The sequence below is a fragment of the Macaca nemestrina genome, chromosome 2, assembly GCF_043159975.1.
Source record: "Macaca nemestrina isolate mMacNem1 chromosome 2, mMacNem.hap1, whole genome shotgun sequence".
NCBI classification, from domain to species: domain Eukaryota; kingdom Metazoa; phylum Chordata; class Mammalia; order Primates; family Cercopithecidae; genus Macaca; species Macaca nemestrina.
The window spans coordinates 178,657,371-178,717,927 of record NC_092126.1 but is presented as its reverse complement, the minus strand read 5'-3'; the positions used below and the strand labels follow the sequence as shown (position 1 = coordinate 178,717,927).

At 36.1% G+C, this 60,557-nt stretch overlaps 1 long non-coding RNA gene across 2 annotated transcripts; it reads right to left on the bottom strand.

Annotated features, from left to right (window-relative positions):
- Positions 1 to 10,098: 10,098 nt before the first annotated feature.
- LOC139361801 (uncharacterized) lies at positions 10,099 to 49,916 on the bottom strand. 2 transcript variants are annotated; one of them, XR_011619444.1, is made up of 4 exons: positions 49,776 to 49,916; positions 13,956 to 14,088; positions 12,726 to 12,805; positions 10,099 to 10,470 (listed from the first exon to the last, which is right to left on the bottom strand). It is a non-coding gene; the product is annotated as an uncharacterized lncRNA (long non-coding RNA). The 2 variants fall into 2 exon arrangements; XR_011619443.1 differs by lacking the exon at positions 49,776 to 49,916 and adding an exon at positions 14,508 to 14,790 and having other exon boundaries at positions 10,100 to 10,470.
- Between the last annotated feature and the right edge of the window lie 10,641 nt (positions 49,917 to 60,557).

The window sequence follows — 60,557 nt, the reverse complement described above, 5'->3', positions numbered from 1 at the left end:
TACTTTAAAATTTGTATGCGATATCAACTAAGTGTCTCATTTGCATTTGGATCTTATCTCTTACGCGTTTTTATTGTTTAAAAACAAAGTTTAATGCTTTTTCTTTCTAGAATTAAAGGCTAAATTATACCTTTTACACCTCATGCAGGTGTTTTGGATAATCATTAGTTAATAATTCTTAACTACCATGATAGATTTATTTAAAAGCAGAGCACTTAGCATGTTGTGACATTGTGAATTAAGCACACAAGTTTGCAGAATAACTGGGAAAGTAAGCATTGCCACAGGAATATTAACTCATTCTCACAGCAAATTACTATACATTAAAATGTATTTTTTTTTTTACAAAGGGAACCACAAATTTAATATACTTTTAGACCTCAACAAACTCTCACAGAACATTTTTTAAGTCTTAATCAAAATATATAAAATAAAAGGTCAGAAATGTGGTTTTCTGTTTTGGTTGTTTTTTTGTGTGGTTTATTTTTTGTTTGTTTGTTTGTTTTGAGACGTAGTCTTGCCGTTATCACCTGGGCTGGAGTGCAACGGCAGGATCTCGGCTCACTGCAACCTCTGCCTCCCGGGTTCCAGCAATTCTCCTGCCTCAGTCTCCTGAGTAGCTGAGATTACAGGCACCCGCAACCACACTCGGCTAATTTTTGTATTTTTAGTAGAGACGAGATTTTACCTTGTTGGCCAGGCTGGTCTCCAACTGCTGACCTCAGGTGATCCACCTGCTTTGGCCTCCAGGCGGTTTTTGTTTGTTTGTTTGTTTTTGAGACGGAGTCTCGCTCTGTCGCCCAGGCTGGAGTGCAGTGGCGCGATCTCAGCTCACTGCAAGCACCACCTCCCGGGTTCACGCCATTCTCCTGCCTCAGCCTCCCGAATGGCTGGGACTACAGGCGCCCGCCACCTCGCCTGGCTAGCTTTTTTTTTTTCTTGTATTTTTAGTAGAGACGGGGTTTCACCGTGCTAGCCAGGATGGTCCCAATCTCTTGACGAGAAATCATTTTTTAACACAACAATCTAGGAATAGAAGGGAACTTCCCTAAACCAACATAAGCCATCTATAGAAAACTTAAATACTTTCCCCTAAAATTAAGATCAAGACAAGGATTTCTGCTCTCACCACTTCTGTTTAACATTGTATTGGTGTTCTAATAGAAAAAAATTGTGCAATAAAAAGAAAAAAGTCATCTATACTGTAAAGGAAGACGTAAAGGATCTCTACTTGCAAATGATGTAATCTTGTATATAGAAAATTCTAAGGAACACACACACACACACACACACACACACACACCACAAACTATTAGAACTAATAATGAGTTGAGCAGGGTTGAAGAATGTGAGACCAACATGCAAATATCTAGTGTATTTCTACATTCTAGCAAGGAACAATCAAAATAAAATTAACAAAATAGTTTTATTTATAACAGTATCTAAAAGAATAAAATTCTCATGAGTAAATTTAATACAAGAATTTTAAAACTACACTGAAATCTGTGAAACCACTGCTGAAAGCAACTAAAGAGACCAAAATTAATGGAATGGCATCTTGTGTTCATGTATAGAAAGACAACATTGTTAACATGATAGTGCTTCCTGAATTGCTGTGCATATTCAACACTGTTACTATCAAAATCCCAGCTAATGTTTTGCAGAAATCGATAAGCTAATTCATGTGGTAATACAAGAAACCTCAAATACCCAAAACCATCTTTACAAAATACAAATTTGAAGTATTTACACTTCCTGATTTCACATCACACGTCCTGATTTCACAACTTAACTGCAAAGCTACAGTAAACAAAACTGCTTGGTACTGACAAAGGTAGATACATATTAATCAGTAAAATAGAATTAAGAGTCCAGAAATAAATGCTTAAATTTATGTTAAGTTTATTTTCAACAAGGTGCCAAGACCATCCAATGGGGAAAGAATAATCTTTTGAATAAATGCTGGTCAGAAAACTGGATATCCACATGCAAGAAAATAAAGTTGGACCTTTACCTCAGACCACAAATAAAAATTAACTCAAAATGAATCCAAGATCTAAATGTAAGAGCTAAAACTATAAGACTCTTAGATAAAAACATAGGATTGTATTGTCCCAACCTTGGATTAGGCAACGGTTTCTTAGATGTGACACAAAAATCCAATGAGATAAGGAAATTTAGATAAATTGGACTTCATCAAAATTAAAAACTTTCATCCTTTGAAAGATAGTATCAAGAAAATGAAAAGATAAATACCAGAATAGATGAAAATATCTGCAAATTATATATCTGAAAAAGGATTTGTATCCAGAATGTATTTTTAAAAACTTACAATTCAATAACAAAAACAGATAAACCACTTTTAAAATGTGCTAAGGACACATTTTAAAGATACTTCTGTAAATAAGATACATAAATGGCTAATAAGCCTATGAAAAGATGTTCGACATCATGACTCATTAGGGCAATGCAAAGGAAAATCACAATAAGATACTACTTTGTACCCTCTGGAATGACTATCATAAAGATGAATGGTCAGCTTTGGTGAGGAGATGGAGAAATTGGACTCCTCATAGGTTGGTGCCAGGTATGCAAAATGTTGCAACAGCTTTGGAAAATAGTTTAAAGGTTTCTGAAAGCCTTATACAAGCGTGTACTATATGACCTAATAGTTCCACTTCTAGGTATGTACCCAAGAAAACTAAAAATTTATCTCCACCCAAACACTTGAGTGGCATATCTATATTATAGAATATTACTCAACCATAAAAAGAAATGAAGTACTGATACGTAGTAGAGCAACAATCAAACTTGAAAACATTATGCTAAGTGAAAGAAGCCTTGCATCAAATGCCACATACAGTATGATTCATTTTATATGAAATGTCCAGAATAGGCAATTCCATAGAGATAGAAAGTAAATTGGTGATTTCTAGTGGCTGGAAGAAGAGGAAAAGGAAGAATGACAGCTGATGGGTAAGAAGCCTCTTTGGGGATGATGAAATGTTCTGAAATTAAGAGAGTGGTGCTGTCTATGGAACTTTGTGGAAAAAAAATCCCTGAATTTTACGTAATAAAAAGGTGAATTTTATGATATGTGAATTATTCCTCAGTAACACTGTTTTGTTTTGTTTTGTTTGTTTGTTTTTGAGATGGAGTCTCACTCTGTTGACCAGACTAGAGTGCAGTGACACGATCTTGGCTCACTGCAACCTCTGCCTCCCAGGTTCAAGTGATTCCCCTGCCTCAGCCTCCAGAATAGCTGGAATTACAGGTGTCCACCACCATGCCTGGCTAATTTTTGTATTTTTAGTAAAGATGGGATTTCTCCATATTTGTCAGGCTGGTCTTGAACTCCTAACCTAGTGATCTGCCTGCCTCAGCCTCTCAAAGTGCTGGGATTATAGGCATGAGTCACCACGCCCGGACTTGTTTTTTGTTTTTTTTTTTTTAAGTCCAGAAAGAAATGATGAGATGAAAGAATCTCGTCTTGATCTGGACATTACATAAATATCAAGCAAAATAATTTTTAAATGAGGATTCTTTCTCTAGATTGCTGAAAATAATACATAGCTTCCTGACAGTGGCAGAGACTGTTGACTAGTCAATAACCTAATTTCTTCTTATTTTAGAATTAAAAAAAGCACAATTATGATTTGTGACCATATGAGTGAGCTCTGACTAGTCATAGAAAGGAAAGTCCTAGTGAAGTATACTTTTTTCCACTCTGGCCCAGACAAACCTCTCATGTAAGACCTTCATAATCTTTACTATTCATCGGCTTAATGGAGACAAGCAAAAAGAAAGCCATGTGGTGAAGGCAGCATCGTTACAGTAAAAGTGGCTGACGTAACAAAACTGTTACAAGAGAGTCTCTCAGAAAATCCCTAGCGTCACTCTAATATTTAAATAAGCTAAAACTAAACTTTTATTACATTTTCCCGCTAAGATATTGGAGTTTACCCATTACTCCAGATAGCACTATTTTTTGTTTGTTTTGTTCTGTTTTTCTATAAAACTATTCTTATTAGGGAGATTCCAAAATTAGTAAAACAATTACAGGAAAATCAGAATAATCAATCAGAAGCATTACATGGAGACAATTATTTTGCTTCAGGTAAAAGAGTTTGTATTCCAGAAAGAAAATGAGACTGACTCTTGAATAGTCATAAAAGTGTCTCCCAGCATTCACTATATAGAATATTAAAAAAAAAAAAAAATAGCAATTGACCATTTAGATGGCAAGTTTATCATTTTAACTTCTTAAAAACTTTTAAAATGAAATGTCTTATCACAATTAGTAGTAATATAAACTTCTATCACTTTAATTTTTTGGTAGGAGAAATTGCAAAACTCTAATGTGAAAATACTTGAAGCCAGTTTTACAATTTGCTTCTTCCTAAATTCTTTGTTCCAGTAAAACTTAAATATTTTATGTTTAGTTCTGTAAGTTCAACCTACAAAAAGCAAAGACAAATTGCTATACCTATTCCCTTCACACAGGTAATTTTCAAAATTACAATCCAATATATTTAATTATCTACAATTACTCTGAAATTGTTCTTAAAAAATAAAATGCATTATTGTAATAGGAAATCATACTTCAAATTTGAGAGAGGAAATTGCATTCAGAAATGTTTATCGTTTATGTTTGATTTGAGTACTAAACTGTTAACCCAAATTATACATTATATATCATAAAAATTGAGGTATAGCCTAATTCTATTCAATTGTTTTGGATGGTTATCATGAAAGCCTGTGATAGTTTTTTGCAGTCTCCGATAAAATATATCATTTTAATGGTGAATAAAAAAAATGTAGCAAGACCATTTTGATGCAGAGTTATTGATATTTTTTAAAAAATCAACATCAAACAAGTGTTTTTTTGTTTTGTTTTTTAGTTATTAAAATGTATACACATCAAACTTCCATGATCCACATCCCATTAGTGATTACTCCCTAACCCTAAGCCTTAAGGTTAAGACTTAAGTATTGACTTAGAGTGTGTTTAATGTTGAGCAGAAGGATAGGAATGGGATAAGGATGTTATTTATTCACATTACTTGTTAATAAAAATGCCAAAAAGTCTAGTAGCCCAATCACATCCATTAGCTCACCTTGGAGCCTCTACTTTCAAACTTATTCCAGGGAAGACCACTTTTCACCACGTTTACTCCTCATTCTTGATCGACTTCCCATATTTTCTTTTCTGAACTGCTATAAAAGCATCTTAATTTATTGTCTTGCTTCAATCTTACCTGCTGCAGCAAATCAACATGGAGGATCCTTTAAATACGTAAATTAATTCCAGTACCTTTAATACTCAAAAAAGTCCTCTGACTTCCCACAAACTTGAAAAGAAGTCCAAACTTGATCTTGATGAAGGCCTCACTGATGTTGAGAATAGAGTCACTGACTATACCTCTAACCACACCTTCTACGGCTCTTTCCCCTTCTTTATTCTAAAAGAGCCACAATGGCCTTCTTACTGTTTCTTTTTTTAAACTGCTTTATTGAAGCAAACATTACATACCATAAGATTTCATTCTTTCTTTTTTCTTTTTTTTCTTTTTTTTTTTTTTTTTTGAGACAGGGTCTCATCATTCCGTCACCCAGGCTGCAGTGCAGTGGTGCCAACATGGCTCACTGCACCCTCAACCCCCAGGGCTCGAGAAATCCTCCTGAATAGCTGGGACTATGGGTGCACGCCACCATGCCTGGCTAATTTTCTGATTTTTTGTTAAGATGAGGTCTCACTGTATTGCTTATGCTGCTCTTGAACTCCTGGGCTCGAGTGATCTTCCCACTTTGACCTCCCAATGTGCTGGGATTACGGGCATGAGCCATCATGCCCAGCCCATTCACTTTAAGTGTACATTTGTTTTAGCAAATTTATACTATTCTGCAAATATTAACTCTGTCTAGTCTTAGAACACTTCCTTTGTTTCAAAAAATTTATCTTGTGCTCTTTTCCAGTTAATTATTCTCCCATTGACAGTTCCAAGTGACTGCTGATATGCTTTCTACATCTCCAGTTTTCCCTTTTGCAGTAATTGAATATAACAGAATCATACAATACAAATAAGCTGTTTGTGTCTGGCTTCTTTCATTTCATATAATGTTTTTGAGGCCTGTCTATGCCGTAGCATATATGTCATTCATTCCATGTTACAGGCATGCTACATTTGTGTATCCAGTCACCACTTTATTGACCTTTGAATTTTCTCTTGTTATTGGCTATTTTGAATAATACTCCTATGAGCATTAATATCCAAGACTTAGTATGAACATATATTTACATTGTTCTTTGGTAGATTTTATTTCATGTTCAGTAAAGTTCCTAGCTATTAAATAGTTATGTGACATGTGTATTTAACTTTTTAAGAAACTGCCAAACTGCTTTTCAAAGCAGCTATGCCATTTCACATTCCCACCAGCAATATGCGAAGGTCCAGTTTCTCCACATTCATGCAACACTTGATACTGTCAGTTGTTTAAATTATAGTTATTCTAGTGAATGCATACGGTATTTCATTGTGGTTTAATTTATGTTTCTCTGATAATTACTCAAGCTTAAAATCTTTTTATGTATTCAGTTACCATTGGTAAAGTGTCTCAAATATTTTGCTCATTTTTTGAAAACTGGGTTGTTTGTCTTCTTGTTAGTAACTCGTACGTGCTCTTTGTATATTTTGAATATGTAGTTTTAAGCACATAAAATTTTGCAATTGTTTTCTGTTTATCTGTAGCTTCTCTTGATGTTCTTACATTTTATTAATTGCATTTTTTTTTTTTTTTTTACTTTGAAGAAGCCTTCACTACTTTTTGAAGAAACTGAATGAGCCTTAACTTCCTTACTCTTTGTTTTGCTGGAAATGCTCTGTCTCTGGCTCTCACTCCCTCATTTTCTTCACGTCTCAGCTCAAATGTCACTTTCTCAGAGAGTTCTTTATCTGATATGCTTTATTTTGTGGTCATTAGTGCTATCTAATAAACGCATTTTAGGCTTCCCCACTTCCTGGGGACCATGTGGTTGGGTACAGCATGCAACTATTTTTGGGCAATGAGTTACAAGCAGAAATGAGATGTGTCACATTTCCTGGTTCTAATCCCTCCAGAATTTTATTTTCCCTTATGCACAATAACAAACAACATTCAAGATGGTGCCTGCTCCTTCACCCTAGGTCTATGAGTAATTTCAGTAAGCAGAGCCTGGTGCTAACATACAATGTACATATGGTATAAACGGAAGAAAAAAAAAAAAAACACCTTTCTTTATAAAGACACTAAATTTCAGGTGTATTTGTTACCACAGTATGTTCTGATTGATATGCCTGCCTGAGGAACTTTCCTATGGAAATTCTCTATTCACTTACACTGACCTAGAATCTGACATATGTCTGCCTTGCCTTCCAGCACAGAAATTCTATTAAGGTATTAAGGTAGGGATATCGTTTGATTCACTGCTATATCTGTACACCTAAAACAGCCTTGCACATAATAAATACTTGTGAAATATATGTCAAATAAAAATATGGCCTAACATCAAGAAAAGTGTGCTAAATTGGACATATCAAAACAAAACATATCCTTTAAAACAACATCCAAGAATATTGCCAGATTTGATTTTCTTCTGATTATTTGCTCAAAGCAGCAAAGTTTGGATGTATCTAGAATTGGACTTCCATTGCTAAAAGTTTTTATCTTTGATAAAACTTATAAATAAAACACTAAATCAATGGAAAATTATTTAATTCCTCTAAGACTGCTACTCTAAGCATTCTATACATTGCTTGCTAAGTAGAAAACTTGGGCCAATGCTTCCAAATGTAAACACTTATTAGTCTTGCATTATGTTTTTATCAGCTCTCACCAAGGAATTATATTCTTAGCTAGACATGGCAAGGCATTATTTTATCTTGATGTGTCAGCATTTTTATTTATCTTTATTAAATATATTTATTTTTATTTATTTATATATATTTTTCTATTAAAATAAGTATTTTATTTATTATTTTATTTTATTTATTTCTTCATAGCCTGCTCACCCCCTCTGTGTCCCATATTAATTTCTAATAGATTGATCATGTCAACTACTTTTTTTCCCCTTCCATTATAAATGAGTGTCTTGACTAGACCAGAGAAGGAGCATAGAAGTTGCTGTTGGATGGAGTTAAGACCTCAACCTTATGTCTATTCCGACCATAGTCACATACAACCTTCCCTCCTCAGGACTGCACACTTTAAGCATAATCTTCCTGCACTGATCCCCTCCCATGAACCTTGGCTCACTTCCTCAGTTTCATCATCTATTGGCTCAAATTTGTCCTTCATTGCAGGTAATCCCTACTTACTCTATGTCAAATTTAAAACCATTCTCACTCTTGACAAAACTTAATACCATTTCCTTATTTTATTTTTCTCTTTAGCACTTATTTTTATTTTTCTCGTTACTATCTGGTGTGTTTTTTCTTGAATATTTAATTATTTATTCTATAATCACTGTGGAGGAAAAGATAACTGATTTTACAAATGTTTACATCTCTCTCTTTTTTGAACATTATGCCTATGTTGTTGCCTGGTGTATTGTGAAAAATGAATACATATTTGTTGAATGAATGGACCAACTTACTCTGATAAGGACTGGAAGTCTCCCTGAAGGAGTGGACAGAGAAGATGAAGACAAAAGACTTTTTACAATGATGTCCAGTTCTATACAAATATTTTTAATAGACGGGGATACCCTAACAGAGGAAAAATCGAATTTTATATTTAGCAAAAAGTCATCCTAGGGAAAGATACTATGACAAGGACTAAGAACATGATTCAGTGACAAAGACTGAGATTAGCCATCCGTGGTAGTTCTGCTTCAGCATAAAACCCACCTTTGGGTAACAGTAGTAGCTCATGGATATTGAAAGAGGTGCACCACACTTACAACACTTAGAGCGCTTATGAAGCTAAAGCCTCTCCCTCCCTTCATTAAAGCAACTATGAGCAAGTCAAGCCTCCATATCCATAGGTGGCATCTAGTATCAGTGACAGATGGCTGATTTTAAGCTCCGCCAGCACCAGCTCTGTAGAGATGCAACAGAACTATATTCCACCACTACTTGGGTTTTGCTTCATAAAGGAAGAAATGTTATGCCTTGTGTAAAATTGATATTGCAGAGTGCACACTTGACTAACTGTGAAAGTGACAGAAAAATTCACCATTGACTATTGGCATTCCGAAGCTCAAGTAATCTTACTGTGCAAGTCCCCACGGAAGAGTAATGAAAAAGGCAAGTTCTCCTTCCCACTTCTTATCTGTGACAACATAAATATACATGACTGAAACACAACAGTGGGTGTCTGGTTCCACTGGCACTGGGAATGGTTTCTTTCAAGATGTACACGTATGTACAATATATAAATATGGGTGGCAATTGGTAGTCTTGATGATGGAAACAACATTCTAGCTGAGGGAGCACTTCTGTGGAATGTTAGAGACTCCTAGTATGATTATCTACACTCAGAATCAGTGAACAACAATCAAAACAAAAAACGGCAGGCATTCAAGATTCTTGAAATTACTTGAGGAGAAAACTTCTTGAATAAAAATCAGTATCCCTTCAATCATGGAGAAAATGGCAAAAAACTTTTTATATTTGGACGTCAAAAATGTCGCCACCAACTGGTGAAATACAATAGAAATCACAACAAATTCTCAGAGATCTATGCTTGAAACCTCTCTCGCTCTCCCTGTGTATACACATATACGTATACACACACACACATATGTATATATACACACACACACATATGTATATATACACACACACATATGTATATATACACACACACACACATATGTATATATACACACACACACATGTATATATACACACACACATATGTATATATACACACACACACATATGTATATGTATATGTATACTTTTAGAGCTGGGATCTTGCTCTGTTGCTCAGGCTGGTCTTGAACTCTTGACCTCAAGTAAACCTCCTGCCTTGGCCTCCCAAAAGGGATTATAGGCATGAGCCATCACACCTGACCTACAGTTTATATTTTAAGCAGAGGGTTTTTATGAACTAACTTTTTATAACCTGGCTGCCATCAATGTTAACTTTCCACTGTACACATACAGACAATATAAAATTTTAAGACAGCATGCTCTTCAGTTTAGTACTGGAAAATGTATTTGTACTTATTATCTATTTTCTTCAAGAATGATTGCAAAATCTTGTCTGCTGTGGCATACGGAGTCATGGTAGGGGGCTTGAAAAATATCCTGAAGTTTTGGGTTGGAAAATTAAGACTTCCAGGCAAGTGCCATTATGTAGTCTTCCTCACTGGAGAGAAATTATTACTGTAATAGCTTCTATGCCACAGGCTATTAAATGATGTCACTAAGTGTTCCAGTCATCAAACTGTTTTCTGTCTTATCATTTAATTCTATATTTGTTAGTCTGAAATAGAAGAAGAGAAAGTAATATTATTACTTACCCCCCCTCAATTGGGATTTATCCCCCATGCTGAAATCTACATCACCACTATTAATGATTATACCAACACAGAGCTAAGTATAGTCAACTCAGAGTTTCCCTTATAGGTACTCTATCTTGAAGACAATCTAGTGTAAATTGTAACCGTTCAACCAACCTGATTATTTCTAGGGATACAGAGTTCATTTCCTATTTTTCCCTACCCTATTCTTGTATGTGCAAACTCTAGCCCCTTGAAAATGCATTCAGGAGTTAAAGTTACATGACATTGGAATAGGATTCAAATGCAGACCTCAGAAGACCTCAAACTCAAACGACTGAGTAAATCCAAAGGCGATTACAAAAAATCTGGAGTCTAAAATGCCAGAGGGAGATTTATGCAGTCACCATATCCAACTCACCTACAGGACAAGGAAAAAAAGGACTTCATAAAATTTTTCTAAAGATGCAAATAAAGTGAACACACTTTTTAAAAAAATTGTTATGAACTGAATCTTCAATGTGATTTTATTAAGAGACTGAACTACTGTTGTGTATAGGGATGATAATTATATCGAAGAAATCCGAAAAGGAAGAAATATGATTTCGAAACTTTAAAAAGAGCACAGAAAATATTGCAATGTTTTGTATTATATATTCTTTTTCTACACGGAAGTCAATAATCCAGAACTGGTGTTTTAAACCTGTCCTACACTACTACATTTTCATAAAAGAAATGTTTCTGTTAATATGTGATTAGACAATATAAACTTTCCCATTTACAGACTCTATAATACATTTTAATAGAAAGATGTAAATCTGACTGAAAAATGAGAACTCATGATTTTAAAAAATTCATGTTGTTTTTAAAAACCCTTCATCAAAAATTATTTGAAATGGAGAAATTTAAAACTATTTAAAATGTGTAGGTGTCCTCAGGTTTAAAAATGCATGTACATAATTTTTTTTTCTGTCAAGTAACCAATTATTCTGCTTTAAAGAAAGAGTGAAGAGGTTCAAATAATAGCTCACTTCACATAATTAAAAATAACCACATTTTACAACATATATATATACACACACACATATATATTTACACTTACTTAAATTTTAAGTATTATCTAAAACCTTATTCCCAGCTATTGTCATAGCAAATTGGACTCTCTGTACTCCTACAAATATTCACCATGTTGATAAGGAGAAGAGAAGGGGACATTACAAAGGTAAATATTAGGTGCCATAGTTCACACTTCCCTTTAAAAATAGAAATATGGAGGTGCAGCCAACATTAGAAGTCACCCAATGCCATCACTCATGAGTACTTAAGTAGGCACTTTCATGTGACATTAGCCCTCCTCTGTGGTTTAAATTCCATAGGATGATTACAGGAGAAGGGAGCCTATCAGCAAGCCAGATTGCTGCTTTCATCCCAGTTAGATTGCTGCTTTCATCCCCTCATTTCATAATAATCCACTATAATGAATTTGCAGTAAAGATTCATAATAGATGCATAGCAGCTGCCTTTTCAAACTTAAAAGCTCTCCTTTAAAAAAATTCTGCCCTATTAGATATGACAGAACTATGTATTTATAAAATATCACAAAACTGATTTATGGTTTGTATTAACAAAACAACAAATATTTCTACTCCTAAGATTTCAGCTAAAATATATATTTTTAAAAGGGTGAGAAAAGCCCTGAATCTGTGACTCTGATTCATTTAACATCAACTGATTTGAATGTGAAATTTTGAGACACATGTGTTGTTCATGAGATCTTCTGTTGTCTCAATATTTCACACGATCATGACTCTTTATCTTTGCCCATATAAAGCTAATTATAATTTCATGCTGACAGCTACAAAAAATAATTGATGTTACCTTTAAAGCTTTAAAATAGGTCTGAATTTTGATAATTCACACTGGGATCAATTTCTACAAGGAAATGTATTATGTCTGAAGCTTTTGAGACATTATGATATATAGAAATTACTATTTTTCTCAGTAATTTTCTCTAGAAATCATATAGATTATTGAATAGCATCAATGGAGGTAAAAGACAAGTTCTTAATCTTAAATCACTGATTTCTTTGTACTAATATCTTCTTCAAAAAGATTCAAAAATAATATGTTTCCAATGAATATATTGTGTCACTATTGTCACATTCATAAATGTGACAACATTGCTTAGTCACATTGGTTGCCATGGTTATACAGAAAAAAACTGTAGCTAGTTACGCACCAACATGTTGATAGATACTGTTGCCAGGTTGTTGATCTTTGCTTTCTATATTGTCTCTCATTTGTTTGTTCGTTTCTAAACTGAAAATGTGTAACAAAAAAAATTAATAAAACTTTTAAGCTCATCTAGTCATCTACATATAAAATAGCCTAACAAAACTAGTTTAGAGATTTCGATACACCCTCTAACAAACATTAAACAAGTAAGTATATAGCAAGACCCTTCAGACTTTCCACTAACTGTTAAGTCTTAGCCTGGGAGATGAATAAAACACAAAATGCTACGAATTCACTTGAAAATGGAAAACTAAGACTGAAAATAATTATATGAAAAAAGTGACTCATAAAGGATGAATATGTTTAGTTTTCATACTATCCAAACTTTCCGATGCTATACTTTGCACCTCTGTTTGTTGCACAAAGAATTCAGAATTTTGTGCTCACAGACAAACATTTCAGGATTTACCATTTTTAGATTTTGCTGTAATATTTTGTAAGTGAATGTAAAACAACAACAGAAAAGAATATGTTGTTCTAGTGACAAAAAGTATGTCTCATAAACTTCATATAATTGAGATAATGATTGCAATCATCAGGTATGTCAAATGTGAAAATCATTAGGTGTAAAAAAACTTCAGTCATAAGACTTAAGCCTGTCAAATATGGATTTAAATGTGAATTAAAAGAACAAAATTAAAGCACAGGAATGAAAGCCTGGCTATATCATCAAACATCCTCAGAGGTGAGGTATAATTAAGTAAATTAAAATATTTTTAGTCTTCTCAGTAAAGAATGTTCTTTGTATAACATGAAAATATATTTTTCTGACATATTAAAACTTCCATTACATTTGCAAGTAGGCTCAAGGAAATACTGCTATGTAAGTATGTTGAGAATAAAATTACCCACTACTGCCTTGCAAGTTATGTATTTGTTTGTCAATTTTATAAGAGAAAAAAAGTAAGGAGACTTACTCAAGATGTATAGCAATGGACAGAATTACAGATCAAGTCCTTGCCTTTCTGTTCCCAAAAGTCAGAGGTCAGACTGTTTCCATTTCCATTATACCATTCTTTTTTTCTTTTTTTTTTTTTATTTGAGACGGAGTCTCACTCTGTTGCCCAGGCTGGAGTGCAGGGGCACCATCTCGGCTGACTGCAAGCTCCGCCTCCCAGGTTCAAGCCATTCTCCTGCCTGAGCCTCCCAAGTAGCTGGGACTACAGGCACTCACCACCACGGCCGGCTAATTTTTTGTACTTTTAGTAGAGATGGGGTTTCACCATGTTAGCCAGGATGGTCTCGATCTCCTGACCTCATGATCCGTCCGCCTCAGTCTCCCAAAGTGCTCGGATTACAGGCGTGCTCTTTATTCAAATCAAACAAATAAAAAAATTGTTTAAGATACGAATTTTCAATATCTAGTCAATTTCAAGAAGAATCAATGAAATTACTAGCAAACACATGGAATATCAAATCTGAAGGAATCTTGGAAGTTATCTAATCCATATATCTCATTTAGTGACTAAAGTATTGAAAGAGTTATCTGAAAGATCAAAAGATATAAAGAAGGGGAGTAACATCATTTTACTATCAATCTGGTATCTCAATAGTAACTGCTTGAGTTTTTTTCCAACATGAAGGTGTAATTGGAATGCAGTGTACTTTCAAGACTTCATTTCCTTCTCTTTTACTTGTTTCTGTCTTTTGCTTCCAGGGAATGAAGCATCTGTTGCCAATTAGGCTCATCAGCGCTCTACCATGGAGTCCCCGCAGATCCACTCACTCTTGTTAGTGGATCAGCAGGGGCATATGGCTGCTTGGGATGGGATTTTAACCTCCACCCTGCCAGGGTCCATGCAGGAACCATTCATCCCACCGCAGTGATCTGTGAAACTAAGTACATATGCACATCAAGGTTCTGATGCCATGGTAACCAGTGGGTAAGGAAGTCATTAAGAACACAGAGCAGTACTTGGAACTTCTGCACATTTTCATGGCTGCCAGCTGAGAGATGCAAATACTGTTTTCTAAACACCACCTACAGCTACTAGGAGTCAACAGGATATAGTATTTCATCAGAAAATAGTATTTCAGATCAAGACAGAAAATACCATTTAGTTTGCACTTTTATGAATATTTGAGAAGAAATCTTTTGTTATATATTTTGATTTTTGTTATATCTCCTCTATACAACATTTAAACATTCTTATATATTAATATTTAGGTTTGCATGTTATGGGATAAATATCTTTCTAATTTCTCAACACTCTGTGGTTCATATATCATATGATAAGTAGTATATACATTTGGAAATATTTTTTTGAAGTCCATATAACTTTTTTCAATTCAATTCTAGATTATTTAACAAGTTTATGAACATTTGAATATATTTTTCTTAATTGACATAAAAGGGAGTATAAAATTGATTAAATCTTATCCAGTCACATTGTGATAACACTATAATTACTATCAGCATTCTCCTTATAATAATTTTTTTAAATTATCTTTTTCTGTATATTTCTGTCTTTGACATTCAGAGTGAGGTACAACCTTGATCTGGATTATAACATGGCATGTTCTCACAATGATCATGCAAATGAATACTAAATATCTCTCTGCATAGATATGTTTATTTGTACATGTGTATATATATTCATTTAAACTGTTATTTGGGTTGAATACAGTTATATATATATAATTGATTTAATATAATATCTTAATTAACAAAACACAAGAACTTTTGAAAAGACAAAAATCAAGATATATTTTTTTCATGCTAATGGCTTTCGGAAGTCTTCTGTTCTCCCACCACCTTTTAATAGTATAACTGGAGAACCTTCTGTAAACTCTCTCAAATCCTTTTGGAATGAAGTAAATATTAAATATGTATATAAATATAATAGTTGACATGGTTATTAGATTAACTGGATACAAACCTGATTCTGAGAAGAAGAATCAAAGGTTAGAATTTTGTTTATGCTGAAAAATATTTCTCACTAAAAACAAATGTAGCCCTGATAAACTAATCACTGTCAGAAAAAAAAAAATTGCTAAGACTATATTACCTTTTAAAATATTTGCCATTGTCTAAGTGAGTAAAACATCACTAAAGGTATACTGACAAGCCCATCAATAATTTGTTCTGTGAAAAGTAAATATCTGATAGGCTTGTAATGATGAATTTGTATTAATTTAAGGCAGCATAGTAAATATAAAAATTTAGTGAACTTAAATTCTAACATCTGTAGTAAGTGTCTAACTGTTTGAATACAACAATATTCATTTTTGAGGAAACATTGGCTCTGTATTGGGCACATGTGTTATCCGCACGTGGGCAGATTTTGGACAGTTTCTTCATCATAACAGAAACCACTGTTGTCATGTTAGTACGTAGCTTTTAGTATAAATTAATAAATGGTATACCTTTAACCAATTTTATTGCAGGCCAGGAAAGAAGAATTCAACAATGCAATGATTGACATTCACCACATGCTCTCTTTGATATTTGAGAGAACCCAACTAACAGATATGTTAAACTTCCATTTCTCAAAGCCTAAGCTAGATTCCTATATTATTACATCTGGTCTGCATTATCTTGCCTCCCCCAGAGTTGTGCTTTTGCAGTTAAGACATAAAGTTATGTCTTCAGCTTTTCTTTCATTCTTTTTCACTAGAAATATCAACTGAAAGTGTTCATATCTTTTACAATCATGCTGTCAAAGATATTTGGATATTAAGTGATGTTATATTTCTTGAAGACCCAGCCATAGGATTGATTTCTCTGTAAGCTTACTACTAGGAAAAAGTCTATCTCTGCAAATGAAATTGTACTTCTTTATGGTACAAGAATTATACATAGCTTTTTTGGTGTGTTTTTTTTTTTTGTTGTTGTTGTTGTTTTACTTTGGCTTCCAGGATTTTGAGAGTTAAATTCAATACTCAGTGAATGTCACAAATCTTTCTGGGTTGCTGGTACAGTGATCTTTCTTCTATTTATGAAATAAGGTCCCTAACATTTCTGGGCTTGCTAGTCCTTTGAGGACATAATCAATGTTATTAAGCCGCTGCCAAGATTAGCCAGCACATACACAAAAAGCTGAACATAAACTTTCAGTGATTTCAGTGATCTTAACCATAGGTTAAGCGCCCTTTTAAAACAATCTCTGATCCACCTTTTTGTTTTAACATCACAGGGCTAGTGTTAGTCTTATAAGGTATTAGAACTTCCTTAGCAGAAAACAAGTTCTAAAGTATAAATTCAAGCAATTTTAATATAAATAAAATAAATAGAAATAATAATACAGCAATAATATTAAAATATTGATAATAATAAAATACACAATATCAGTAACTTCTTAAAGGGTGATTAATCTCAAAATTAATAAATTTACCTCTTGTTTATACTATATTTTCTTTCCTTCCTTCTGCTAAGAATGGATATTGAAAAGGAAAGATTATACACAAAGACCAAAGGTTTATAAACTACATCCTAAATATTAGCAGCGTATTTCTTTACAACCCCTTCACCACAATCGTATTTCAAGCTACCAAGCCCTAGTTATGCCACATAATAGGTCCTAGATTTCTTGATTGTTCACTGAGAACCTTGATATCTATGGAATCCTAAAATCATTTTGAATCTCCATCCAGCATCAGGGCTCATATTGTGCTTTGTTATTCCATACAACACACTGAAATACTGAAAAGTCACAGATACCTATTACCATCCTATATTTCTCAGTTGGAAATATTGTGGTAAGTTGATTTTCTAAAGGCAGCTCCTTGATATAAAGATTTTTCTTTTAGAGTCCAATTCAGATTCTTAGGGATCATTTGAAAAACTATAAACTGAGTGTGTGTGTGTGTGTGTGTGTGTGTGTGTGTGTGTGTGTGTGTGTGTTTTAAGATGGCTGACTAGGATGTCAGATACCAACTCCCTTCATAAGGAAGATCAAAGTTACAGGTGAATGATCATGGTCCAAATGAAGAGCTGAAAGAAGAGAGCCAGGACCTGTCAGAGAGCCCATGGGAAGAAGGTGGGCTGCAGAAAAGCAGCAAAGATCTGGCAGAGATTGACTCTCAAGCAACTCAGAACCCCATGAAAAGGATAATAGCAGGGGCTTCTCTACTCACCTTATCCCTACAACAATCTGATAACCTCCAAAATGTTGGGGAACCCCTCTACCCTGGTGACTCCAGGCAATCATGTTGGTGGCAATTTGGGAAGTTCCTGGGGACAGAGATCCAGGTGGCCAGCTCACATAGGTGCAGCTGTACTCCGCACAGGCCCAGACTGAAATGGTTGGTACCATACTGGTTGCACACTCGTTGTGGGCCACTGCCCTGCCAGGGGAACCTCATCCCTTAAGTTGCTGCATCAACAGATCCCCCACAAAGATAACTTGCTATGACTTTGACAATCATAGGGGACAGGTGGGTCCCTGGGGGAGCTAGCTGTGTTTCCCTGGAAAGCTACTCCTCAGCACAGGCCAGTTCTAGGGGATATGGGAGCACATCCCAGCAAAGCCACCCTTGGGAAAAAGGAAATATGGGCATAGCTCTGGCCACCGAAGAGGGCGGCACCAGCAACCGTGAACAGATGTGGTGAGGTGGTCACCTCCCATTTCCCCTGCGCACTGTTGAAGATGTAGCAGAGGCTGTCATCACTGTGGGCCAGCACATGTGCACTTGGAGACAGCCTTTCCAGTGTTTTTCACCATGGCTGTACCCCCATTAAAAGTGAGCTGGCATTTCACAGGCTTCCAGGAAGGACGGTGCCAATTGCTCCCTCCTTACACAGAGTAGCAATGTCCCAGCAACAGAGAGCAGACGAGCCACAGAGCTGTCTGCTCTGGACTGTGGAAAGAGGCTCTGCTCTTCCCCAAGCCCGTATTGGTGGGAGCCACCAGAGGAACATGATCCCTAACTGGGGCCAGGAGCCAAAGGACAATGTCTGTATGCACTGACGGTCATAAGCCTTATAATAGGACATGGTAAGAAAGCAGATTGCATTCTTGCTTGCCCAGGATGAGGAGCTGGTGCACAGCCCCTGCCACCCTACTCCCAAGACTTCAGTACACCCCAACACAATCTCCCCTGCCCCCTCTGTCAGGATCAGAGCCTTCACTCACTATGAAGCTACCAGAGTGCAAGCCAGTGCTTACTTCTAATCTCCACTTACTGGACAGAAGACTGAACTGTACCACCAAATAAAAAGCTTGCTGTTCAGAAGGGTGGGAGTGTATGAGACAGGCTTCCTGAAATGTCTGCACTCTCAGCCCCATAGAAGATAGTGTGTTGGCTCACCTGTCCAATACATCACTACAACAAGCAGCATTTGAGAAAGCCATCACACAAAAGCTATCCACAACCAAGGAACCCATACAGAGCCTTGGTCTCCTGAAAGGACAGGAAAAACAAAGCCAAAATATGATACACAACATACACTATAGTCATAACTTCAAGGGAAAAAAAGAATAAAAAAAATTAAGTCCCATTCAAATGACAGAAATTTTAAAAATGAGAAGTGACATCTCCTTCAGATGAAAGGGAATTAACAAAAAAATTTCATCAGTACAAGAAGATAGAGTGTTTTGACACTCCAATGGACCAGACTAGCTCCTAGCAATAGACAGTAACCAAAATGAAAATTCTAAAGTAATAGATAAATTCAAAATATGAATTGCAGGGAAATTCAATGAGATCCAAAAGAAAATTGGAAATCAACATAGAGAAACAAGAAAAACAGTTCAGTATATGAAAGACAAACTAGTATATTTAAGAAAAAAAGAACTTGTGGCCTTGAAAAATTCATCTAAGAAATTTCAAAATACAATTGAAAGCTTTAACAATAGATTAGACCAAGCAGAAGAAAGAACTTTGGAGATTGATGATTTGTTTTCCAGATTAACCCAGTTAGACAAAAGTAAATTAAAAAGACTTTTTTGAATGAACAAAGCCTTTGAGAAATATGGGGATCATATTACGTGACTAGATGTATGACTTACAGGCATTCTTGAGGAAGAAGAATAAAACATAAATAACTTGGAAAACATATTTGAGAGAATAATTCAGGAAAATTTCCCTAATCTTTCAAGAGAGGTAGATACCCAGATAAGAGACATTTAGAGAACATCTGCAAGATACCATACAAGATAAACCAAAACATATAGTCATCAGACTATCCAAGTTCAACACTAAAGTAAAAATTCTTAATGGGCTATAGAAAAGGGTCAAATCATCTACAAAGATTAAGCCATCAGACTAACACTGGACTTCTCTGCAGAAAACTTACAGGCCAGAAGAGACTGGGGATATATTTTTAGCTTTCTTAAAGAAAAAAAAAAAAATGCTATTTAAGAATTTTGTATCTTACCCAACTAACCTTCATAAGTAAAGGAGAAATAGTCATTCCCAGATAAGCAAATGCTAAGAGAATTCTTCACCACTAGACTGATTCTACAAGAAATTCTCAGAGTAGTTCTAAACATGGAAATGAAAGTAAGGTAGTTGCTATCATAAAAGCACTCATAACTACATGTTTCACAGATCCTATAAAGCAATTACACAGTTAAGACTACAAAGCAACTAGCAAGCAACACCATGACAAGAACAAAACCTCACATATCAATATTAATCTTGAATGTAAATGGCCCAAATGTTCCTCTTAAAAAATAAAGATTGTCAAACTAGATAAGAAAAAATGACTCAACCATCTGCTGCAATCGAGAATATGACATCCACAGGCTTAAAGTAAAGTGGAAGAGAAAGAACTATTGTGCAAATGGAAAACAAAAAAGAGCAGGGCTTGCTATTCTTTTATCAGACTTTAATAAAACACACTTTAAATCAACCAAATTTTTTTAAAAAAGACAAAGGAAGCGCATTATCTAATAATAAAGGAATTAATTCAACAAGAAGACTTGACTATCCCAAACAAAGATATACCGAATACTGTAGCACTCAAATGTATGACATACTACTTAAGGAAACCAGTGGTCATACAATAATAGTGGGGGACTTCAACAATCCACTGATAACATTAGACAGATCATTTAGGCAAAAAACTAACAAAGAAACTCTTGACTTAAACTGGACTCTTGACCAAACAAATCTAACATATATCTATACAACATTTGACCTGACAGCTGCAGAATATACATTTTTCTCTTCTGTGCATTGAACATTCTCAAAATTGACCACATGTGATATGGTTTGGCTGTGTTTCCACCCAAAATCTCATCTTGAATTGTAATCCCCATAATTCCCATAATCCCCACATGTCAAGGGAGAAACCAGATGGAAGTAATTGAATCATGGAGGCAGTTTCCCCCATGCTGTTCTCATGATAGTAAGTGAGTTCTTATGAGACCTGACGGTTTTATAAGTGTTTGGTAGTTCCTCTTGGGTTCATTCTCCTTCCTGCCACCTTGTGAACAAGGTGCCTTGTTTTCCCTTCTCCTTCCGCCATGATTGTAAGTCTCCTGAGGCCTCCTCAGCCATGCTGAACTGTCAATTAAAACTCTTTCCTTTATAAATTACCCAGTCTCAGGCAGTTTTTTATACCAGTATGAAAATTTACTGATACAGTATTGTTGGTCACAAAGTCCGTCTCAATGAATTCAAATAAATCAAAATTATATGAAGTATCTTCTTGGATCACAGTGGAATAAAGTTAGAAATCAATACCAAGAGAAAGTCTCAAAATCACATGAGTACATGGAAACTAAACAACTTGCTCCTGAATGGCCTTTGTGTAAACAACAAAAATAAGGCAGAAATCAAACAAAAATTGAAACAAAAATAGAGACACAATGTATCACGAACGGACATTTCTCAAAAGATGACATACACATGGCCAACATATGAAAAAAATGCTCATTATCAGTAGTCATCAGAGAAATGCAAATTAAAACCACAATGAGATACTATCTTACACCAATCAGAAAGGCTATTATTAAAAGGTAAAAAAATAATAATAACATATGTTGACCAAAATATGGAGACAAGGGAACCCTTATGTACCATTGGTGGGAATGTAAATTTGTTAAATCTCTATAAAAAATAGTATGATGAATTCTCAAAAAAAAAAACAAAAAACTAAAAATAGAACTACCATTTGATCTAGCAATGCCACTACTGGGTATCTACTCAAAGAAAAAGAAATCGCTTTATGAAAAAGATACCTGCACTCATATGATTATCACAGCACTATTCACAATAGCAAAGTTGTGGAGTCAACCTACATCCATCAATGGTAGATTGTATAAAATAAATGTGGTGCATATACACCATGGAACACTATGCAGCCATTAAACAGAATTAAATCATATCCTTTGCAGCAACATGAATGCAACAGGAGGCCATTATCATAAAGAAAAACAGCTCGGAAACAAAAAATCAAATACTACAGGTTTTCGCTTATAAGTGGAATCTAAACAATGGGTATGGACATAAAGATGAAAATAATAGACACTGGGCTGGGCGCAGAGGCTCACGCCTGTAATCCCAACAATTTGGGAGGCCACAGCAGGCAGATGACCAGAGGTAAAGAGTTCAAGGCCAGTCTGACCAACGTGGAAAAACCCCATCTCTACTAAAAACACAAAAATTAGTCTGGGGTGGTGGCACATGCCTGTAATCCCAACTACTTGGGAGGCTGAGGCAAGAGAATTGCTTGAACCTGGGAGGCAGAAGTTGCGGTGAACCGAGATGGTGCCATTGCAGTCCAGCCTGGGCAACAAGAGCAAAACACCATCTCAAACAAAAGAAAGAAAGAAAGAAAATAATAGACACCAATGACTCCAAAAGGTGGGGAGGTTGGAAGCAAGGTGGTGAAGGTTGAGATATTACTTATTGGGTACTATGTTCACTATTTGGGTCATGGGTTCACTGGAAGCCCAAACCTCAGCATTACACAATTTTCACATGTAACAAGCCTGTACCTGTACCCCCTGAAGCTAAATTTTTTTTAAAAATGTAATTTGCCATCTGGGACTTGAGAAAAAAATATGTATTTTTTCTATATATATGCAGGATGTAAAGAGACAGTAAGAGAGCACAAAATAGCTTTCTCCCTTGTTAATCTCTGCACATCCAATACAAAGAAAATAAACTAAATGCTTTTTATAAGTTTATTTTGTTTCAGCACAATTATTCTGTCATCTTATTTGGTAGCACCACTGTTCATGTTCTTGAGTATTACCTTAACCATTTGAAGTAAATCCAAAGTAGAGACTGATCATTCACTGGAGCTGCACTTGGCTCTCACCCACTGTGTTAGTTTCCCATGGCTGCTGTAACAAATGATCACCGACTCGAAGGCTTAAAACAGCAGAAAGTTATTCTCTCACAGTTCTGGAGAATGGAAGTTCAAAATCAAGGAGTCCATAGGGTTGGTTCTACCTGGAGGCACTGAGGGAGAATGTGTTCCCTGCCTCTCTCTTACATTCTGATGGGTGACAGCAACCCTTGGTATCCTTTGACTTGGGGCCAAATAACTCCAGTCTCTGCCTCCACCTTCATGAGACCTTATCTGTCTTCACGTGTCTCAAATCTGCCTCTCCTTTTTTAATGAAGACACTATTTAGGGCCCACTCAAATTCGTGATGATCTCATCTTGGATTTATCTTAATTACATCTATAAACACCCTTCTTTCAGATAAAGGCACACCGTTAGGCTCTGAGTGGACATGGATTTGGGGAAGACACTACTCAGTCTTCTACACCACCTTAGCAATTGCTTCTAAATAGTTCTGGTATCACCTGTCCTTTTCCTTTGTAATGTTGTTGCTGCTTCCATCAGACACTACTATAATGAAGTCTTTTAAAATAGCCTTTGTGTTTTTACTTTTACATACTTTAAAACAATATTTTTCAAAGAGAAAACATTCATTCCTTTTCTTTTCACCAAAGCAAACAATACTCATGGTAGAAAACTTGAAAAACATGGAAAATCAAAAAAGAAAGGAAAGACTACTTGTAATCTCACTCCTCAGAGCTAATTTTTTTTTTTTTTTTTCTTTTTGAGATGAAGTCTCACTGTGTCTCCCAGGCTGGAGTGCAGTGGTGCAATCTCAGCTCACTGCAACTTTTGCCTCCTGGGTTTAAGCAATTCTCCAGCCTTAGCCTCCTGAGTAGTTGGGATTACAGACACATGCCACCACATCCGACTAATTTCTGTATTTTTTGTAGAGACGGGGTTTCACCATGTTGGTCAGGCTGGTCTCGAACTCCTGACCTCGTGATCCACCCCCCTTGGCCTCTCAAAGTGCTGGGATTTCAGGCGTGAGTCACGGCGCCCGGCCAACATTTTTTAATATAGTCATGCAAATGTTTTTTACTGGTTTATTCAAACATCCATAGAAATCATACTGGACATATTTCCTGCACAACATTTTGTTTATCTTAAATATTATATTCCATTTTATAACAAGAATATGTAGTTTTCTCATGTCAGAATTAGAGACTATAAACTTTAGCAGACTAAAAGCAATCTTACAATAACCCCACTTCAGGAGACTGACTGCTGAGACAGGAGAACCCCAGAAGAAAAATGTATCCAGGGCACACCATCTGAATGCAGAAGCTGAGAGACTTTAGAGGAATCCAGTCACGAAATCTATCACTCGTGCTAAAGACTCATCATGGGAGTCTCAAAAGAGAGGGCTCTCAGAAAAGCCAACAAAAACATTTCAGAAGACACACACTGTGTGAACAACTGTCATACAAAGAATACCTACTGAAAATCCAATCCAATAGCATCAGTATTCCCTTTATACTTCAATACTCCTTATTCCCAGCCGATCTGGGATGAATTAGAACCAGTCTAGCAAGTGGACAAAAGTACATCAGATAATAATCCTTTAACCATACTCAGTAGGAGTGGGAGAAAGGCAGGTTGAATTGATAAGAGAGGTAAAAAGTTTGACTTACGTAAAACTGAATTCTTATTACATAAGAATGAGACGTTTGTACCACTTCAATTGCTCACAAAGTGCTGAGATACATAAGAGATTTGCCAAAAATGGAAAGGAAAGGTACAACAGAAGCCAGCAAAACCATTAGGAAAGGAGATTTTTAAAACTATAGACTTCACATTTCAGCTTGTTCAATGAACAGTCAGAATAGTTGTTCTATTGTTTATGCCCTTTCATGCTTCCAGACGAATTCTAAAATTAATATGTCAAGTTTCAAAAAGTTTTAGTGTGATTTTCAATACTTTTCTTTACTTTTTGAGATTTTGTTTGAAAACTGCTACATAAAGAATTAAATCGTCTGAAGTATATTAACAGTTACCATAAAATAAGTTAAGCCTTGTACCTCACCTCTGACTTAACTTTTAAGTTAAGTTCTTCCCAGCTTTAGGACAGTATCATTCCTATAAATATTACATCACCAGAGTTATATGGTATGTTCTTTCTGGTTGTTGGTTGATAAAATATTGTTATTTTAAAATAATTTCATGTAGAGTATGGAAATATTTTTCTGAATCAATTTTATGCAGTGTTTCAAGTAGTATTTATTTTGTGCTTATTCTGAGAGCCATTGTGCAATAAGATTTTAATGATCTGAGGTGAATAAACTCCTACCCTTAAAACGCCATAATCGAATAAGAGAACAAAATATATAAACAGATTCATGTAATAGAATAAATTGAATGCAATTAACATGAAAGCAAGTTCCATGAGAGAGAAGAAAAGAAAGCAAATGTTTTTGATGAAGACAGTCTAGGTATTTCCAGAAAACAAGGCTCGTATATTCAAAGATTATTTAAATTCATTTTTTGAGGCTATCTAGATAGGCAATCTGCAACTTAACAAGCTCAATAATTCTTACATTGTCTATGCTACTGTGATTAAGAGGCATCCTAAAACTACACTTATTTAATTTTGAATTTGTATATAGTCCCTAACATGTGGCATATTTCCTTAAGAAGCATTCCTTTTGCATTACCTGCTTATTCTCTGTTAGGCTCATTCTTCTTCATGTGCCATGATGCCCCATCACTTTTGATATTTAGCTTGAACGCAGATTCGTAGATAGAATAAATATTTCCTCTAACATAACTTGGCAAAATAAATAATTTTTACATAGTTTCATCTGGCAAAATAAAGCATAGTGTACAGTATTCCCAAAGCAGTGAAAACAAAACCTCTATGTTCTCAGAGGGTATTAAGGACTCCAAAGCTACTTTTAAGGACGTGTATAACTAACAGCCTTTGAATATACACAGCTTAGAAACTCTGAAGATTCTGGTATACTAAGAAAAACTGTTCTCAGACACAAAAACTGGTAAACTTCCTCCTGAAAGTGGACAATTTTCATTGGTGAGAAGTGTTAAAATGTGAAAAACAAGACCTGAATATAGTGCCATTTTTCATGTTTGAAAATCTGTTTCAAAAAGTGACAATTTTTAGAAGTCACTTCTACTTCACTGTAAAGGGTCGAATTTTCTTAGTATAAATAGAATCTGCATTTACAAAACGCATAAATTAGAAGGTGATTATTTATACTACAAATGATTCACTGCAGGGTTCCTTTAAGACTGTACTAGTGATTTTAAGTAATTGTTTATAGTTCATTAACTACTTCATAGAAAGACCAGACGAAGCAGACAGTCTTAATTACAAAGATCAACAAGATATAAAGAATAAAATATTTGGGAAATAGAAACCTCAAGTATTGGGTATGAAACATCTTATTTTTTAAGATAAGGAACTAAAAGAAAAAATACAAGTGGCAGTATGTCATCCAGCTAATTACCTGCATGAGCAAAGCAAAACCTCAGCCTTTTGGATTCCCTCCCTGAAAGTCCGTCCATTAAACAAAACCCAGCTAGCTACGGCTTAGTTTGCAAAAATGTGACCACCAAAAGACTGTTTAGTAAGACATCTATTGCAAAGTGAAGACTATTCATTTGTAACTATAAATCAAGAATTATTGATTTTATCGCATTCTTTATCAGATCAAAAGCTAGGAATAGAAAGTTGAGCAGAAAGAATACATACATATTGTTTGACAGCTTGGCATTAAAGCACCTCTTCTAAAAAAAAATTAAAATTAAAATTATTTGAGAAATTAAGGGATAGCCCAAGGGATGTAATAGTCCGTTTTCTAATTGACTCCTTGTGTTGCAAGTTGGGCTCTCCAGGAAAAAGAAACTTGGGCTGAGCGAGGTGGCTCACGCCTGTAATCCCAGCACTTTGGGAGAACGAGGCGGACAGATCACGAGATCAGGAGATGGAGACCATCCTGGCTAACAGGGCAAAACCCTGTCTCTACTAAAACTATAAAAAAAAAAAAAAAAAAAAAATTAGCCAAGTGCGGTGGCGGGCGCCTGTAGTCCCAGCTACTTGGGAGGCTGAGGCAGGAGAATGACGGGAACCAGGGAGGCGGAGCTTGCAGTGAGTCAAGACCGGGCCACTGCACTCCAGCCTGGGCGACCGAGCGAGACTCCGTCTCAAAAAAAAAAAAAAAAAAAAAAAAAACTCCGATTGACTTTACTGCCCAGAATGTTTTAGGGAGTTCCTTTCAGATTAACTAGTAGACAAGTGGAAGAGGAAGTAAGATCAGGTTGAGAAAGAAATGAAGCTACAATACAGGTAAGCCAAAAGCCCTCAGCCAAACATAGGTGATACTGTGGGATTAAAATAGTCCATCAGAGTTATTTTGCCTTAGGTTAACATGGTGGAATATCTTTACTGCCATCAGTCATTAGATGTGGGCCAGCCTGGGAAGGGAATGGCCTTGATGGTCACTGTTGGATCCTTGCAGGTGCTGATAGCTAAAGGCTGAGCACTACCAGCAGCTGGGGCAACATACATTTCCTCAAAGAGGGATCCATTCAGTGCATCTGTATGTCTAGCATACCCTCAAATTCAGGATTTCATGTATAATCTTTGAAGATAGCTAGGTACAAATATCTGCTTTGTTCATACTAGCAATATGAGTTTGCGCAATTTAAGAAAACTGGGTCTCAATTTCCTCATCTTTAAACCACAGAAAATAGTGCTTACCTCATAGAGTTATCTAAGTCCCATGCATAGCCCACACACGGTGATCAGCCCACAGCCAACACTACACTGAATGAACAAAAGCTGGACGCATTCCCCCTAAAAACAGGAACAAGACAACGAAGTCCACTCTCACCACTCCTACTAAAATAGTGCTGGAAATCTTACCCAGAGCAATCATGCAAGAGAAAGAAAGAAAAAGCATCAAATAGGAAAAGAAGTCAAATTGTCTCTCTTCACCAATGGTATGATTCTATGCACAGACAACCCTAAAGACTCCACCAAAATATTCCTTCAGCTGATAAACAACTTAAAAGTTCCAGGATAAAGACTCAGTGTACAAAAATCAGTAGTGTTTCTGTATACCAATAACATTCAAGCTGAGAGCCAAATCAAGAATACAATCCCACTCACAACAGCCACAAATAAAATACCTAATAATAGATCTGGAAATGAAAGATATCTACAAGGGGAACTATAAAACACTGATGAAAGAAATCAGACAACAGAAACAATGGAAAAACATTACATGCTCATGCATAGCAAGAGTCAATGTTATGAAAATGGTCATACTGCCCAAAGCAATCACAGATTCAGTGCTCTTCCTATTAAACTACCAATGTTATTTTTCACAGACTTAAACAAATCTATTCTGAAATTCAATAGGAGTTGAAAAAAGAGCCCAAATAGCCAAACCAATCCTAAGTAAAAAGAACAAAGCTGGAGACATCTCATTACCCAATTTCAAATTATTTTGTAAGACTGTGGTACCAAAACAGTCTGGTACTGGTGTTAAAGTAGACAAATAGACTAATGGAATAGAATAGAGAAGCCAGAAATAAAGGGACACAACTACAGCCATCTAATCCTTGAGAAAGTTGACAAAAACAAGGAATGAGGGAAAGGATTTCCTGTTCAATAAATAGTGCCGGGATAACTGGCTGGCCATGTGCAGAAGAATGAAACTGAACCCCTATCTTTCAGCATATACAAAAATTAACTCAAGATGGATTAAAAATTTAAATGTAACAACTCACAGTATAGGAATCCTAGAAGAAAGTCTAGGAAATATCTCCCTGGACATTGACCTTGGGAAATAACTTAGGACCAATTCCTCAAGCAATTGCAACAAAAATAAAACTTCCCAAGTGGGACCTAAGTAAACTGAAGAGTTTGAACACAGCAAAAGAGACTATCAACAGAGTAAATAGACACCCTACAGAATGGAAGAAAATATTCACAAACTATGCATTTGACAAAGGTCTAATATACAAAATATATAAGAAACTTAAACAAACCAACAAGATAAAAACACATAACCCTATTAAAACATGGAAAAAAGGACATGAATAGACACTTTTCCAAACAAGACATACAAGTGGCCAACAAAAATGAAAAAAAAAAAAGCTCAATATTCCCTAATCATTAGGGAAATACAAATCATGATGAGATACCATTTCATGCCAGTCTATATGGCTATTATTAAAAAGAAAAAAATAACAGATGTTGGTGAGGCTGTGGAGAAAAGGAAATGCTTATACACTGTTGGTGGGAATGTAAATTAGTTCAGCCATTGTGGAATGCAGTTTCTAGATTTCTCAAAAGACTTAAAAACAGAACTATTATTTGACCCAGCCATCCCATTAGTGGGTATACACTCAAATGAAAATAAATTGGTCTACCAAAAAGACACAAACACTCATATGCTCGTTGCAGCGCTATTCATACATACATGGAATTGTGAAAGGAAAATATCGTAGGCCCCCAAAATCACTAAACTAAAGGGAGAAATTCAAGGTGGGAACTGCTTAGGGCAAACTTGCCTCCCATTCTATTCAAAGTCACTGCTCACTGAGATAAATGCATATCTGATTGCCTCCTTTAGAAAGGGTAATCAGAAATCGAAAAGAATGCAACCTTTTGTCTCTTACCTATCTGTGACCTGGAAGCCCCCTCCCGCTTCCAGTTGTCCCGCTTTTGCTTCAAATTGTCCTGCCTTTTTGGACCAAACCAATGTTCGTTTTACATACGTTGATTGATGTCTCATATCTCCCTAAAATGCATAAAACCCAAGCTGTGCTCTGACCACCTTAAGCACCTGTCGTCAGGACCTCTTTAGGTTGTCATGGGCACATGTCCTCAACCTTGGCAAAATAAATTTTGTAAATTAACTGAGACCCCTTTCAAATTTTAGGGGTTCACAGAATCAATCTAGGCGACCATCAGTGATAAATTGAATAAATAAAATGTGGTACGTAAACACTATGTAATACTATGCAGCCATAAAAAAGAAAGAAATCATATCCTCTGCAGCAACATAGATGCAGCTAGAGGCCATTGTCCTAAGTGAAATAATATAAGAACAGAAAACCAAATATTGCATGTTCTTATTTATAAGTGGGAGCAAAACATTGGGACATAAACACATGAATAATAAACACTGAGAACTGTTGGGGAAAGGGTAGGTTCAAAAATTACCCATTGGGTACTTTGCTCAGTACCTAAGTGATGAGATCATTTGTACTCTATACCTCTACATCATGCAATATACTCAGGTAATAATCCTACACATGTACTCCCTGAATCTAAAATAAAAGTCAAAATTATTTTTTAAAAAGATTACTTATTATGGATATGATTTACTGATTATTCTCTTAATGAATGAGATAGTGTTTTTATTACAGGTTTCTTCCTAATACTCATCTCTTGGAAGAAATATTACAGACTCATGTGGCTTAGGGTAACTTGGACCTGAGATTATAAAAATTATCTTAAAATTTTCAAATTATGAAACAGAACTTCAAGGTCTTAAGAACGTATATAAACACACAAACATATCTGTATGTATATAAATAAATGTATATATATTTAGTTGTATATATTCATCTATATTCACAAATAAATATGTATTTTTATATGTTATATATAAATAAGTACACAATAACTCCTACAAAGTTCTCATCCTTACTGACTGCATAGGGTAGTTACCTTTATTTTCTGCATTTCATAGGTGAGAATACACAAATTTAGTTAAATTAAATTATTTGCCCATATCAGTTTGGTTATAAGGCCCCAAATCTAATACAATATACTTATTTGTCAAGGTTGGAGAACTTAGACAACCTCTAAATGTGTATTTTTAAAATTATATCTCATTAAACATTTAAAAGCCAATTGCCTCACTTAAAGAATATACTCTACTTTTTGTTTTATATCAGTTGAGTTTTCTCTTTTTGAAGTTTAAAGTGTAATTAAGTTGAAAATCACATATAATTAAAATTGTTATAGGAGATAATTTAAATCTCAGACGTAGTATGCACCTGTCTCAGGACTCCATTCTATTATAGTTTTGTTAACTGTATATATATGTATGTTCATATATTGCATTTCTTAAATACACATTTGTATTCATACACAAAAATTTCACTTCCTATGAACCAGTTAGACCCTTCCTGTAGCCATTATATCCATTTGACATAATGCTATGGGCTTTGCCTATTTTGTTTACCACTATCTTATATGCTTGCGATTGCAGCTGGCACATAGTAGACAGTCAATAAATTAACAATTATTTTCACATGCTTGCATGTGCATCCCTATCTCTGCAACTAGATTTTCAGTTCCCTAAAGGCAATGATCATATTGCTCTGGCACCCAGGATGATGCCTTAAATATAATAAACGTTCAGTGATACTTATTGTATGATTGAAAGGTCTAAGGAGCTTGTTATATAACCTTCTAATACCCCGAATGTCTATTCAAATGCAACCTTTCATAAGAGACCATTATTCAGTGGAATAGTAGATGGTCCCTAAGCACATGTCTCTATATATGCAGCATGGGAGCTAATCAGGAATATTGGATACAGGTTTTAATCAGAGTTCCTCAATAATTGATACAAAACACAGTATAAAAACACTGTATTTTAAAATACTGTAATCCACATAAAATAAAAGTACAAAGTTAAAATAAATATAAGTCGATTAAATGTTTAACTTTCTTTACTTTTTAGGTTTGTTGTGGTTCCGATTTTCAAATATGTATTAGTTTTGCTTTTAGTGTATCTATAATTGAATCCTTTCTTTTCTTTATGGTAGCCTTTAGATAGAGAGCTTTCTTCTTGCTGTATTTATTTGGGGAGACTGAGTTGGCTAACAAAAATATACATCTTTTATTCTTATGAAGGAAAATGATATATTACCATACAGAAGTTGAGAGAAGAATAAAAACATAGGAAACTACAGGAAGAAATACAAGATCTATACTATTTTTAATGTAAATGCAGTTTTGTGAAAGAGGATCTTTGTAAAAGAGAATCAAGAAAGAGTTAAATAAATAAGGGGGAAAGCTCCATCATAGCCCTGTTTTTTCAGAAATGTTTCATAGTTTCTGATATAGAGGTTGACAGAGAATAAAATTACAATGGAATTTAAAAATAGAATTTTCCTTAACAAGTAAATAACAATATTAGGGCCTAGAATCTATTTTAAAATAGGATTTTATACAGTTACACCTATTTAGCAATTCATTATTTAAAATAAACCAAACAACTGAGCAAAATAATGAAGTAAATAAACCAAATGAAAAGAAAATAGGAATAAATTATAGCCATCTTTTAGAGTGATGAGTGATGAGGCAATTTTAATATTTATTATGTTTCAACAAGGTAATCGTTGGCAAACTTAAACTTCAAAGAGTGTTGAAAGAAAGAAAGAAGTGCTGGTAAGCTCTGAGAAAAGTTTTACTAGAAAATAAGTGAAGCATAGAGGAGCCATTGAAATAGGCATCAAATTAGGAAATGAAGGCAGTGCTTGGCAAATATTCCAGAAAGGGGTAGAAGAGTTTATATGTAAGAAATAAAAGAGAAAAAAAAAAAGTGAGGTGTATGAAGTTTATGGTATTGTTTTGCAATTTTGACATTGCAGCGACACCTAAAAGCTATTCTTGTAAGGAATTTACCACTACACTCTGATACTACATAGAGTAGTATTTGGGGAAAATGTATATAGAATAAGAGTGGAAAATAAGATAACACTTACTGAGTTTTATCTTACATCATGTTCACCATAACCCTATGATTACCAATTTATAGATGAGGAACAGGAGGGGCATAGTAATTAACAAAATCCCCATGGTCTGAGAATAGGAGAGTCAGGGTTTTTACCAGGTATAACAACAAGACCAACAACTAGATGACTTCCTATTTCAGGCCAAGGAGTTTGAACTTAATTCTTTAAGAATCAAGGGGCCATTGCAGGCTTTTATTCAAGTTCTAGGGTTCTCTTATCAATAACTGTGCCTCATTATGATTGGGTAACTTAGTTATGGTAGCATCAAAATATCTGCTCACTGCCTGTTGAGAGTTTTCACACAGGAAAACTCAGAGAGACACAGGCGGTCTCTGAGCTGACTAGGCAGGTGAGAGTCCTGGGAAACCAAAGAACCATCTGCCTACAAAGACAAAGACAGAACCCCACAGAACACTCCCACCAAGCCTGGGCATTGAAGTTTACTGCCTCAGAATTTCCACTGAGGCTACGAAGGCTAGTCTCTAGAAGTTGTGTCACTTGCAGTAAACAATGTTGCAACTTCCATAGGCAAACGACACAATTATTGTTCCTTTCTTTCCAGTAATAGTGGCCAGATAATTGGCATGTATTGTTTGTTTTGCATCTATTTTAAGATCTCCTCCATATAAGAAGCAATTGTAAGTGCTGGGCAACCTAAATGGCAAGCATGCCCTACAAGCATGGAATAAATATAGCAAGCACTATTGAAAGCTTCCTCTGTAGAAGAGCTACGGGTTTCCCATGGATGATTTCATTAAATCCTTACAATAGCGCCATGAGGTAGGTGTGGTTATTATATTCAGTTTTACACAGTAGGAACAAAAGATTTAGAGAAGTCAAATAATTTTTGCCTGTATAATAGGTGGTGATGTCAGGATGTGAAAAAAAACGTAATTCCTTAAATTGTGCTATTATCCGATGCATATACCATCTCTCAAATAAGGCAGCATTTGCTACATAGTTGTCAAAAGGAAGGAGTGTGGCTATACCAGTTAAAATATATCTCCATCCCCGGAAAGAACAGTTCAAAAATAAGTGAAAGACAGGTTTTCTACTAATATTTTTCAATTCTTATAGCACTTGACCCAATACTTTACATATACTGCATACTCATAAGTTATTCCACAATTTTTTTTTTCTTTTTTTGAGACGGAGTCTCGCTCTGTCGCCAGGCTGGAGTGCAGTGGCTCGTTCTCGGCTCACTGCAACCTCCGCCTCCTGGGTTCAAATCGTTCCCCTTGCCTCAACTTCCCGAGTAGCTGGGACTACAAGCATGTGCCACTATGCCCAGCTAATTTTTGCATTTTTAGGAGAGACGGGGTTTCATCATCTTGGCCAGGATGGTCTCGATCTCTTGACATTGTGATCCGCCCACCTCGGACTCCCAAAGTGCTAGCATTACAGGCTTGAGCCACCGTGCCCAACCTCTACTAATATATATATGTATTTTTTAATTCAGAATGTGTGATTATATAAAAAAGAAAGAAACAAGACAGAATAATTTCTTATTTTTCAAAGAATCCTGTCCTTCAACTATCATTTAAGGAAGCATTCTGGTCTTCCCAATTAGGCTCTGATAAAACATTAGGAACAACTTTAGAATTCTGAAATCACCTACACTTCCTTCTCAAGACCAATAGAATTTCACCCTAAGTGAAAAAACACAATTCTGAATAGCTTTGAAATGTGATTTTTTAGCACGTGAGCCTCTTAAGTCAATGCTGAACATTGCCAGCATTACAGAGAAAGAAAAATACGAAGCGGGTAGATTAACAATACAAGGACTTAATAAAGAAGCTTCCTTGCAGATGAATAGAAAGGGCCACCTAGTCCTAGTGTGACATCAATACAGATATTGTGGTGCAGCACAAGCCCCTGCAGGTTAATGAAAGGGACAGGAGAAACTGGAGGGGAAAAGGTGGCAAAAATGACAAAAAAAGGTTCAATGATAAAATGTAGGGAAATACTGAGAGGGCAGAATATCTCTCTAGGAGGTCACAAAAAATGACTAGTAGACACTCGATCAAGGTCTGTAACTTCAAGTTAAAAACATAAATGAAGTAAGGGAGTTATTCGGAATCTCTGAATATAGTAGGGAAAAGATCAGTGCCTCGGAACTAAAGAAAAGCTACTTTGAACTTATATTTTGGGGGCAAAAGGTTTTTTAATACTTTGAACAATTGGACAATAGGCTTTAACACCTAAGGGAAGCCCATGAATGAATCTTAACTACAGACAGGGTATAAAAGGTTGGAGATGAAATCAACCAGACCCAGGGACTAAGTTGCTATCACAGTGGTAAGAATTAAGATTGTCCTTTTGCAAGTAACAAATATTCTATCACTTAAAAAAATTCAAAATACTTTGTTTGCTTAATCAAACACAGGAACTCCTTTGGTGCCTTTTGAAGATTACTGTCACAATGCAAGTTCAACTTTAAATGAGTGTGAAATAATAATGGGACTATGCATTGGGTATTAAATGCATAGCTAGAGGATGTTACATAATGAATTGTGCTTATTGAAGGTTCACTCACTATAGATTCTGTAAGCATGTGTTTGTTTCATCATAGCTCTTTTGAATAGATTCTAATCAGCCACATCAATGTAATAATATGACTAGGTGCTTTCTACTCCTTACCCTTGCCTACTACCCATTACTGACTGTCTTGAAATGTTTAGTCATTCGGTACTTAACTGGGTTAGAAAAAGCAAACAAAATGCTACTTATTTGCCAACACATTAACTGGCAATTTTACCCAAATTCTATAAGCACAGCGGATTGCAAAATATTTTAGCTAGAAATGCATGGACTTAAAGTGTCCTTCACTTTTTCTATCAACCTCAAACTAAATGCGTGCAGATGAAGTCTGGTTTTGTGAAAAAGTCTTTACACATATTCTTATTTCCTTTAGGCCGGGAACTTGGTCTTTGGAAACTTTTATAAATCCAATGTACGCTATTTATCAGAGAGCTTCTAATATTTATTTTGTTTTATTTTTTAAAAAATCAAGAAAAACGAAACCATGAAACCACTTCCTTTCTTTCTCATAAACTGCGGCTTTGAAAATTCTTTGTTCTGTCTACCTACTAAGCAACTACTTAACATTGTGTAACTAGTATAACCTATACACAATAAATTATAATAATAAGTACTTTTCTATATGCAAGATATAGATGTAGTATTTTAAAGTCACATGTATAAGTTATTTTATTCCATCAATTTTAGAACTGAAGGATTTAATACTAAGAGAAGTTTATAACTTGCCTAAGATCTTATAGTTATTTGAATAACAGTCAGAACTTAACTTCATGTCTTTCTGATACAAATGTTCATATTTTTTAATACCCTTTTACACTGTCTCATATTTACATCATAGAGACTTATGATCCCTATACCAGGAAATGTATGTGACTTTATTCCATTTCCATTAATGTACTGATCTTCCCTTGTAATCAGAGACAGCGCCTCATTAACCTCTGTGTCCCAGTGTAATATTTGACTTGTTGTACACAGTAAATAATTGATGAGTAAGTGGTCACTGCTATGGTTTGAATGTCTTTGTCTCCTCCAAATGTATGTATTGGAAACTTAATCTCCAAAGTAACAATGTTGGAAAGTGAAGCCTAATGCAAGGCAGAACCCTCATGAATGGATTAACGCCACTATAAAATGGCTCTCTAGAGTGAGTTCTCTTTTCCTGCTCTTATGCCAATGTGAGGAAGGAGCAAGAAGGTCCTAACCAGATGCCAGTATCTTCTTCTTGGACTTTCCAGCCTCCAGAACAGTGGGAAATAATTTTCTGTACTTTATAAATTACCAAGTCTCAAGTATTCTATTATAGCAGCACAAACAGATTAATGACATCACTAAGGATGTGACATAAGAAATTTCTTTTTTTCTATTCTATTAGAGGTAAAACTTTATTTTCTTGCAATTATGACATACCTTGTTCTTTTAGAAAGTTTCAGGTTCCATTTTCACTGCCTCTCTTTTCCAAACCTTGACCAGATCCTTGATGTGTGGCCACAAGGTTATATAATAGAATAATGGCTTTGAAGTCTAAAAATTATGATTTCCTATTATAATTTCTCAGTAACTTTGTGGAACAGAACAGGTTTCTAAACTGTGTTGAGTAAAATCTTCATAATATAAAAACTGAGGGTGTAGATATAGGTGGTGTTGTGATATTTAGCCCCAAACTGGTACAAATAGTAGGCACTCAATAATGTGAGAGGTGATATCTTATTACCAAACATCTTAAGTATAACCAAATATGAGACATATATAGTTTAATAATAAACTTCAGGAAATATGTTTATGTACATGATGTTACCATGGACCAAGTCTAGTCTGAATTTTTACTGGAGTTCGATATTAGTCTAGTAACAATAAAAGATATAATGTCTCCGCTCTCAAGTGGCTCCAAGTGTAGTGGGAAACACAGGTAATGAAAAAAAAATAGTTATACAACAATATGCTACAATAATGGTAAGAGCAGAGTGTTATGGGAACACAGAGAAAGAAACAATTAACTTTCCAGGGTCAGAGTAACCTCAGATAAGATAATTTAGAGGAACAATTAATTTAAAAAAACCCACAATTTTCCAAAGAACAGGTAATTCTATTGTGAGCTCATTAAACAAAGACAATACTAAAAGCCCAGAATTTTCCGTAAGCTAGAATATAACTAGCTTCCACTGTAGCATAAAGACCCAGAACCATGACAGCACTTTCTTTAGTATTAATTTATTATTAATTTTATGATGTGATATATAGGTAAACAAGTGAACTTGAAAGATGAAAGGCCAACATTGCTGACTTAAAGAGCACTGAACTCCTTATCGGAAAACAGTGACTTTGACTACACACTTTGAGAATAGATCACATGAGTCTTAATTTTATGAAATGTCTCAAATCTTGGCTTGGTGCCATCACTGATTTTTATTTGAAGTCACATGCTAAAAAAGAAGAAAAATAAATAATTATAAATATCATCAAAGAAAGAAAGGCAGGAATTTTTCCATGAACAACAGGCCAGAATTCCAACATCATAGTAGCACAAGCAAAGGTATGAGAATGTCACCAGAGTTTAGTGAGTTTACATAGATTTACCTCAACTTTTTCTGTGTTTAGTGGATTTAAAGAGAATTGCATGAAATTAAATAAGTGTCTAAAAGATATTAAGGAAAATTATATTTTTTCTTTCAAATTTTAAATTACGAGAAGATAATTGAAAAAAAATAAGTCTTTGAGACCCACAGAATGTGCAACACCAAGTGGGACACTTATGTAAGCTGTGGACTTCGGTGATGATGATGTGCCAAAGTAGGTTCATTAGTTGTAACCAGTATATCACTTTGGTTGGGATGTTGATAATGAAGGGGTTGTGCATATGTAGGTACAGGGGCATATGGGAAATCTGTGTACCTTCCTATTAATTTTGAGGTGAGCCTACCACTGTTCTGAAAACATAAAGTCTTAAATCTAAAATAAAAATGTTTCTATAGCCATTATTTTCCATCCCTGTGCCTGTTTTCTTAACTCTGAAATAAGATGGTTTTATCACCATTCTAATTCTACAATTTATTTCTATTTCTAGAAAACTAAGACTTTCAGCATCACCAGCCACATTGTCCAGTTTTAAAGAGCCATGGAAGCACTTCCTCCATTACAGATTAAGTGAGCCATGATAGTGGAATAATTTTTTAAATTGCAGTGATTTGAGCTTTTCCAAAAATTGCAGGATAGTTATTTTTTATTTCTGTTGAGTTGAGGTAGATTGTTTTAAAATGCAATGATGCAATGGATACATACATTGAAATAATTACAAAGGTTATTTTATTTTTATTTTTATTTATTTATTTTTATTTATTTTTTTGAGACAGAGTCTGGTTCTGTCACCCAGGCTGGAGTGCAGTGGCACGAACTTGCTTCACTGCAAGCTCCGCCTCCCGGGTTCACGCCATTCTCCTGCCTCAGCCTCCCAAGTAGCTGGGACTACAGGTACCCACCACTATGCCCGGCTAATTTTTTGTATTTTTGGTAGAGACGGGGTTTCACCGCGTTAGCCAGGATGGTCTCGATTTCCTGACCTTGTGATCCACCCATCTCAGCCTCCCAAAGTGCTGGGATTACAGGCGTGAACCACCGCGCCCAGCCTACTAATGCTATTTACAAACTTGCTATCTTTACAACAGTTCTAGTTATTAAATGCACATTATGTGCTTCTCATTGTCATTCTCTTTACATATTTCATTTCATTTCATTGCCACAGCCATCTTATTAGGTAGGTATTATAACTGTTTCTATTACAAGATGATGAAAGTAAGACTCAGAAAAATGGAAGTGATTTGTCAAAAACATAGAATTAATTCATATCCCAGGCACAATTTTAAGCTGAGTCTTTTTGATTGTATACCACCAATCACTTCTCTTAATCATGACCTTCAGATGTAGCAGTAATAGAAGAGTTTATTTATAGTTCTGGATTGTTTGGATGTTGCCCTAAGAGCTTATTACATTTGTGGACAGTAAAATAATAGATATTTCTAATCGTAAGCCATTTATATTTGTGATAATGTATGTATAATAACTCCATGAAGTCAGACACTCGGTCTGGCTCTACTATCATAGTTTCCACCATAAGTTGAAAACACCTGGCATACAGTAAGCCTGCAATAGGCACATAATGTACACATTCACCAAATCATTGAATTTTGCTGGACTAACAACAGCATCGAAAAGGAAAGTTTAACTCAACAGAAATAAAAATACGATTTACTCATCCTTTGTTCAAGGATACTCATGCAAGTCCAAAGATAGGCATGGATTTACAAGCACAACCCAAATTACCTTAATAACACAGCAATAAAATCCAATCACAATTCCCTACAGAGATTTTGCACTCCAATGACCAGTGATTAGAACTGTCCTTCCATTCAAGCACATTAATTGTATACTTTGCATCCAGTAGTGACTCAGAAGTCTTAGGTTTCCCTAAATGGATGGTATTACCTTAAAAAATTAAACAATGAAACAAATGTAATTCTCATGTAGAATAAGCAAGTAACAATGGCAGCAGTAGACCCAAGGTGCTTGGTTGTTAATATTAATCTAACACTCCCTCAACCATCATACGCTACTGTGGCTATATAGAACCTATTGGCAGTCTGAATATAACTTTTAAAAAAGACTCTTCCTTAAACAATTAAAATAAAGAGAAGACTTCTCACCACAAAATGTTCATGCATGCAAAAAACCTTATTTGTTTTTCATAACCAATAGAAAATTGTTTTTTTTGTTTGTTTGTTTTTTTGTTTTTTTTTTTGTTTTTTTTTTGAGACGGAGTCTTTGCTCTGTCACCCAGGCTGGGGTGCAGTGGCGCGAACTCGGCTCACTACAAGCTCCGCCTCCTGGGTTTACGCCATTCTCCAACCTCAGCCTCCCGAGTAGCTGGGACTACAGGCGCCCGCCACCTCGCCCGGCTAGTTTTTTTTGTACTTTTAGTAGAGACGGGGTTTCACCGTGTTAGCCAGGATGGTCTCGATCTCCTGACCTCGTGATCCGCCCGTCTCGGCCTCCCAAAGTGCTGGGATTACAGGCGTGAGCCACTGCGCCCGGCCCGAAAATTGTTTTTTTTTTAAAAAAAAAAAAGCTCGCTTGGTCCCAGATTTCCACAAATATGTTTACTCCCTCCACCAAAGTCCATATTTCCAAATTGTCTGTGTTACAAATTAGATCTAAACAATATTTCCTATGAAGTTTTATCTAATAGGAATACTAGACCTTCAGTTCTATGAGACATTTCTTACCTGTCGGTTTTAAGAGAGGGGGTGATATCTCTATGATGTTCCCAGGTTTGCTCAGGGTTGAACTGGCTTATTAAAAATTCCTGGCCAGGCTCAGTGGCTCACGCCTGTAAAAGCACTTTGGGAGGCCAAGGCGGGTAGATCAACTGAGGTCAGGAGTTCGAGATCAGCCTGGCCAACATGGTGAAACCTCGACTAAAACTCTGCTGAAAATACGAAAATTAGCCAGGTATGGTGGCACATGCCTGTTATCCCAGCTACTAGGGGGGCTGAGGCAGGAGGATCACTTGAATCTGGGAGGCGGAGGTTGCAGTGAGCTGAGATCATGCCATTGCACTCCCGTCCAGACAACAGAGCCAGACTCTGTCTCAAAAAAATAAAACATAAAATTCCATATTGACTTGCATTAATATAAATTAGTAGGTAGAGAACACAATCCAGCACAAAGTACAAATTTTTATTCAAATAATTCTATTAGCATAATTATCTTTTTTGAGGAAATTAAATGTACATTATTATACTTGATGTGCCACAAATTATAAAAGCAAAAAATTTCACTTGTAAGGTTCTGCAGTTCTCCAGTGATTAGCCATATTGTACCCTGGAAACTAAAATTAAATACATAAATTAAACCAGTGGGGGAGATAATAACATTGTAAAGGGGGTCCAGATTTACTACAGCATATTGTACCTGAGGCTCAGCCTTAGAAGAGCCACTGTGGGTTCAGTCACACAAGAATCAAACCTGGTTTCCCATAGATCTGAGCTAGTGACTCAGATAATCACTTAGCATGGCACTCCACTAAAGGAAAATTCTATCTCTGATCAAATCGTATTTATGCAAATAGGTCTCTTCTGCCTACTTTCTGAACATTGTTCAGTCCCTTAATCTTGTGATACTCAGGGTATGAATTCAGCAGCAAGGTGTTACATAAATTCAGCACTACGGTTAATATCCTTTCCAATTTATACAAATGGAACTTGCGGCTCTTAGTTTTCTAAAGTCCTACACATATAGAGACATAACAAGGATGTTCACTGGAAGTAGCTTTTTGTTGAATTTATAATATTTGTATTAGCTACATTTAGTGATAATTGCTCCCCAGATGATAAGCCTAGGGAGTACTCAGTCTACTAGCTAATGATACTTAGTTGGATGGAAAGATCAGTCTGATACTAAGCTTAAAAGCAAATGAATAAAAAGAAACTTGAAGTTCCCATAACGTTTTATTCCCTTCTGCATAGTCATTCTTTCTGATAAGATGGGAGATAAGTAACAAAATAACACCATGTATTAGGTTTTTCTTTGTGAGCCCCAGGCACATAGTGAAACTCAATTTAAACACAAATTCTCTCACTCCAAAAGACAAAATGGGTAGGAGTAGGAGGCTGTCTCCCCAGTAATGTTGGTATCATAGCTTCATCCAATATTCCCCAGCAATACCTGAACACCCAGCCCACAGATGTTCATTTCAGCCACATGTTCTTTTTAAATAAAATCTGCAATACTAGAGTAGGAGAGATTTTATGGTATAAGCTAATAATAGTAATTATTATTATTAATAAAAAAGATGAATAATAAAAAAGGAAGATAATAAAAAATTAAAAATCAGCAGCAAATGTGACAATCTTTTGATGTCATTTCAAGGCTCTCCAGAGAGCATTCTTCATTAAAGAGGCAGAAACAACTAGTGCTAGCACAAAGGATGCATGGCGGCAGGTATGGAAGCTACAATTGGGTCCAATATCATGGGCATAGACTCACCAAGTTAGGAGATACTGCTGTTGTCTAATGCCCAACCTGCCAGCAACAGAGACCAATGCTGAATCCTTGACAGACACCACATCTCAAGGTGACTAACCAGCCTATTGATGGTATTTTGAAATTCAGTTCTGGAGGAGTCAAGAGATTTATTTTGACTGGATACAATATATATTCTGTGTATGGATTTACTTGCCTTTTCTGCCCACAGAACCATTGTTTGAGACTTTCAGCATATTTGATCCAACAGCATGGGGTCCTAATAACATTATAACAAAAAAGATGCAAACGTCACAGCAAAGATTTGTGGGCTTGTGACCATAATGTTCAAGTTGTCCCATCACATACTGTATCAACCAAAGCTGTTGGCCTGATAAAGCTAGAGAATAGAATTTGATGACACAATTCAGGTACCAGCTTGAAGATGATACCCTGAAAGGGAGAGAACCATCCTCCAAGATGTAGTATGTACTCCTATGAGTGATCCTTATATGATATAATGTCTCCAATAGCAAAGATGTTGCTATGGTATAAATGTTAGTGTCCTACCCCCCATCAAATTTATGTATTGAAACCTAATCACAAAGATGATGCTATTGGAAGGTGGGTTAGGGGAGGTGATTAGATCATGAAGACAGAGCTATCATGTATTGAGTTAGTGCCCTTATAAAACAGTCCCCAAAAAGCTGCTTTGCCCTTTTACACCATGTGGAGGACACAGTGAGAGAGTGCCATCTGTGAACCAGGAAATGGGTCCTCAGTGGACACTGAATCTGCCAGTGCCTTGATCTTGGACATCCCAGCTTCCAGAACTATGGGCAATAAATTTCTGTTGTTTGTCAGCCACCTAGTCTACAGTATTTTGTTACAGCAGCCTGAATGAGCTAAGACAGATTTAGTCCATGCTTTCATATTAAGAAGTAAGTGTTCTGCTATAACAAATACCTAAAAATGTAGAAGCAGCTTTGAAACTGAGTAATAGGTAGAGGTTGGGAGAATTTTGAGCTGTATGCTAGAAAAACCCTACATTGTGGTGAACGGGCTGTTACAGATGATTCTCATGAGGGCTCAAAAGCAAAGGAGGAGATTTGTAGAGAAAGCCTCAGTCTTCTTAGAGACTACATCCGTGTGAACACAATGTTGGCAGAAATATAGAAATATGGACAATAAAGTCTATTCTATTGAGGTCTTAGAGTGAAATGAAGAACATATTACTGGAAACTAGAGGAAAAAGCAATCTTTGTTGTTAAGTAACACAAAACTTGGCCAGGAGGGTGGCTCATGCCTGTAATCCCAGCACTTTGGGAGGCCGAGGTGAGCGGGTCACAAGGTCAAGAGATCAAGACCATCCTGGCCAACATGGTGAAACCCCGTCTCTAAATACAAAAATTAGCTGGGCATGGTGGTGCACGCCTGTAGTCCCAGCTACTTGGGAGGCTGAGGCAGGAGAATGGCGTGAACCTGGGAGGCAGAGCTTGCAGTGAGCCGAGATGGCGCCACTGAACTCTGGTCTGGGCGACAGAGTGAGACTCTGTCTCAAAAATAAATAAATAAATTAATTAAAAAATATAAATTTCAACCTGTGACTGGCAGCTGTGCACTTTAGGTTCTGTGTTGAGATAATCAGCTTGCAAACAAAGCCGTCACTATTTAACAAGTACAGTTGATCCTGTGCATCAGGAGCAGGTATGGCTGCTGTTTCACAACGTGAGGAAGTTAAGACTGGCAGCTAGGTGAGCCCACTGGGTGTTCCTTTTTATTCCTTTGCTCTCATTTAAATGATATAAGAAGAAGTGCAATAGCCACAACCTGAGTCACATGGTGACTAGGGGCTAAGTTCTCCCATGGATTATGGTCTGAATTATTTGATTTCAGAGGAACTAACCATGAATGGATAACAGAATAAATAAATAATAAATCATGAGCATCAATTGTAGTCTCAATACCAGCTGCAGCTGCAGAGGATGCAATGTATCCCACCAGCAGTCCTCTTACAAATTTCTCTCAGGAAGACAGCCCTACCAGAATCTTGAAGGAGTTGCTCCCAGAAATAATACAAACAAATGGATCAGAGTAGTGCATAGTGTGGACTTCACTAGATGCTTTGCTGCTGCTCACATTCCCTAATTCTTTAAGGAGTGAAGAACTCATTTGCTCAAGCTTCTAGAATTAAGTAGTTGATGTAGCCTGGACTCCTTTCCTTAATGTGGGAAAATTCTAAATATCATCCTACTCCAGAGCTGCTTGTGGGATTAAATGAGTCCTTTGTTGTGACTGCACCAAAGCCCAATGTCCAATGTCTCTCTCTGACCATTCCTGTTTTCTTTAGTCTCCCACAGTGTTGATTTTTTTTTAAATCCCACATATAAATATCTACCTTAGAATCTGCCTCACAGGAAGATGTACCTATGGGAATGATAATTATAAGAAACTAATACCAAAGTTCACATTAGTTTCCTAGAGCTGTCATAATTTCCCACAAACAGACTGGCTTAAAACAACAGAAATTTATTTTCTTGGAGTTCTGGAGTCTAGAAGACCAAAACGAAGGTGTCAGAAGGCATGGTTAATACTGCAGGTTTTAAGATAGACTCTATCTCATGCTTTTCTCCTAGCTTCTGGTGCTTGCTGGCATTTGTTGGTATTCTTTGGCTTGTAGGAACATTATACCAATCTCTGCCTCCATTTTCTTACTGCCTTCTTCTTTATGTGTTGCTGTGTCAAGATTTCATCTTCTTATAAGGAAACTGGTTTTTGGATTAGGCTCCACTAGAATTTAGTATGACCTCATCTTAACTTGTTTGCATCTACAAAGATTCTTTGTCCAAATAAGTTCACATTCTGAGCTTCCCGGTGGACATAAACTTCAGAGGGACTCTATTCAGCCCAGTACACAACAACAGAATAAAGAAGAAAAGCTATCTGATAATCTCAATCAATGCAGAAAAAATATATACAAAGTCAATAACAATTCATTATTGATAAAAATTTTCAGCTAAGAATAGAACATATTTGACTTGATAAACATCATCTCCATAAAACTTACAGCTAACATCATAATTAATAATGAAATATTGAGTGTTTTTCCTAAAATAGTGAATAAGTCACAAAAATATCTGCTTCACCTATTTTTAGCAATGTGGTGAAAACGAAGAAGTAAAACTCTCTTTATAACAGACTTTATTGTTTCCATAGAAAATTTTAAGAAATCTGCAAAATACTAGTGGGACTAATGAGTGAATATAGCAAGTTTGTCAGATGTAAAGCCCGTATAAAAATGTATTTGTATTTCTCTAATATCCCAGCAAGTGATTGAAAAATAAAATTAATTTTAAAACACTACGATTTATAATGAAGACATAAAATACATAGAAGAAATCTAATATTACATATGTAACAATTTTACATCAAGCTGAAAACTTATGCACTAAAACTATAGATATGTAAATATCTAATAAGTGTAGAAATGTGTCATGTTTATTAATTAAAAGACTGAGTATTATTGGCCAGGCGTGGTGGCTCACACTTGTAATCCCAGCACTTTGGGAGGCCTAGGCTGGCAGATCATGAGGTTAGGAGATCGAGACCATCCTGGCTAACATGGTGAAACCCTGTCTCCACTAAAAATACAAAAACTTATCCAAGCATGGTGGTGGGCGCCTGTAGTCCCAGCTACTCGGGAGGCTGAGGCAGGAGAATGGCATGAACCTGGGAGGCAGAGCTGGTAGTGAGCCGAGACTGCGTCACTGCACTCCAGCCTGGGTGACAGAGCAAGACTCCGCCTCAAAAAAAAAAAAAAAAAAAAAAAAAGACTGAGTACTGTTAAGCTGTGAATACTCTTCTAAATGATATTTAGATGGACTAAAATCCCAAGTAACATGTCAGCAGGTTTTCTTCAGAAAAAATTAAGAAGATAATTATAATAAAGTTGAAGACTCACATGACTTGATGTATCAGTTAAGGTTCTCAAAAAAAAAAAAAAAAACCAGTAGGATGTGTGTAAATATATTAGGGGGTTTATTATGGGAGTGGAGATTGACAAGTTATACAATAGGGTGTCTGCAAGCTGGAGAACCAGAAAAGCCACTGGAGTAATTCAGTCTGAGTGTGAAAGTTTGATAGCCAGAGGAGTCAATGGTGTAATTCTCAGTCTGAGGCCCAAGGCTGAGGTGATGGACAACACTGGTATAAGTCCTGGCCTCCAAAAGCCTGAAAACCTGGAGGTCTGATGTCCATCAGCAAGAGAAGGTGAAGCTATCTTCGCTCAAGGAGAAACAGCAAAATTCAGCCTTCTTCTACCTGCTCTTCTGTCTGGACCCTCTAGAGATTGGATGATTCTCCATGTTGGTGAAGGTAGAAATTGTTTACACTATATACTGATTCAAATGCTAATCTCTTCAGAAAACACCCCCAAGACAGACACACCCAGAAATAATGTTAGTTTTTAATTAATTAATTTTTTTTTTTTTTTTTTGAGATAGAGTCTCACTCTGTTGCCCAGGCTGGAGTGCAATGGCACAATCTCGGCTCAATGTAGTCTTGCTTCCTGGGTTCAAGTGATTCTCCTGCCTCAGCCTCCCAAGTAGCTGGGACTACAGGCATGTTCTACCATGCCCAGCTATTCTTTTGCATTTTAGTAGAGACGAGGTTTCACCATGTTGGTCAGATTAGTCTTGAACTCCTGATCTCAGGTAATCTGCCTGCCTTGGGCTCCCACAGTGTTGGGATTACAGGTGTGAGCCACCATGCCTGACCCAGAAATAATGTTTTACCAGCTATCTGGTCATTTATTCCAAGAATCAAGTTGACACATAAATTAACTTACAAGTTTTGCTGTTACTCAAGGTAGCATACAGCAGGTATAACTGCTGTACAAGAGGCATAACTGGTATACATCAGACAAACAGATGAATGGGACAAAATAGAAATCATGGAAATAAATTTACACAGACACCAACTATTCAATAGGAAAATAAAATACTTTTTCAGCAAAACAAAAATTTAGTAACTTTATAAATTATTATATAAAATTAATCTGAACCTCTACCTCATACCATACACAAAAATTAATTCAACAGCAATCGTAGACCCAAATCTATGTGAACAAAAACTATTAAGCTACAAAGAACACAAGACAATGATATATTAGGTTAAAAATAAGATAATCATCAATTGAATTTAATCAAAATTAAAAGCTTTCCTCTTCAAAATTCATCATTACAAAAATGAAAATTAAGTGAGAAACTGGGAAAACTTTATGTTCAATACATATACTGAGAAAGAAGTTGTACCCAAAAGGTTTAAAGAACTTTTACAAATTAACAACAATATAAAGATGCAAAAATAATGTACAAAAGATTTAAACAGATACTTCAAAAAGGAAGATCCAGTAATTAATTTAAAACATTATATTAAAATGTCCCCAGCATCATTAATCATCAGGGAAATAATTGTTTGGGATAAGAGAAATGCATATTAAACACAAAGAGTTTCATTGACTAAAATGGAAACTTTAAGATAGACAAATAGTACTGATAAAAGATGAAAAATGCTACAATCATTTCGAAATATTGTTGGGTATTTTCTCACACCCTAACTTACAAATGTTTACCTTATGATACAGAATTCCACTCATTTACCAAAGAGAAATTTAAAATATGTACACAAAAATATTAGTACCAAAATCTTTCTAGTCGCTCTGGTCATAATCTACAATAATCAAGACAGTGTGAAACTGGACAGGTGACAAATTGTTCAAATAATGGTTGCTTATCTAAAAGAAAGTCCATTTAATAGGGAAGATTTTTTCAAGAAATAGTGCTGGAACAATTTTACAAATGTAGTCAAAATAGCTCGTATTTCAGATACAAGCTATTTTGACTACATTTGTAAAGATTCTGCATTTTTAGCAGAAGAAGAGTTAAACAAGTTGTTGTATACAGTGGAATTCTACTAACCATTTAACACAAGGAATGAAGTTTTTGTTATATGTGAGAACATGAATGACTCTCAAAAATAGTATTATGAGTAAAAGAAATCAGGAGCAAAAGAGAAAATATTGTGTAACATAATTTACATGAAGCACAAATAGGAAAAACTAATCCATGAATGTCAGAAATAAGCCAAATGTTTGCCTACAAACAGTTGGGGCTAGGGGTTGAGATTGACAAGAAAGGCTCAAAAGGGAAATTTTTGGGCTTATGGAATTACCTATATCTCAATTAGGATGTGGGTTACATGGATATATGTTTGTCAAAACTCTGAATTGTCCAGTTAAGATCTTTGCCTCTGCTACATATAAATGTTCTTCCCAGTGAAATCAAAGAAAATGTGCAAAAAGTATTCTAACTTTGGAATGCAAACTTAACAATAAAAAAATTTATATTATACCAAATTTATATTATACCAAAGTAATCTTTAAGTGGAATACGGAAATTTCAAGTAGAAATAATAAATGGATTCGAGGAGTTTTACAAGTAATCTCAATAATAAAAAATGAACTATTGGACAAAGATTTCAATTTCTTGCTGATTTGACCTGAAAACTTGTATCAGTGATGGTAACATAATATGCCACAACAAGAACACTGATGACCCTAAGGTCAGAATGGTTTATGAATGTCATGAATTTAAGCAGTATTTAAGATTAGCTATTGCACAAAAGAAACTCTTAATTCTCTGTTCACACTTGAAAAATAATTCCGAGAGCTTTTCTCATATTTGACAATTCTGAAATATTATCTTACATTATCAGTAATAAATAATGAAGCAGAAATAAACTTTTCTAAACTATCAATATTAAGGAACAATTTCAGATCAACCTTGATAGAGGAAAGACTTAATTATCTTTCTATTCTCCACAGAAGATGATAGTACAATGATATTTATAATATAAAAAAGCAATCAAAGAGTATGCTGCCAAAAATGCAGGAAAGATGATTATAGATGTCTGTTAGGTCTTTAATTAATAAATATATTAGGTTATTCTGCATTTTGTGATGCAGTATATTTTAGCATTTTTTAATTTGCAGTTTGTTATGGTTTCACATTTTAAAAACATATTTACTTCCTATTCAATTTTACAATCATAATTTTATCATCTTTTTTCTTAATAAGGATACACAAAATGACATAAGATTTAATCTCTGTGAAGCCTAGATCTGTCTCTGCTACAACTCTGGACTACCACTTCTTTCAAGGGTCAGTCTTACAGGTGACAATAACCCATCGTTACATTCCCAGGGTGCTGCACCACTCCTTGTTAAGTGTTCTTCCCACTCCTACTCCAACCTCCCACCAACTACTCCTCTCCATAGCTTCCCTATTGCATTAATAGATTAATTCCACTTGAAACACTTGAACCTAAAGTTCAAGAACAGTGTTATGATTTTCTTACCATCTCATCTCCCTCTAAACACACAATCCACACTATGCTTTTGAGATAGGAGGTGGGACTTGACTCTGCAGGTGGGACTTGGAAACCAGACCAAATTGAGGTCTAGCTACAACAGGTCTGGAGCAGAAGCATCATCTCCATAAGACACACCCACCAGTGTGCCATGTCAGTTTACCACTGCCATGGCAACTTTCCATGGCAATGACCTGACAACATGGAAGTTACCACCCTCATTCTAGAAACTTCTGCATAAGCCACCCCTTAATTTGCATATAATTAAAAGTGGGCATAAATATTAGTGCAGAACTGCCTCTGATCTGCTAATCTTGGGCACACTGCCTATAGGGTAGCCCTGGTCCTCATGGAGCAGTACCTCTGCTGCTGTTGTACACTACTGCTTCAACAAAAATTGCTGTTGAAGACCACTGACTCACCCTTGAATTCTTTCCTGGTTTACCCAAGAAACCTCCCAAGCTAAGCCTCAGTTTGGGGTCTTGCCTATCCTGTATCGCTTTGTTACAATTTCTCAATCAACTCTGTTGTCGTTTGTAGTGTCTCCAAGCCTCTACACATTGGAGTTGTATTTATAGGGAAAGGGATAAAATTACAATATTTAATCAGTATCAACTACTAACCCATAAATAATTTAATACCCTTATGACTCAATAAATACTGCAAGACAAATAAGGACAAGAAGATTTTATAATACAACAACGAATTCCAAATAGGAAAGGAGGAAAAGTTGAAATATATTCTAAATTTTTTCCCTCCTTTTTCTTCTGAACCTCACAAAATTTACAATGAAGAGCAAATGTTGAGATATACCTAATGTAAATGATGAGTTAATGGATGCAGCACAACAACATGGCACATGTATACATATGTAACAAACCTGCATGTTGTGCACATGTACCCTAGAACATAAAGTATGAAAAAAAAATCTGCAAAATGGTATTTCTGCCAGTGAATAAATAGAAGATCTAATCATGGTGACCTTGGCAAGGTTGGCAGAAAAGCTCAAAAATGAAGAACTGGATTATTATGCAGTTATTTAAATAGGTATTTACATAAAAATTAAGCGAGAAAAATATTCAAAATATATTACATTTAAAGTTTGGTTACAAAATAGTTTGTACAATATGATACTAATGTTTATTTTAAAACATTTATAGATATAAAATAGACATAACATATACACAAAAATCTAGAGGGAAATAGATGCAAATGTGAAGGATATCTCTGGACAGTGAGACTGCTGAATTTATTCCTTTACACTTGCTTGTCCATGATTACCATGTTTCAGCAATTGACATATTATATCTTGTAGTAAAGAAGTTTTTTAAATAAACTTATAAAGAAGGTTCAATGGGCTGGGCGTGGTGGCTCACGCCTGTAATCCCAGCACTTGGGAGGCTGAGGCGGGTAGATCATGAAGGTCAGGGGATCAAGACCATCCTGGTTAATACGGTGAAACCCTGTCTCTGCTAAAAATACAAAGAAGATTAGCCAAGCATGGTGGCACATGCCTGTAATCCCAGCTACTCAGGAGGCTGAGGCAGGAGAATCGCTTGAACCCGAGAGGCGGAAGTTTCAGTGAGCTGAGATGGCACTGCACTCCACCCTGGGCGACAGAGTCAGACTCTGTCTCAAAAAAGAACAACAACAACAACAACAACAACAAAAAAAAAAAAAAAAAAACAGAAAAAGAAGGTTAAATGGCATGGGAATTATTCACAATATAATGAGGAAGAAATTGGATAAAGAAATGCATACACTATGATCCCAAGTACGCAAATATATGTGAATGGTGAATGTATGTATACGTACATGTATATGCAAATGCATTTTATTTAAATATATTCATATATATACAAACTAGCCTTCATGTACACTAGAAAAAGGTCAGAAGGCAATTTAGCAGAAAGTTAACAGGCTCTTTCTAGGAGTTAAGCATATGGATGACTTTGATTTTCTCACTTATACTTTTTATATTTAATTTCTTCTATAATTAACATATATTTATTTTTAAATTAGGGAACTAAAAAAAAAAGAACAAACAAAAAAAAGATGCTAATGAAAGAAGAAGTGTCAGAAAACACTATCTGTTTGATAATCGTGCTCTGTGGCAATACTGCCCAAAGCCGAATGTTTACTGCTTCAGTGATGGGTTTTCTCCAAATTTTGGATGAATCTCTCTCTTTGTTCAGAGAGTGAGAAAGAATAAACCTCAGGGTTTAAACCTTAATATGGATATAAACAACTGAAGAAAAATGAGATGAGTATGGAGAAGTGAAAAACAGCAGCACAAGAAGAAAGAAAATGACCAAGTAGATATGCAAAGATATGCGTAAAAATTTGCAGATAGGTCAGCAAGTTTGGAGTGATTGCAGCTTGATTTTAAGTTGTAGAAGGTATCTGGGGAACTCTAATACCTACATATTCTGGACAAAGATATTGTTAAATAAAACATCAACTCAGTAGAATCAAGAAAGACTCACAAACACACGCACGTGCACACATACACACACACCACCACCACCACCATGTATTATGAATATTGACTCTGAGCCATAGATAGGCTGGAACATAGATTTGGCAAATGATTAACACCAACTTAAAGAGGCAAAAGGGCAAAGGAAAGGGAGTTATTGGGTGTTTCTGGGAAGATTCAACCCATACAGAGTATGTTTAGCAACAATGGTGTCCACTCTTAGATGAAAAATGAAAAATGTTTGATTTCATATTAAAAATCTGAAATTTCTTTAACACTGTGTTTATTGAGTGTTTCCCAGTTATCTTTGTTCAAATTTGATAAATACAAATAAATAATTCTTGTCAAAGAATTACTTGATCCTGGTAGATTTTAAGAATGATCATTAATATACCAGTGCCCAAGTAAGAATTACTTCTCCCTAATTAAATTAAACAGCAGCACCTACCCTCTGGGGAGATAAATTTGGGTAAGCATGGTTGTAGTTTTACCACTATAGATTGAAGGCAATAGCATCCTAAAAACAAAACAAAAAAGCTGAGGTGTGCCTATGTGTCAATGTTCTCAGAATAGTATTTCTTCAGTTATTAATTTCTGTGTACTTTGTGTGTGATTGATACATAAGTATTTACTTTATCTAACTGAATTGAACTGAGGTCATAAAATTATCGGGAGTTCCAGTTTTCAGTAGCACTTCACTCCTGAGTTAGAAGGAACTTTTATTACTTGACCCCAGAAACCATTTAAGCAACCCTTTCAGAGAAGGCTTCCATCAGCAACGCTAAATTAAATCTAATTGTTGAGGCTGGACCCTAGTACAGGGGAAACTACAAAGTGTACCCAAATCACCACTTAACTTTCAGAGTGTAGTAACTTTGTTTATTTCTAACTTATCCTATGTTTGAACCAGTGATTCACTTGTAAAAAGCAATTTTCAAAAATCATATTAACCATTTACTCCTTACAGAACCTAAGCCTAATCTCTTTTTAAATCTACTGTTTACACTAATATATATGATTATTTCAAGTAAGTATGGAAGATCTCATTCTAGGGTGGAAAATTATGCACATGTGGGTAGAGTCTAACATCCTTTTGTTTTTTTCAAAACAGATTACCTCATGCAACATAATCTCCAATTGGAAATTGAGGCGATAGCAAAAGTGGGATTAGAAAAAGACATGTAATGAGCATGTCAGATAATGTTAGTTACTACATGTGTTACTGAAACACCACAGGTTCCATCTAGGTCCTGCTGTTTGCTGCACAGAAAATCAATGACTGAGATGACAAGTCCTGCCACAGAAGGAGGCTTTAATCAGGTGCTGCAGCCAAGGAGATGGGAGCTCAAGCTCAAATCCGCCTTCCACACTGACTAAAATTACGGGTTTATATAGCAGGGAAGAAACGTAACTATGTGTGGGAAAACAGGAACTCCGTAGGAGTAAAGAAGCAATCATGATGAATGAAGGGCCTAGTGTCTCACTGTCTGGATGTGATGATCTGGTGAGTTTCAGTTCTTTGATACTTTTTGAGAGGCCTGGGGATCCTTTCCTGAGGAAGAAACAGGTAAAACAAATGTAAGTTTCAAGCTTTAAGAGCAGAAGGATTAATTTATGTTTTTATGAAAGAAAGAAAGAAAGAAAAAAAGAAAGAAAGGGAGGGAGGGAGGGAGGAAGGGAGGGAGGGAGGGAGGGAGGGAGGAAGGAAGGAAGGAAGGAAACAAGGAAGGAAGGAAGGAAGGAAGGAAGGAAGGAAGGAAGGAAGGAAAGAAACAGTCTATGGAACTATTGTGTTGCTTTCTCAAGAATATAGTCAACGGGGTATACGGGTGGTAACAATGAGCCAGTGTTTAGAGTAGCTCCATACTTGAATACTTCAGTGATTTTTAAAAGAAGTAATACCATCTTATTCTATTTTCAAAGGTATCAAAATAAAAGTGTGCGTGGTGAGATGTAGACTTACCCCTGCAACTAAAAATTCTAATTTCACGTTTTTGAAACCTAAGAGTCTGATACAGAGAAAAGAGATTATCCTGCTACAAGAAGAAATTTGGATATGCAAATGCTTCATCATTAATAATTTATAGGAACTATTGGTACTGGTGGTGGATCCATACAGGTCTGCAGCAATCTCATTTCTTGCCTCCCCTGAAGAAAGAATTCGACTGAGCAGCATGAGGCAGAAGGAGAGACGGAGACAAGATTCAGATCGAAAGTGAAAGTTTATTAAAAAGTAGGATAGCAGGAATGAAAGGAAGTAAAGTACAGTTGGAAGAGGGCAAAGAAGGTGACTTTAGAGTTTCAAGTGTGCAGTTTGACCTTTGACTTGAGGTTTTTATACATGGGCATTCTTCCAGAGTCTCCATCTCTTCTTCCCTGATTCTTCCCTTGGGGCAGCCTGTTCATGTGCACAGTGGCCTGTCAACTCTTAGGAGGGGCCACATGCACAGTGTGTTTAATGACATTGTACACAGGCTCACTTGAGGCGTTTTTCCCTTTCCAGTCCAGCGTTTCTAGAGGAAGGTCATAGGCCAGTTAAACTCTGCCATTTTGTCTTTTAGTGTGTATGCTTGAGCCCACTCGCCCAACACCTGAGATCTTATTGGGAGGCTGCTAATCACCAGTTTCAGGTGTTTCTGTCCATTGGGAGACTGCCTTCCCCTGGTGTTAGCTGCACCCAATTATGATTTTAGAGAGACAGCTTAAAAACAGGCTGGGTGTGGTGGCTCACACCTGTAATCCCAACACTTTGGGAGGCCCAGGTGGGCGGATCACCTGAGGTCGGGAGTTCTAGACCAGCCTGAGCAATATAATGAAACCCTGCCTCTCCTAAAAGTATAAAAATTAGCTGGGCTGTGGTGGTGCACGCCTGTAATCGCAGCTACTCAGGAGGCTGAGATGGGAGAATCTCTTGAACCTGGGAGGTGGAGATTGCAGTGAGCCGAGATCATGCCACGGCACTCCAGCCTAGGCGACAGAGGGAGACCCTGTTTCAAAAAAACAAAACAAACAAACAAAAAAACTGACCATCAGTCACCTGACCTTCCTGGTTGGGAGTTAGGGGATCATCTCCTGTCCTGCTCAGGTCTGCCTGACTACCTACTCTAACACTACCATTGTTTTGTGGTAAGTATTTTCAAGTCCTGGAAAAAGGACGAAAAATAAGTCTTGCTATTTAATTTGTTTGTCAAACTTTTGCAACAAAGAGAAAAAGAGAGTCCTGGCCACTGTGCTTTACTGTCAGGCACAATCTTGCTTTCTCAGCTTCTAAACTATCTGGTGTTCCAAAAATCTACTCCTCTTTACCTGTGCTTTTGGTGTTTGTAATCAATAGACAATTTGGTAGTTTTATTTATGTAATTGAATGGTCCTCTAGAGAGCAGTAAAGTTTACATAGAGGAAATGTTTTAATACGATGGATCTCCAAAATGTAAAAGAGTAGATGAAAATATGAGTGCTCTAGTGTTTCTTGCCTCTTCATAGTTGATATCCACCCCCATTTTACCAGAAGTAGGATACAGTTACATGACACCCTGCTTCATACACTTGCTCGTCCCTGATATAGATATTATACTAATTTTACCCTCTAGATAAGGATGTGTACAGGGTCAAAAATAATAGATGCATAAAGTCAGGATGAATTTTAATTCCTGGTCCTCAAAAATTCCATTAAGCTCTATGGTTTCCCACAACCATGATTCCACCAATCAATTACACTAATAGTCTAAAGGAAACAATCAAACCACAACATTAAACTAACAAATAAGTGTTTCTGTTTAAGGGAATGAAATGAACAACTTTAAAAACAGAGGCTATTAGATGTGAATGCTTGTGTTTTATAGAGTTTACTGTGGCATTTTCCAAATATGCCAATAAAATTTATCCTCAAATTATAACAGGAGCATAGTATGCTCATAATAGGGAAGAAACGGATAGATGGGTGGATGAATAATATATGTGTTGATTTAACATCTATTAATTACTATATTCCAACTGCTTTTAGATGACAACCAGTGCTCTAAGGTGTTTGTCCCCAAGAAAATGAGCTCTGTGGTCTGTGAAAGGAACAAGGAGGTCAGTATGCCTGGAATATGCTAGGGAAAATAACACAGGGTGAATGTGGAAATGTAGGCAGCTGCCAAGTAATGTGTGATGTTACAAGCCATGGTATTTATGGTACTTGAACACTAACATAATCTATCTTTTTAAAAATTCATTCAGATTGTGACCGACAAAGCTGGTACCAGACAGAGGATGTAGTCTTTCCCTGTTTGATGTCACAAAAGCAATATATGAGATCGAAAGTCAGCGCCAAGCAGTGGAGGCTTTATTCCATGGCCATGGAATAGAGAAGCAGGAGCACGGCTCACAAATCAATTTCTTCACTAGTAAGGGGTGAGAGGGTTAAAACATAGGTTTTCTCTAATGAAGGGGCTGGACATTAAAAGTAAAAGAAGGAATATTCATGTATTTTCTGGAAATGGGCAGCGAACTTCCTGGAACCAGAGTGGTACCTTCCTTTTTGTCTTTTTCTGACTTATTTCAGTCATTGTTACGACAATTGTCACCTGTCATGGTGCTGGTGGGAGTGTCATTTAGCATAGAAATGAGATTATAATGAAGTCTGAGGTCATTTTGAAGTCACTTGGCCTGCTGTCTTGGTTCTAAGCAGTCTCAGCTGGTCTGGTTGCAAAGGGAGCTTTTTATCGCTGGTATCCTGTTTCTTAATGATAAGCAAAGTTACAACAGAGTCGAAATTCAGCTATTTACATAGGGATTACACCAGGTCACAAGATCATTGTCAGTTTTGCAGAGGGACAAGTGTGGAAATGAGACTAGACAAGAGTCTATTGCCAACAGGAGGTATTGGTAGCTTAGATTGAGATACTAAGAAAGTAGAAAGGAGAACCGATTCCAACTAGATTTGCAGTTTTGACAAATAGTACTAACTGATGACTTGCAAGGGAAAGATAAAGAGAAGATAAAACAAGGGGTTGAAAAACTTATTAGATGACAATATCATCTATTGAACTTGAAAAGACAAAGCACAGGGTACTAAAGGACAATCAAGAGTTACATTTTAGGCTGGGCATGGTGGCTCATGCCTGTAATCCCAGCACGTTGAGAGGCTGAGGAGGGCAGATCACAAGGTCAGGAGATCGAGACCATCTTGGCCAACATGGTGAAACCCCGTCTCTGCCAAGATACAAAAAAAAAATTAGCTGGGCATGGTGGCGTGTGCCCATAATCCCAGCTACTTGGGAGGCTGAGGCAAGGGAATTGCTTGAACACACAAGGCGGAGGTTTCAGTGAGCTGAGATCATGCCACTGCAGTCCAGCCTGGCAACAGAGCAAGACTCCATCTAAAAAAAATTAAAATAAAAAATAAAAAAGTTACATTTTGACCATCTTAATTCTGAAATGCCTGTTAGATACCTGAGATAAGGCAGGTAGATATATACTCAGGTCTATATATAGTCTTAGGGTTGAAGTACCCTAGGAAAGGTATGCAAAGAAAAATTAGAAAGATAAGTACTAGGTTTTGGATCCATTCCAACACTCAAAGTTTTAATAGAGAAGAAGTAGCAAATAAAACTAATGAAAGCCAGCAAAGTAGATGAATAGTGAGGAGAGTGAGAAGTCACCACCATCAAGAATTTTAAGAAAAAAAGGAATTGTCAATTACGTCGAATGCTGCTGAGAAGTCAAGTGTGATGGGGCATTAAGCGAGCATTGAATTTGGCATTAAAGAGATTGTTTGGTAATGTAATAAACAATTTCAGTGAAGGTGTATGGGCAATATCTGGAGTGGAGTGGGAAGATGAGTAGATTTGAGGTGAAGATAGTGTGGGTAGTGCAGCGTGACTCTTGAGAACTTTTTCTGTGAATGACAACAGAGAAGTGGGAAGGCAGCTACAGCTGGGTTGAAAGATCAAGAGATTTCCTTGTTGTGTATGTGATTGTTGTTGTTTGTATGTTAAAGTTTTAAAAAGCATAATACCACAGCACGTTTGTATATAAGTGGGAATCATGTGAAAGAGAGGATAATAATGAAGATGTGATGATTCAGGAGAGGGAGAGAATTGATTGCCAGTGGGAGGCCCCTAAGAAATCTAAGAGTACAGTGTGCAGAATACAAGGTGATAGGTTGGTGCAGGATAAAAGCAGGAACTCTTTTTCCATTGTAAAGAGTAAAAAGAAGGGAGCATGGTTCAGATACAGAATATGGATATTTTCTCTAATAGTTTCCAAATTCAGTGCATTCTGCAGTGAAGGGCATAGGGTGAGGTGAAGCAGAAATACCTTGAGTGAGCAAAGTAGCAGCATAAATTGCAGCAGTCAAGTGCAAAATGAAAATGCAGGATCCCTTGTTGAAAATGCAGGAAAAAAGTATGTAAAATACTGAATGTAATTTTTTCTTCTGTTGTCTCTCAACTTTCTATCATGTGTTTTGTTATTTAATATTGCTCTAAGCAAAGGAAAATTACAATATTAAATTCTTAGCATAAATTTAAGCACTCATTGTTACAATGCCTTTTTAACTGGGAATATAAGAGCACTAAATTATTTAAAGAAAATCAAAATTACACAATTTGTATTCCACAGCTAGTACTCAGAAGGTGCTTCAAACTAGCTAGAATAAACACTGCATACTAGATTCAGGGAGGTTGTAAGTAAAAAGAATTGGCCCTGCAAGGTGTGTAGCCAGCAGGAGGAGTACTCCTTTGGGAACTAGGAAACTCACAGGGCAAGGGAAGACTCTCATATGTGCCTGGGGTCTCCACCCTATGTCTCACAGCATGCTGGGGTCCCATTCCTGCCAGCTGCTAGACTAACATAGGGCCTCATAGATGAGGTGGGCTCTAGGGAAGTCAAATCAGTTATCTCTCCTTCCTATACGCCTGTTGCTCCAACCATGGTGAATGAGCCATACTCAGGGTCCTTAAACTCCATTATGTGTCAGGCTGTACTTGGTACCTCGATCAAAGGTGGGTTACGGGCTTTCTCCCACCCACATGTGATCTTTTCCTGGCCTATATGCATTTGCAGCTGTCCTAGAAGGCAAGGAGGTGTCAAGAGGCAGGACCACACATAATCCAAGACTTCAAGTGCTTGGCATCTGCTCTGTTATCCCATAGGACTTCATACAAAATGTGAGTTCTAAGATAACTTTAAGAATTTGAAGGAAGCAACCACAGATAACCACAGACCATTAAGCTACAGTGTGGGGTGGAGGTGACGGGGTTCTGAGCATAGAACTTGTATGTTTTCAAAGGACCATAAACATGGTCCGGTGTGCAAGTCTCTGAAAGAGATCATTCTTGTCAGGTATGACGGCTTACTCTTTGTAAAACCAAATCATCATTACAGTTTAAGAGGAAGACATTTCTCTATGAATCTCATGTTTCTGCATATCTTGTTATCTTGCCAGAGAGTCACTGACTGCCTTTAATTCCAGACTCTTTTCAAGGATATTTGTATAGTGAACTGCCATGGAAGCTAGAGATAAGGCCTTTATCTGAAGCAAAGGGGAAGCATGCTTCTTGCCCATTATAAAATATTCAGGTTTTCAAAGCCCACACCTTCCTCCTGTAAGCAGTTCATTACTTGAGCAGGTTTCATCTAGCCCTCTTCCTATCTTCCTGTGGGAATTGGGGCTTAGGAAATTGGCCAAAATAGAAATGCTGATACTCTGGCTACCACTTAGGCTGACTCATTTATCTCTGACCTAAGGATTTCATAACTTCTATCAGCATCTATTAAAGTGTGGCAGGCTAACTTGAAAGTAAGGTAAGAATCCAAATTATTAATACCTTTGCTTTAGCTCTGCACTCTCTAATCAAGAGTTCTCAAGAATAATTGAATTTTCAAAGTACACACTGAAATTTAAGAAATTATCATTCCCCTTTAGCAGATCCAGGAAATGCAGACAAAAATGATTGGAAAAATAAGCATCTAGCTTCTAAAACATTGCTTTCCAAAGTGCTTCATTGGTTCATAATTGATGATACATACATACACAAAAAGTTGCCCACAGTGATATACATTCAAAGTAATATTGCTTTATTGCAAAAATTTTAAGATCCTTTAATGAAGAATTCTGCAAATTGTTTCTTCATACACTCCATCAATAACAGTGTTGAGCACATATCTCCAATACATATGCATGCATTTAAACATAAATTAAATTAAATAACTGAACTATAGTGTTAATATGATATACATTTTTAAGTATACAAAAATAAAAAGAAATTTAAAAGGTTATGAAAATAAATTTACAAGGAAACTTT